At 39.9% G+C, this 72,089-nt stretch overlaps 1 protein-coding gene across 1 annotated transcript; it reads left to right on the forward strand.

Annotated features, from left to right (window-relative positions):
* Window positions 1–42,522: 42,522 nt before the first annotated feature.
* Window positions 42,523–42,984, forward strand: LOC126195462 (uncharacterized). Its single transcript, XM_049934089.1, has one exon. It carries the CDS (start codon window positions 42,523–42,525, stop codon window positions 42,982–42,984), a length of 462 nt encoding a protein of 153 aa, XP_049790046.1.
* Window positions 42,985–72,089: the final 29,105 nt, after the last annotated feature.

The following is a 72,089-nucleotide window of genomic DNA, read 5'->3' on the forward strand; positions in this document are numbered from 1 at the left end:
GAGATACTCTGAAAATTGGTTCAGAAAGACACATGAAGGAAATTAGTTCATTATCAGAGAAAGTAGTTGAACTTTCGGATCAGCTAAATAATATATCTACGAAGGTAGATGATAATCTGAATGACACAAAACCGGTAGTCTTTAATGACACAGAAGAGTGCGAACAAATTAGGAAATTCAAACAAAATCAGAATCAAATTAATACGCAACACCAAAGAGAAATCCGGGAAGTACAAGATCAGCTGACACAGGTAATACAAGAATTACATATTTCAGAGGACACTCGCGCCCCAATACGGGAAGAGGGACATAGAAATACGGAACAGCCACAAAATAATAACACAGCGCATTTCGGAAATTATGAAAGAAATTGGCAAGGTGCACCGAATTTTGAAATGGAACCGCCGAAACGACGTAACAATGACCGATATGCGACTCACCGACATCATGATTTTGACTATAAGCTGTTCATTACTGCACGTAAATTCAAAACATTTAAAAATTCCAGGAACGACATTCATCCACAAGCGTGGCTCCATCAATTCTCTCATTGTTTTCCTCCCAACTGGTCATTAGAGCACAGATTAGAATTTATGTGTGGCTATTTAGAGAATGTACCAGCTGTAAGAATGCGATCGGTCATTCACGATTGTCACAGTGAAGGAGAATTTTACCGTGCCTTCCTCTCAGCATATTGGTCTCAAACTACACAAGACCGCGTAAAACATAGCATCATAATGATGAAACAGTTCGAACAATCTGAATTTTCCAGTCTTGTGAAATATTTTGAAGACATGTTGCACAAGAAACAGTACCTGTAAAACCCATACAGCCCCTCAGAACTCATCCGCATTTGCTTAATCAAATTACCTGAACATTTACGACATATTATTTTGGCAGGACGTTGCAAAGACGACATTGAAGCTTTTCAGGGACTGTTACAAGAACTGGAAATTGACACTGACAATCGGGGAACGCGAAAACAGTAGCACAACAATTACAGATCACATCCGTCACAATTCCGCGATGACAGAAATAATATACGACAAGGCTATTCTTTCAACGTAAATCGTGACCAAAACAGACACCACCCATATGACAACCACTGGCAGAGTAATAATAGTTACAGGGAAAGATCACCTCTCTGCAGTAATGACTATCACAGAGATTACCATAGAAACAGACAATATGGGAAACAAAATAATTATTATCAAGGGAGACAGAATAACTTCAGATGCAACGGTCCAGCGTGCAGTTACGATTCAGGGAGAAATTCTCCACCACGTGACCGACAAGAAAGAAACTATGGAATCTACCGACATAACGACAGACGATATGATCGTAACGACAGACCTGAATTGCATCAGAACTGGCGGGATTCAAACAGAGCAGAGCCCTCTCGACAAGGTGAATTTGTAGAAGTTAGGTCTCCTAATCCCAATAACGACGCGCGCCACAAAGAGACAGACAATGACTCGCACCGCAGGCAGCCGCGTGCACCGGCTGGCTCAGAGAAAAATAACATAGGCGCTAACCTTGAGAAAAATTCCAGTATTCTTTACCGACGTATACCGCATGATAATTGCGTTCAAGTTGAAACTCTGAGTACTATGAAGAGTAAAGGATTACACCACATTTCACATGTAAAACCGTTTATTGAAAGATAATCTGCTTTTTAACTTTGTCTTTGCGATATAACTTTTCACTTTACATTGCTAGTAGGCTTTGTCAGACTTAGAATCTGTTAATATGCAACAATGTTTGAAGTTAAATATCCAGTCAAGAACCAAGAGAACTTATTTCAACAGAAATTATGAATGCATTGTTATAGTGAACAGACGACACAATGTTGTTATTTGTACATTCTTGCTTGTTAGTTGCACGATTACGTAACGACTACAAGGCTCACATACTTAGAACATTTACCAGTACTGCTAATGAGATTTTAATGCAACATTTTGGTTTACTTGAAATTTGGTGTATCATGAGGTAAGTACATTGGCTTCTGCAGAACTTAGCTTTCGGAGGACGATAACTACGACACTTCCACAGAGATTATCTTACAGCAAGACGCACATTTAGCGCTACAGGACACGTATTTGAGTGATTAATTTTGTACTTAAATCATTTATTTTTAAAGATATTTGAAGTACAATGATACAAAGGTTTTCTGTGATACATTTCATTCCATTGCTGTAATCTGTAACACCTGAGGGTATAATTACATTAATCCTCACGGGGCTACACGCTTACTTTGTGTACCATGTGTTTGGCAAGCACAAGGAGCCCTAGCTAATATGGTATTTGCTTATACAACTTTACACATCGGTACCATATTCCTCTAACACAGAGTTACACAGCTATCTGATTATTTAACAGAGAAACAAACATTTTTTTTACTATGGCAGTGACAGATTTTTACGTAATTACACAGTTGGGTAACTTCACATTTATGAAATTGTATTTTGTCTGTACTGTGTGAACCCTTCATAATTTTCAGAACCATTGTGGTACTATGAGAGCTTTGAATGATGTATTTGGTATGGGTCATGATATTTAAAGTACGTTTGAGGTAGATGACACTATTGAAATGAGCAGAGAATTTTTTTTAGGTTTTGAAATTATTGCAGAAAGCTACAACGTTTTTGAGATTTGACTGAGGTGTTATGATGTTATTTTTACAACGACAATGTGTATTATGCTGCTGAGGTATGTTTATGATCAATAAGCTGATGCTACATGAGGAATTTGATTATGCTACGTATTTGTTATGATGAAATATTGAAGAAGTGTCGACGAGTATGTATTTGTGTAATAAGGTAAGGAATAATGAGTAGTGGTTAGGGACTCTGGTTTGTGAAAAAGGTTGTTGGAAACCAAGAATCGTACTTTAAGAGTTATGAAATGTATGTAAATGCGTGAATGTATTACAATGCTGACGAAAATTTTTTGGACTCTGTTATGTCAATAGGATTTTGTTTCTACACATTTGTAACGTAAATTTTCGACGTGTGAAATTTTCACATGAGACTGTCACTGTAGTGGAAACTGGTGTCGTAAATATTTCGGTAAGAAAGTTAAGTGACCACCTGCACGTAATGCATCATGGGCACCCAGCTGGGCGACAGTCGACTGGAGAAAAGCCATTAGCGTGTGCCTTTCAGAGGCACAGGTGGAGAAAAAAAAGGGAGGCCATTATCCTCGCTATTGACGTTCCTTTGTAGAAAGCATCGCAAAAACGACACGGTCGAACTTGAAAACATATGATTACATTGTGGAGCTCTTAATTTGTGATATTTACTAAATTACCTAATGAAATGACGAGGAACATTTTTACATCTATTGTCTTGCTAGTTGAGAGAAATGCCATATGGCTTGCTTTATTTATTTATTTACTCAATTTGTTTAATATCTAGTTTCTAGCTGCACTGCAGCATTGGTTAAAATAAAATTTATAGATGTACTAATATAAATATTTTCTGTCTACAGATCGAGTAAATAATAAGTTTTTCAAAAAAATGAGGGAGCACAAAAAGACATTTACCTTCACAGGAACTGCATTCATAATTTTCTTTTCAAGTACTTGGTAATTTATTTTGTAGAATAAGTTGTGGTGCACCACTTTAATGACATAGATATTAAGATGTGAATAGACATTACCCTTGTCTGCATTGTTGTCTTTAAATATTTTTCTGCTTGAGCTTTGTCATGTTTAGATATAATTTATTGCTTTTGCTTCTGCTGTTTGCCAGGCATAGTGCTACTAAATTTCACTTTACATTACTCTGTTAAGCCAGTTTTACTACTGATTTATTTGTCTTGTTTGCTGCTCATTGCGTTATATTAGTTGTAATATTGCTGCTTGCTTGGCCAATTTGAATATTTTGTCATTGCTGTTTGTGTTAATTTGTTATGTGCTGCTGCATTGCCTCGCCCCTTGGTATATATATCTGAGCTCAGTAGATTTAAGTTAGCTTAAGGGGGGGGGTAGACTATATAAGAGAATGAGTTGCAATGAATTGGAAGAAATGCATTGAGAAGTTATACGAAAAAAGTACAGAAAGCAGGTATAGATAGGACCTTTTGGGAATAATGAAGAACGAAGGGAGATCTCCGAGAAGTAAAGAAAGTTTTGTTTGCAAAATACTGCAGTAAAAGAAACCCTGTCCTTTCCTTGTGTTATCCCGATATGTGTTTGTGTACTCTTGTATATTTCTGTTTTTCCTGTCTTTATGTGTTTAGCTAATAAGAGTTACGTTGTAGAATTTTTCTAATAATATGTTATTTACCTTGTAAATATGCTTAGACATTATTTATTCTGTTCTGTTTTAATGCTCATGTGTGAAGTTGATGTTTCAAAAGTTATTCTGATCTTTTATATATTTACTTATGTCATAATTCCTGTAACACTGATGTATATGTCTATTTCTATTCTTTTGTAAAGCCTGTTTTACTACAAATGTTATCTGTATTGTTATGTTCTTTAATGATGTATTTTGTACCTTTGTTATTGTATTCTCATGTTGTAAAATTGTAATTGACACCAGTTCATCATATTATTAACTTGTAAGTTCCATTTCACTGCACACGTTTCTGTTGGTCATAGTATATGGACAATATGTGAGAAGTAGGGACTGTTAGTGTTTGCACGTGTGTTAATAATTCAGCAAGGGACTGGATAACAGCATTGCTGGTTCTAAGGACAATTCCAAAAACTTTGTGAGTACACAAGTGGTGGTTTATGGACTTGCTATATTCTCCGCAAGACTCTTCGATGGTGATTGTGCACCTGCACAGTTGCAACAGATGGCTGCTGGCCGTCTCTACAAGGACTACAGTGGGTCTGCATCTTTGATGGCCCACCATTACCATTATTTCTACAAGGACTGCAGTGGGTCTGCACTTCTGGTGGCCCACCAATACCGTAATCTCTACCAGGACTACAGTGGGTCTACTCTGTGATGAGCTACGTACCAATATTCTTCAAACCTTCGACTGACTCTGCAGTGGGTTTGCTCTCTTGTGGCCCATTACCTGTCTGCATGACAAGAGTCAGCACTGTCTTTTCGTTGGAAGGACAACACTACTTCTTCAAAGCTGCATGGAAATCCACTACTTCCGTGTGCATTTTCTTCTACTGCTCAGACTTTGAGAAAAACACTGCTATTTTACTGTGTTGAACGATCAGGACTGTCTTTATGGACTGTGAGAAAATTTTAGCTTTTGACCAACATTGTATCAATAAGTGTGTGCATTTGATTTTTTTTGTTATTGTAATTATGAAAAACTTTATCAAATCATTATTGGCCACTGCCCAAAACAATTTGTAAAATTTTTTGTGGGGAGTATGGGGGCTATGTAAGTAGGCTGTTTATGTTTTCTTATTGGCAACGTTACCTAGCGCTCTGTATGAAAATCACTGGCTGTGCTGTGTGCAGTCTGTGGCTGGTTTTCATTGTTGTCTGCCACTGTAGTGTTGGGCAGCTGGATGTGAACAGCGCGTAGCGTTGCGCAGTTGGAGGTGAGCCGCCAGCAGTGGTGGATGTGGGGAGAGAGATGGCGGAGTTTGGAAATTTGTAAGACTGGATGTCATGATCTGTTATGATTTTTCAACACTATTAAGGTAAATACATTGTTTGTTCTCTACTAAAATCTTTCATTTCCTATCTATGCCTATCAGTAGTTAGTGCCTTCCGTAGTTTGAATCTTTTATTTAGCTGGCAGTAGTGGCGCTCGCTGTTTTGCAGTAGTTCGAGTAACGAAGATTTTTGGTGAGGTAAGTGATTTGTGAAAGGTATAGGTTAATGTTAGTCAGGGCCATTCTTTTGTAGGGATTTTTGAAAGTCAGATTGCGTTGCGCTAAAAATATTGTGTGTCAGGATAAGCACAGTCTTATGTATAATTGTTCAAAAGGGACCTTTTAGTATCAGCAGTTAAAGATTTCATGATTTCTAAGTTATAGAATAAAATCTGATGGTGCTTCAAGCTGACGTGGCAGTAATGAAGCGTAAAGTAGCGGGTTTGCTCACGGCCGTTTCCAGTTACTTTCTTATTCGCCTTCGCATTTCTGAAAGATTCTGGTACTTCCTTATTAATTTAATAGATGTATGTTCTGTAATATTTGATGTTATTTGCATGTATAAGAGAGCTCCGTCAGGAATGAATTGTCACTGTCAATAATTTACAAATTAACAATGAAACATGCAAAAAAATAGTTCAAATGGCTCTGAGCACTATGGGACTTAACATCTGAAGTCATCAGTCCCCTAGAACTTAGAACTACTTAAACCTAACTAACCTAAGGACATCACACACATCCATGCCCGAGGCAGGATTCGAACCTGCGACCGTTGCGGTCGCGCGGTTCCAGACTGAAGCGCCTAGAACCGCTCGGCCACACTGGCCGGCATGAAACATGCAAATGCGAATAAATATTCAACACGTTTTCATCACCTGGTAAAACAAACTACCACTCAGAATAAAAAGGATGTAAAAGACTGACACCTTTGCAAACGTATTAAAAGGTAGCTCTGTCTCAACCACCTATAAATAATAACAGAAAATTTACTAACTAGTTTCTTTTAGCATACATCTTCGCCAAAAACAATGTTTCAATTACACTATATCTTTAACCACTAATACGACGTTTCGTTTTTGTTTCGAGAGGTCCTGAATGTGCGGTTGCTCTCAAACAGCATTTATTCAAAGAACATAAGGTAAATGAGCTGCTGATTTAATTCGTGTGCTGGAATGGACATCCATCCATTTCAGCTACAGACCAACTACTGAAACTTAGGTTGTTGAGACACCTTGATGAATGATGTTGAATATATACTGTAGGTTAAATGCGTTAAGTGCTGACTGGCTCCGGCTTGTTTGTTGCTCGTAAATCACCAAGTGGTCCCACTTTCGAGGCTGATGAAGTCGTATTAGGAAAAATAGTTTGTATGACTTTTCCAGTAACTTTCGGAATTAATTCTTGCAAACACCTAAATCTCTCCATTATACATATCACAGTCCACAGAAATGCATACCTTCACACATTTATGAACAACGTAACCTCGAGGTTAACATACTCTGCACTAAAGAAAATCGTAGCCTCCAGTTTTCTCTAATTGAGGCTGATATTATTGTGTAGAAAGTCATGTTCGCGATAAGTGTTATGAAATGCAGGGTCACGAAACTTTCCGTCTTCGATAGAGCGTGTGACATCAAAATGACGCCGTATTTATACAGCAAATATGTGATCTTGGGCATTGTATTCACGTGCCTTACAGAAATGTGAGAGCGACTGTAGAGCACGTGATTGTGGAACCTTTTTTCCTATGAGTACAACAGAGTAATGGGATTTCGTTATGAACAACTAAATTTAGCATATCTTAGCGTGTTAAACTCTGTGATGTTCGTATATTTGCCGTAATTTTGGAAGGAATTATTTCATGTACTGGGTTCGTGGAGCGAACAACGTAACTATTGAGGAGTCTGCACATACGCTGCTTTGTGTCTTTTCCTTTGGGGCGGCGCTGGAGTGTATTGGGCTGACGAGCTGCGAGCCTTCTGCAAATCGTGATTTAACACAAAAGCTGGCAAAGAACCGCACTGTTACATCATCCCATAAAGTTCCAGAAGAAAACAGTATAACTTTAACTACAAGATTTTCACTGCCAGCGGTGTTGGTTGGCGTTATATCACCGAAATATGTAACAAAAACTTTAGAGGATACCTCACTTCGCTAGAGTGTATGTCACCCCAATCTTAAAGAGATCATCGAAGGTGGCTTTAACCATCCTACAGTCAAATGGGATAGTTCAAGTTTTGTTTGGTGGTATCCTGCAAACCAGTAATAAATTTCACCAACTGCTACATGGTCGCATATACAAACAGTGATCCAATACTGTCAAATGTTTTTTATTCCATTCTTTGATCACAATATGAATTTTTTAGACAGTGACCGGTTTCAGTCCGTAATGATCATCCTCAGATCTATTTTATACCAAGTCCTAAAGTGGCTTTATCACTTTAGAACATGGTGTAAAAAAGATCTGAGGATGGTCATTACGGACTGAAACCAGTCATAGTCTAAAGAATTCATATTGTGATCAAAGAATGGAATAAAAAAACATCTGAATATTAAATTTGTTCTCTAAAGACTGCCTTCAATAAATAGTGTGGAAACCCACTCATGGTGGACATACACTGGCTAGACGTAACATTACGACCACCCCTTTAATTGCTTGTTGGTCCAACTTCGGAATGAAACACGGTAATCATTCTGCGTGACATGGGTTCCACAAGTTCCTGGTAGATCTCCGGAAGCAGATGTCTACACACAGGTCACACAGTTCCCACAATTACGGGCTGGCGGTTTGTGGGTGCAAAAGTGACGCCAGGTAGCACCGCATATGTGTTCCATCGGATTCAGATCAGGCGAATTTGGTGGACAAATCCCTATCATACTCCTCAAAACACTGTAGCACGATTATGACATTGTGAGGTGGATAGTTGTGCTGGAATATGTCCTCCTAGTCGGGAAAGACATCAAGCATGAAGGGATACAAATGGTCTGTAATTATGTTTCGCGGTCCACAGCTGTCATGAAACTTTCGATTACTACCACATGTCTCAAGGAAGCCAAGGTGAATGTCCCCCACAGCACAATACTGCCGCCACAGGCCTGTGTCCGTGGCACTGTGCCGATCTGGAGCAGCCGTTCGCCCATGTCATGGCGTATTCGGATAAACAGTCGACCTGGTGTAACAAAAAATGTGATTCATTCGACAAGGTGACACGTTTCCCTTGATCCACGGTCCAGTGGGATTACGTTTTTGAGTAATTCATCAAGCCAAGCTAAAGTTTTCCAGGCACAAAAACGTGCAGTAAGAGATATACGTGGTGTGAACTCAAGAACATCCAGCAGAAGCCTGTTTAGGGAACTAGGGATACTAACTACTGCTTCCCAATATATTTATTCTTTAATGAAATTTGTCATTAAAATATATTACTTTTTCAAACCAACAGCTCAATTCATGGAATCAATACTAGAAATAAGAATAATCTTCACAAGCATTTAAAGTCACTTACTCTTGTACAGAAAAGTGTGCATTATTCAGGAACACACATTTTCAATAACTTGCCAGCAACCATAAAAAGCTTAACAACCAATGAAATTCAGTTTAACAGAAGCCTAAAGGATTTATTGGTGGCCAACTCCTTCTACTCCATTGCTCAATTTCTCTGTAGAACCAACTGATATATATACAACTTCTGCACCATTTCAGTGCAGTAAAGTGTTCACTATAAATAAATGTCTGTGTGTGTGTAAGTACAATCTAACTCCTCCACAATTTCAGTGGAGTATTGTAGTAGTTCTATTAAATGTTTATTACCTTATAAATAAAAAAAAACTTTTTTTATTTTAAAATCAATGCATTAGTTTTTGGAAAATGATTTTTTTATATAGTGTTAATTAACAGAAATGACAATCATTCCACTTGGGACCTGTGGAAATTACATTAGCTTATTTATTTCAGATATAAATATTTGTCATGTATTATTGTTTTTCTGGCATGTTCTATATCCTGGAGGACCTCTCACTACAGATTGGAATGAAGTAAATCTAATCTAATCCAGTTTCCATGATAATGTGTCCACTGTAAACGTATTTATAAAGCATTTGGGTCAACATGGAAACTTGTAGAGATCATCGACTGCAGATTCCCATATTCAAGAATGTCTACTGAATGGTGTGATCCGACATATTTGCACAAGCATGTGAGGTCACAGCCTACCCGGCAACTCCCTCACGTTCAGTTCCGCAGTGATATTAATCACTTCCGAGTTTATGCAACTTTGTTTCAGTTGTAGCTTCAGTTTTATTTTTGATCATAAGTTCAAATGTCTCTACGTACTATGGGACTTAACATCTGAGGTCATCAGTCCCCTAGACTTAGAACTACTTAAACCTAACTAACCAAAGAACAACACACACATCCATGCCCGAGGCAGGATTCCAACCTGCGACTGTATCAGCAGCGCGGTTCCAGACTGAAGCCCCTAGAACCGCTCGGCCACAGAGGCTAATCATAAGTGGGTGACTACAGAATACAGGTGCAATGTTTCTCGTGTAATTTCGTTTCATAACTTTATCTTACAGTTAAGATTCTAACAGTGCATATGTACACAGTGTTTTGGCTCTGTTGAGCAGTACACATTGGAAAGTGATTCTGTGTCCGGCAGGAGGTAGGGCGAAGCCAAGTATACGCCAGAGTACTGACAAAGGTATGTCACTCTGTGGTCAGCAATATGCATCTTCTGAAAGATCGATCTTTATTTCAAGTCACGAGTCGCAAAAATTATAGTAACATCAAAATCGGTTAATGTCACAAATACTGAAAGATAAATAAAAATAGTAAATAACTACTTATAGGGATGAGCGAGCACTCATTAAAAACATTTCGTCCTAGCGGATCGAGTGCCCTAGTCATATGTTAAGATTCATAAATAATTAAGTCCATAAAGAGCAATAAACAAAGTTTGAGGGAAAATTGATTATAAAATTCAATAGAAAATTCATGACGTAAAGAACGATAGTACATAATATTTTGGTTGGCATCACACGTATTTTAAACTAGTTAAGTTATACTATTCAGTTAACTTGCAATAGTTTTCGTTGTTTGCAAATTATTATTAACATTTATCGCCTATAATTAATTAATTATTATAGATATGAAGCTTTTGAGCAGCGCAATGTGTAGATCGCTATAGATTACGTCTAAAAACGGTGCAATATGCAGTTCTATGTTAAGACTTTGCAGCACAGATGTAAACAAATAAATTTGCGCTAAGTGGCGAAATTTTACAAAAACTAAAACTTGATGTATGGGCAATAGAATAATCCTAGAAATTAATGTAATATAGTAAATAGGATTTACTTTTTAGAGCGGTTCCGATTGTGTACTTATTTCTGTTGAGGGATGTATGTATAAAAAGTTGTAACCTTAACTGGTGAGATTGGTACTTGCATAACCAGGCGGTGGACATCCGAGCCTATATAAGCGAGCGGCCATCTTGACTAGGGGTCAGTTGTTGGTCAGTCATTTTGGAGGGTGGGTGGCGAGCAAGCCCCACTTGAGGGTGGCCCATGTGGTCATTTGAGAATTCTTTTTCCCGCCCATTTATTTCGACAAAGAGTATTGTTCAAGATTGCAAGTGTGCAAGCATATTTTTGGTGAACTGGAAGTGCTACGATTATTTGTGTAAGTACGATTTACGGTATACATCGTCGTAATTGCACATGTGGCGAACTGTGATTTTGTGCCAAAACTGTTAGAACAAAAAGGACAATGGGGCTTGTGGTTCTGTTAGAACTGATTGAGTAATTTTAGTTTATAGCAGCCTACATTACTGCTATTGGGGGCTCGGAGTCAAATTATTATTAAAGTAAAACTGTAAACCGTCTCACCAGTGCTAATTTCATTGTGTGAAAGAAAAGGACAATGCCAATAAATAGTGATTGAACTGTGTCGTACAAAACTGATTTTGCTATAATAATCGCCAAATTTTTGTTCCCTAGGATAAACTGTACTCATGAATATTAATTCAGGAAACTATAAGTAGTGCGTGGGTGTGGAGCAGTGTACTAATGCACCAAGTGTGGAAATTTGCAATAACATTTTTTAACCAATATTTGTATATACACATTCGTATGAACTCTGCAACTGCACTTCATTATTTACCGCCCCGTCACATGTTGAATGATTATGATATCGATCTCTACTTCAGAAACAATATAATCAAGCTGCAGTCACAAGTGCAACATTCAGTTTAAAAATATAAAACAAATATAAATAAAATAATTAGGCTAGTAATGAATATTTAGATATTTTAACTAGGTATGTTAAAATACTCTGATAGCACATTGTGTACAGCTTATTTTCCAAAAATAGTGTTTGAGAAACTGGCTTTATTACACATGGCTGTATGTAGCTTGGAAACTTCTTTAATTTATGTTGCAACAAAATTTTTGACTTTTCTAAATTAATTAATGGAGGTGAGGTATTTTGCAAAATTTCATATTATTACAAAACTCGACTATACAGTTTTTAAGAACGTTAATTACATATCAGCTTTTATATGGGAAACATTTTTATATTTTATCATTTCAAAGACATTCCCTCCAAACCTAATATGCCAAATTACCATTAGGGGTGTGTTTTACCCCTGAAAGGTAAAACTGGACGCAAACAAAAAAAAACATATTCGATTTTTTTCTCCCTCTACACACCTGGCAAGTTTCATCAAGGTCATTTATCGACACTTGGGAATATTCCCTTGCCAGTAATAAAAAATCTTATTTTTCAATGTTGTGGCAGTGTATGTATATGAATTACAAGATACTATTTTATTACACTCGACATCGTCAAGCTTTCACATTATAGACAAGATACAGAAACAAACACATCTTCTAATAAATTAGTCGTCAGGCGCATCTTCTCTCGTATTCTGACACGTAGCCCTTTTGCAATTTTATTTTTGTAAAGTGCAGTTGGAGTCAGCACAAACAAATAGTGCTCATTACATCTCTCGTATGGTGCCCATTGTCTCATTGATTTGTTACCCATTACAAACAAAATGATTTTTTAAAAACGGAATTTTACATGCTCATTCGATAGAGCGGCCCCTAATCAGCTTAATGTGATATCGATTATATTGATGTGCACTAGCAAGGACAGGAAAACTCGACGAATGACCATTACTCCAGGAGCGACGGGACTGCCCTGCACCAAGCTGACTTCTACAACCATACAGCAGCGCTGCTCAGTCGCTGCTGGAATATTGGCTATTCTCCATTTTCAACAATTCCTATTAATACACATCAACAAACCGAATACTGTAAAAGATTAATTTGGGCCCGCTCTATCGAATGGGCTCGTAAAATTCCTCTACAAAAATAATTTTATTTCTAAACGAAAACAGTCATTTCCGTCGACAATGGGCGTTGCACGAAGGTGTGATGAGTCATATTTTTTTGGGATGATTCCAGCTACACATCGCAAAAGCGAAACTGCAGACATCTGCCGGAACACCAGATAAAATGCACTTGTAGGAAGGACATATGTATATAGTATTTCTCTGAGAACACTAGAAAGGCCACCAGAGCACATGTTTAATTTTGTTACCATGCCTGGCAAGGGATGTAAGAGGCATAAAAGGTATCAGATGTTGAGTAATAACTGTGAAGGACATTTTACATGTTGTGTACTTGTAGGAGACAGGGGTATCAGCACCTGCCTGGGTTGAGAAGAATGTTATTGTTGATCACCGTTTGGTTGGCTAGTCTAGTTGTGAAGTATCCAGATATGTGGAACATTTGGATGTGATAGTGCCCCATAGTTAGAAAGCACTGAAATGTGAGAGTAGGCATATTTGATGTCAAGGTTCACAACTGATTGCCTTAAGAAAATGTTTCAAATGGCTCTGAGCACTGTGGGACTTAACATCTATGGTCATCAGTTCCCTAGAACTTATAACTACTTAAACCTAACTAACCTAAGGACATCACACAACACCCAGTCATCACGAGGCAGAGAAAATCCCTGACCCCGCCGGGAATCGAACCCGGGAACCCGGGCGCGGGAAGCGAGAACGCTACCGCACGACCACGAGCTGCGGTCGATCGCCTTAAGAGAGGGTGTCCATGCATGAAGTGCATTTTAACCCCTACACATCTGTACCTGCCTGCTAAGAACACGCAGTGGACTTCCTGAAACATTGTGCCACATTCCACATCACTGACTGGAGACTAGCAGCCGAACCAGGGAGTTTCCATTCCATGCATAGCCTGTTGTTAACACTATCACACAAAGAGCTGCATTTGGAGCGATGCTATGACTGGGAAGCAACAACTGCCGAAGAATGGCGTCACACTGCGTTCGGCATTGAATCATGGTTTAGGGCTATCTCAGATGACCATTGTCAGCGAGTACTGTGACGACATGGCAAGAGGTCCCATTCTGGCAACCTTTTGGAGAGGAACAGTGGTGTTACTCCTGATCTCATTGTATGGAGTGTCATCAGGTGTGATCTTCGGTCATGGCTGGTGGTGATGACAGAACACTGACGGCAAAAGAAACTATATCAAGGACATCCAACTTCCTCATGTGCCACATCTCATGCAATAGTATCATGCTGGAATTTCCCAACAGGACAATGCTACACCATACGTGGCACGTGTCTCTATGAACAGCTACTCCTGTGGCCAGCAGGCCCTCCAGCACAGCCATCAACTCCGTCCCAGTGCCAATATCCCAGATACTAAAGTCTAGTTACGACAGATGTGCCCCAGCTTGTGTCAGGAGAGTTAGTGAAGTTTCGTTTTGTTTCCTTCTCCCTTTTTGATGCTTCAGTTTTTTGTCATGCAGTATGTACAGGATAATTTCCTACTGATGTTAAAACAGTCAGGGATGATGGAGAAGGTTAAATGTATCAGTTTCACATAAGGGAGCCTGATCCTGAAAGTCCAAAGTTAAAAGCGAAAATCGTTTTTGTACCTCTGACAATGGAATACATGTATCTGTACTGTTGTTGCTAAGTTTGTAGGGCAGGCTGTCCTGACAAGCACTCAGGTGTAGAGGTTGGGATAATAACTCAACTAACACAACATAGTACACTGAGCAACAGTTCGAGTGCTGATTACAGGCACCTCACCCATACAAGCAACCACAGTAGCTTATGATTCGGGAGTCTGTGTAGTTCGTCGTCCTCCTCTGTTGTGATTCTGTGGTACCAATTGCCCTCTTTAACTGAATCGTTTGGAACTGTCTTGGAAATATATTGCGAGCTGGCTGTCTTCTATGCAGATATTTGGTCCTCTGCAACCTTACCGCTTCTCTGCCGCTTCCATTTGCTTGCAACCACAGCTCATGGTCTCTCGGTCGCCTTCTCGCTCCCCAAGCGCGGGGTCCTGGGTTCGATACCTGGCGGGGTCAGGGATTTTCACCTGCCTCGAGATGACTGTGTGTTTATGCTGGTCTCATCATTTCATCGTCATTCATGAAAGTGGTGAGATTGGACTGAGCAAAGGTTGGTAAATTGTACGGGCGCTGATAACCGCGCAGTTGAGTGCTCCACAAACCAAACATCGTCACCCACGGATGTGGGTTCCGTCACTGGGTACAACTCTGTTGTCCACATTAATACACAGCACGCCATCTGCATGAGCTTAGTTGAGTTGATTATCCCAACCTCGGCACCTAAGTACTACCCGGGACTGCGTACCCCAGAATCTTAGCAACACTAGTACCAGTAAACATATTCCACTGTCAGAGGTGACAAACCGATTTTCGCATATAACTTTCCAATCGGTCGTCACCGGATCGGGGTCCCTTACCTGCAACTGATAGATTTACCTTTTTCTGTTATTCCTGAAAATTTGTAACATTATCACGGAATCACTCTGTATACAGGATGAAGATAAAATGCCGCACTTGGCGGTTAGCATGCGATTCCTCATCTGAATTCAAGACAACAGTGTATCTAGCAAAACTTAATTAGTCTGCTGCCGGCAATGCTGCAAAGTGGTCACACACCAGAGCTCTACTGGCGAGGCACGTGTCGTGATTTGTGTTTACTTCGGTCTCTGATAAGTGTCGAATTCCTTACAGATCAATGTGATGCACATCTATCACTAAACGACTTTATGTTTCTTCGTGATGATGTCAAAATACGACTACAGAATCCCACTGACATCCACCTGACTATAGTTAGTAGCGTGATGTACATCAAGATGATTAACGATGCAACATGCGACAGGGTGCAGCAGGAGACCAAACGTGGACTATGTTTCTATCATTCCGATGGCAGTTCAGGGCCCGTTACTGTCCATCACGCTGTTCTCGGCGTAGGAGCAACGTAGATATACCAACTGCCTTTCGAACTTCCTTGGACGTCATCATCGTGGCGCCCTTGCCCTAAAGCAACGACCTGGACCTTATCGCCGTACAATTCCCAACACCTACTATTTTAAATGGTTTCAGATAGGTTTATATCGATCTGCAGAGAGTAGTATACTCGTGAGAGTTCTGGTGCAAACACCATCCCTGATGCTATTTTAGCCAGAAATGACATGAGTATACTACTACTCATCAAATCTCAATTTCACAAACCCAGAATAAAATTTCACGTTCCCCCCAACCCTCAAATAAAAAATATCTCGTTTTGCCCCCTCAAAAAAAAAAAACATTAATTTCTACAAAAAGATGACGAACAAAGCTGAGCTGTTTGGGAGCTTAGAAAATCAAAATAACGAAAAATTTAATTTCAGTAAAAGAAAAAATCAATCATTTTTCTTACATACAATAACGTGAGTTGAATAATTTTTATTTACCTTTTTACCTTGATATACGAAATGGAAATTTACAAGTTTATCCAATTTTTCATTTTTAAAGATTTTAGTATATCGATCTGGCAGAGTAATTTAATATTTTTCATCTAAAACTAATGATATCTTGTCTCCAAATTTAGTTGACATAGTTTTTGCTTTTGAAATTACATATGGTTTATATTTTTCCAGGTCCAATAATTGGGTAAAATTACTGAACAACCATTACTATAATTCTTGAGTTCAGATTTTCAGATTTACAGTGGTTCTGCATCAGTAGAAAAGAAATAAAAAGTTAAGAAAAGAAGAATGGAAAAAAGCGAGATAAACGAAGAATGAAAAATAAAATGTTTTCCAAACATTCTCCAAACGTTTGGAGAACATTTTCATTTTTTTAAAAACTCAAGTTTTCAGTTTAAAAATTTTCAGCGACTATTTGATGTTGTGAATCATAAGTCAAATCCTCATTACCATATATAATAACATATGCAACTATCATTTGGAATATTTTCATTAAAGAATGCACATAATTTCATTGTTGTGTTTAGAGTAGTTACAACATTTATTCTTTTAGACATTATAATTACATAGATCAGATAATTTTGAATAAAATTGAATGGACTCACAATCAAATTGTTGTTTAAGTCTGTTATTCTTTTAATATCTCTGAAAGCATCATAAGCTTTGAAGAAGTTATTTAGCAGTTCAGGATTCCACAATTCTTACGGGAAAACTTCATTTCTACCGTTTTTAACATAGATAATAGGTAATTTGACAAGGTCGAGTAAAGAAGAATCATTGAACTGATTATTTTCTCAGTTAGTATGAAAAAAAAAGAAAAACAAGTAAGGCATGTCAAATTCAGTAGAATTACAGTAAATTGCGATATCTAGTTACAAATCCAGAAATTTCAATTTTTTGGATTTCAAAGAAAGAAATTGGAATTTTTGGATTTTTAAGCATTTCTTGTTCTAATTCAAGCGAAAATGCTGGTTCATATTTAACAACAGTAATACGAATTTCCATAGTTTTTACAACAATTTTTCCTTCTTTTGGATAAGAACCAGGAACAGAAGTACAATCATTATTTTTACTATACTATCAAAGAACTGAATCTTCAGAACTTGAACTCCAAGTCCAAATTATAGTTGTCACTTTCAAACAAAATTTGTTTATAATCTTTGAAAAATCCACAAAATAATTATAAAGGATAAAGAACTTCATTTTGTTTATGTTTAATTTTTCCATTGTAAAGAAAGTGGCCTTCCATAGACATTTCATTCGAAAGAGAAGAAGTTAAGCAAAGAAGAAATAAAAGGACAGTCAATTCTAGACAAAATATTGTTTCTTTTCTTTATTGTGATAACATCAAACAACTTTAAGACATAATTATCAACCAGTTTCATATTTGACCTTCCATCATATGCAGAAAAATCTGTCCCATCTGTATGAATAACATCAAAAGTCGGTAAAGTTGTGAACAATTAGGATGAACCCAACCATCACCAATATTAATATTAATCTCTGTCTCCTTGTTGGGAAGATTTAAATAATTTTTTGCGTTAGCATTTACAGGAAACAGGTAAAATTGATAACTTTCGATTTTGTTCATGATTTATTTAGGAAAAAAGTTTATTAATTCATTTTTAAAATTGCAGACAGATAAGCTCCATTCAAGTGAATCAAATTATCATTTTCATCAGTTATATTTATCTCGAAATTTGAGTAGTATCAGATATTGGATTTTTTGTAGGATGGTTTGGTTGATAAATTATTGGACCTCCAGATTCCCAATTTGGTTTGAATGAAGCAATAATGTTAGTTTCTCGATAAAAATGATTATGCTGCTCAACAAACATTCCATCAGCCAAATTAAAATTTATGTTTATTAACCCAAATGGAAAATTTTACAAACATCATTACCAACAGTTTTTTGATTAGGTTCAATAAGTTGATGATTAAAACACAAAACTTGACAAATACAATCTTCTTTATGTATGTATAATTTTTTATCACTTTGGAAAACAACTCTATTTAAAGTTTCATCTGATTTAATACGAATATTGAGTTTTTTGAATGAATAAATTTCTCTAAATTTTTCAAACTATATTGGCCAACATTGCAGTAAAGTTTATTATTTTTCAGCCACATAAAAATAAAACTTCCTTTGACTAGGTCCTTCTTTCGGGTAGACCATTCACCAGGTGCAAGTCTTTCGATAAGACACCATTTTGGAGACTTGCACAGTGATGAGGATGAAATTATGATGATTAATACAACACAACACCCAGTCCATAGGTGGAGAAAATTTCCAACCCATGCTGAGAATCGTACCCAGGCCCTTAGGATTGACATCCTGTTGCGCTGAGCACTCAGCTACCACAGACAGACTTTGAGCATGATGGTTGGTGATAAAATAGTTGAGGATAGGCCAACAAGAGAAACGGTTTTAAAATCATTTCGTATAGGAACAGTTCATCTGTACTTTAGAATGGACTAATTAGCATTCAATCTAAATAATCTGCTCATTATATCAATAAAATGATATATACAATGACAGACTGGAAGCCAAAATAAGACTTCCAGAAACGAAACCAAAAAACAAACATGGTAAATTTTTACCGAATTCAATCTGATGTGCAATCAGAGGACTGATCAGATGTGGAAATACAACATTAATGATAGATAATTAAATTCTGGCACCTGGATGGCTAATTGGAAAAAAATTAATCACTTGTATGTTTATTCAGAATGTTCAAATCAACAAAATACACAGAATTTATAAAAAGATGTGAAAAAATTTAGGATAAAATTAATGAAAAATTGGTAGTTTTATTGAAAATAATGAAGTCATTATTCCATTGAATGTCAAGATAATTCAGTTGTTATTTTTGATGATTTCATTCTCAAAAATTAAGATATAGGCAGAGAATATTTTATGAAAGCTAGACAAAGGAATAGATTGTTTCTATTTAAGTCAAACATACTGAAAAATTCCAAAACAATTAGTCAGAGACAATCTCAATTTCTTAAATATTTTCAGATGAGATGATACAAATTTAAATCATATTTAACACGAGTTTGTTGGTGGAGATTTAAAGTTTGATGATTTTAAAGAATTATGTAGTTAATGTTGGAATAGCAATAAATTTGGTTTTATCACAATTGATATGTCTAGAAAAACTAATGAAGTTAAATATAGAGAAAAATTAAGAACTTTTTGAACTTTGAACATACACATTAAACAATGAACGTAAACATTGAATGTTGAACATGAACTATAAACACTGAATGTTGAACATAAATGAACACAAATGAGAAATGATCAACATAATCGTTGAATGATAAACATAAATGTTGAATAGTAAACAAAAATGACGAGAGTAAAATAAAAAAACCATTATCATTTTTTGTTTATAAATGTTTGCGCAATATGATACCAAAGTTGTCAAAAGCGACACAAAATAGAAGAGTAAAAGAGCAATTAAAAGAAGACTTTAAGAAACAGAAAAAACAACCAAGAGCAGAATATGAAAAAGATCAACCAGTTATCTATACATTAGTAAAATTTAAAGAAGGAATCCAAGGTTTGGGTGTTAAAATATTGAAAGCAGTTGAAGAAAAGAGAGAAGTTGAAAATACAAATGGTTCCATATAATAAACATTATTTTGTTGAATTCAGTGATATTCCAAAAATTAAACGTTATGAAGATGATAAAAGGAATTATACATTAAGCGAATCGGAAATAACGAATTTGTTACAAAGTTATGATGAAGAAAGAAAAAATTAAAATACAAAGGTATGAAAAAATAAATGTAAGTGCAACAATGCTGGAATATATCAGTCATATTGAAGATAAAGTTTTTGGATTGGAACCTGTTGGAACTTATAAATTTGTTGGTAAATTGCCTATAAAATTTGAAGGAGGTAAATTAAAAATTGGTGATATATGAAGGAACTGATGTATTATTGAGTCTTAACTAAAAACAAATAAGTATGGACGATATGAATACATTATTCACATATTCTGATTTATCAAATTATGCAGATATACTGATTCAATGAGGAGCATCGTATTCTGACAATGATATGAATCAAATAAAATCATGTAAATATAACAAATATAAATATCAGGCAAAAGAAATTGCTGAACTTTATCTTCCTACGAAATTAGCATCAGATTTAGATTCATGTGTAGATGAAAAGTTGGTGAAGGTTTATTTAAAAAATGCAAGGAAAAACCAGTTGAATATGTTTGGATGACTGATGATCGACAATTAATTGATAGATTAGCATTTATTCATGGTGAAGAATTAGCAGGAAATAAAAATTATCACAGTGAAAAAGTTTGAATAACTCAAATATTAAAGAATAAATTTAGTGATTTTGTCAACAGAAACCGAAAAGGAGTTGAATATCTAATTAGATTTTTGAATAATTTACCACATACATTTTGGAAAGGTGAAAAATATGGGAAGGGATTAGTCAATTGGGCTTTAAATATTTTACCAAAGGCACAGATGCATGTACCAGGATTTCATACTGCGGACCCTTTACTAAACGTAAACAAAGACTAGCACTTAGTGATCAAGGAATAAATAAATTAGATGAAGCTTGTAAAAAACATGATATTGCCTATTGTGATCATAAAGATTTAGAATCTAGACATCAGGCTGATAAAGAACTTCAATTAGCTACTAAAAAAGAATGCACAGCTCAGATGCTAGTTTGGAGGAGAAAATTGCAGCAACAGCAGGTCGAGGAGTAATGTATAGAAAACGAAAATCAGGAATGGAACTCGTCCGAAGACTGCTTCAGCTGTTTCCAGCTTAGAAGTTGACAAAAATGGATGGGATTTATAATTCTTTATCAACTTTTAATCTATATAAATGGTTACTTTTCGACTGATTACACTTCGCTTCCAAGTGGCAAAACCCAGCCAAAATCAATTAAATTGAAGTTGAATAAAGATCAATTACATGCAATTGAACCATTTTTGATCGGTGTTCAGAAGAGTAAGAAAGAAAAGAAAACTGGTGGAAATTCGCTCGTTTCTTTAACTACTCCTGTTGTGAAAAAACTTACTGAATATCTAACAAAAAAGAAAGAAGGTTCTAGAGTCACAAAACATGAAGGTGGTTTTCTTCCTTTATTATCAGCAACTTTTCCTTATATTGCAACAATTGGCACACTTGCTGGTGGATCTGCAGCAATCGCAAATGCAGTCATAAACGGAAAACAAGCTGATAAAGAATTGGAAGAACAAAAAAGACATAATTTGGAAATGGAAAAGAAAGGAAAAGGAGTATAAACAATTCGAAAAAGTAATCGGAAACTACGATAGACCTTCATCTAATTTTGACATAGAAGAATTAGTTAAACAATTAAGAATCAATCACTTTCGTGGGTGTCATGATTGATGAATTACCCAACAAACCAAACACTTCATAATGTGGAATGGTAAATTTAGATACTTCAGATCATGCTGGAACTCAATACTCAATGGATTTGCTATTATGAGAATATGCTCTGTCTTCAGGCCACAGGTGGCCCATCGGGACCATCTGACCGCCGTGTCATGCTCAGAGGAGGATGCGGATAGAAGGGGCATGCGGTCAGCACACTACTCTCTCGGTCATTTTGATGGTTTTCTTTAACCGGGGCCACTACTATTCGGTCGAGTAGCTCCTCAGTTGGTATAACGAGGCTGAGTGCACCCCGAAAAACGGCAACAGCTCATGGCGGCTGGATGGTCACCCATCCAAGTGCCGGCCACGCCCGACAGCGCTTAACTTCGGTGATCTCACGGGAACCGGTGTATCCACTGTGGCAAGGCCATCGCCTATTATTATTGGAATGATGGTAAAAAATTCATTTTTGATTCATATGGAGGAAATATTCCTTAAACAGCTCGTTAACTATTTGGGAAAAAATCGTCTATTCTACAATAGCAAGAGAATACAAACCTTCGAGGAAATAATTTGTGGATTTGTGGTCATTTGTGTTTGTTTGTTTAGGAATTGTTGTGCAAAAATTATTAGTGATGTTTTAGATGTACTACATGGACATTTTTGGAAACAAACTCGTTAAGAATTTTCAGGAATCAGAAGCAAAATCTGAAGATATTCATTCAAAAATCAGAGATTTCAATTGTCAATAGATCCAAAAATTAATAATGTAATCACACAATATCGGAAAGAATTAAATTTTTTAAAGTAGCAAAATATTATAATGATTTCAAAAATAGAAGAATTGTTAACATTAACGATCCACTTGATGATTTGGATGCAGTTAGTAAAAGATATTTGGAAATGAGACTTTTAGAACTTAATCAATAATATGTAAATGTATTAACAATGTTTCAAAACTAATATTCCAAAAAAGATATTAAGAAAATTTCGTCAGATTACTTTTCAAAACCAGATTTGTATCTGTACTTTAACGAAAATTTTAATCTTAAGGTTGAATATTCCAAAATAACAATTCTTGAGGAATCAATTAAAAATCTTAAAGCCAATTTAAATCAAAGGAATGGTATTGATGATGGTATCATGGAAAATCATAATAAAGAAATAAATAATACAGAAACAAGGATTAATTCGTTAGAAAATGTGCTTAAAACTATAGTTTCAAACTTAGATGGAAAAGTTGGTGAAAATATAGAAATACTAAGGTCTTTAGAATCAAACAAATGAGAATGTAAATTATTTTTTTATTGTTTATAAATGGAGAATAATAATCACATTTACTGCTTGAAGTGCAAATCGTTTACTGACACACCACATCCTCATAGATTGACAACTAAAATTGCAAAGCAAGAAATTGAAGGACTTTGCACAATTTGTAGAACGAAAAATATCAAATTCGTTAAAAATGATGTATGTGAGGGCCTAAATATCCTTAAACAAATTATAAATGAATTATATAACCCAATGAGAAAGAATTTTTAAAGAAAAATGTAATTTCTGTTAGAATTGACGATTTATGTCAAGCTGTTTTAGTCGAAATGGTCTCTGGTAAATTGAAAGGAAATTCGAAGATAAATAGGGGATATAAATATTTATTCACTGTTATCGAGGTCTTTTCTAAATTTACATGGGGTATCCCAATAAATATTTATTGACTGTTACCAAGGTCTTTTCTAAATTTACATGGGCTATCCCAATTAAAGGTAAAACAGGCAAAAATATAGTTGACACTTTCGAAAAAATATGCATCACTAGAAATCCAAAAAATCTGCAAACTGATCATAGCAAAGAATTCTATAGCAAACAATGTCAAGAACTGATGAAAAAATTTAATGTTCATTTTTAGTAGTCTTTTAGTGAATTAAAAGCATCTGTTGTTGAACGATTTATTACTACATTGAAAGAAAATATGTGGAAAAAAATTGGTCTTCAAGAAAATTATATATGGGTTGAGATAGTCTCTAAATTAGTTGATGAATACAATATGAGGCATTCATCTATATAAATGGTGCTGAAAGACATAAATGAAGAAGCTGAAAAGCTGTTATTGAAAACTGTTTATGTAACAAATTTGCTGAATGATCAACTTAAATTTATGATTGGTGACAAAGTGAGAATAAGTAAATGGAAAGGAATTTTTTAGGAAGGATACACTGCCAATTTGTCATCAGAAATTTTAGAAATTGAAGATGTTATGCTCTCCAATCCAGTCACATGCAAATTGAAATATATTGATGGAAATTTTTGTGAATAATAACTAATTAAAACGTATATTCCAGAATTTACCTTTTTGACAAAGTTTTGAGAATGAGAAGAGTTAAGGGTTATGTGAAATGGTTGGGTTTCAATAATTTGCACAATAGTTGGGTAAGTAAAGCTAAAGCAATTTTTTAAAAGACTGTTAAAATTTTTCTATGTAATTGGAGAGACTCTATTGAAACTTTAAAGATTTTTGGCATTGAATACAAAATTAATTATGCTTCCCATTTCATGAAAGAGTTTATTTTGATGTTCAGATAAAGGTAAACAAAAACGGCTTAATGTCAAAAATTATTTGAAGATTTTAAATTTGAGTTGATAGATTCAAATGATAGTTTTCAACAGTTTTGTGTACTAGATTATACAACAACATTTACGAATGTTATTTGAAATTAAATTATGAGAAAAGTACTTGGAAATTTTATGTTCTCAAAACGTTTGCAAAATTATTTATATCTTCGCATGAATAATCATATTCCTCTGGGATGTCCTGTGTAAAAAGTTGATATTTGGGGATGTTGGTGAATGACCAATAGCTTATCTGTTCATTAAAATTGAATTTTTGTGAGAGCATTGAATTGGAGCTCCACTATTTTTGTTTAATTATCAGATGAGTATATGATTCATATATTAATTCAGTTTAATAAAGATTCATTGTATCATTAATCAATTCTTCTTGTGTATAGTTATCTATAGTAATGATATAATTTCGATAACATACAATTCTCAAATTTTCTTAAATTCATTGATATAATTTTATTGAATTTGGGTGCATAATCAATTCTTAAATTTTGTTCACTGCTTTGGTCTATACCTATGGTAATATATATTCTTCTTTGCAGCTTTTTAAATTGGGCTCAGATGACATTGTATTCGTAATTAAAATAATATAATCTTAAAACAACAAAAGTTGGTCTTAAGTTTTTATCATTCAATTGTGGTACAACATGGGGTAATAATGTATTTATTTGCTCATTTCTTTCATGCCATATTTCAGCAGTTCTATCGTATTTTTTATCTGATTTCCTTATATAATGATAATTTTATTCAGTTGTTTTAAATGATTTATTTGACCTTCAAAAAACTGTTTTACAACAATCTTTATCTTATATTCTCTATGTTTTCGAATGACTGGAAGAACTTCTTTGCAAACTCAATGTTGAAAATTTTCTGCAAAATGGATTTTTGGTCTCATACCAAAAGAATATGAATCAGGTTCATTGAGAAATTTTGTGTGTGAAAGAATACTTTTTAATAGCGTCATTTCACAGATATTTAAATTTCATATGTTTTCGCATGTTTTCCTTTAACTTGTTTCCTTTAACATGTTGTTGAATCCTGAGCACATTCATACCCTATAATGTCAGCAGCTTGATTTGCATAAAACCAAAGTTTATTTTTTTTCTTTGATAATTATTGAAAGAGTTCTCTTCTTATAAAAGAGCTTATTATTTCTTAGATCAACAAGTGGCCACATTTATATAGAAATAAATTTAATAATTGTTTTTTATTTTTTAATTCAATTATAATTTTTTCATTGTAACTGAGGAGCGAAAATAATATAATTAGTCCATTGTGCAATGAAGAAAAAGAAATTCTAACAGAAATTAAAATAACAAGACATAGTTTGAATTCAAAATCTGATTGTAAAGATTGTAAATAAAGATTCAAAAAGAACTTGTTCATATCTGGCATAATAAAACTTTTTACTATGAAAAATGCAGAAAGACAATTAAAAATGCCTCAAAGTATGTTCATAAACTAGATCATTCAACAGATGAGAAATCACCTTTAATTTATCAAAAACATAAAGAGAGAGCTGAATGTTTGGTGGAAAATTTGTTTGTAGTTTTGTTTGGAAACATATCAAAAATTACTATTTCATGAAAAAATTTTGTAAACTAATTAATTTCTATTTTATTTTAATTTTTAAGAATTCATCTTCATCTTCTGTGCAATTGTTAAACTCATTAATTATTAAACTATCTTCATCTTCAGTACAGTTGTTTAATTCATTTAAAAAATCATTATCATCTTCTGTACTACTGTTCAATTCGTTTATGAAATCATTTCTCGACTGTGTACAATTTGTGCCTATATGACCTGATCTGTTTCATTTTTATGCATTGTTTTATTTTGTCATCTAAACACTTTTTATAATCATCGAAAGTGATTTCATTTTTCACAAATGATTTCTTGAATCCTGTGGCCGTTTTCTCTTCTTTTTCGCTAACTCCATAAGCATACATTTGTGATCTTAAAGTCATGGATTGCATGATTCATCCACTATTTTCATCCTTCGTTTTTCCTAAAACTTTCTTGTTTACTTGTGGAATTCCATATATATTGTCTTTTGAACAATCACTTGTATCAAATTCATTTAACATTGTCTTCATGTGTTTATAGAAATCTTCAGTTCTTATGTCTTAAATGAAAGAATCTGTATCCATATAACATAGATCAATATTTTCTCAATGTATTGGTTTCATAACATTATAATGGAAATCGTATATTTTTATTATCGAAATAACTAGAATGCACATTCTAATATAAAGTGGCTTATTGAACATTGTATTTATTTTCTTCATATGAACTGCTACTAAATGATATGAAAAAAATGTTCTATGCTCATAATTTGGTCTTGTAATATATTTTGTGTATTTTTATGGATCTGTTATGATTTTAATTTATTGTCTATTTCTAATATTTTCCATTATCTCACCAAACACAGAATTACTTATCAATTTGTAGAAATCTTTTTCAAAATCATTGGCAGCCCACTTCCACATTTCTGTATTAAAACGTATGTGTTTTTTCTATACAATCTGATTGTTCAAACGCTAAGTCTCTATGAATTTTCTTTAATTTTAATCCAAGATCTAAATATTGTTTAAGACCTGTATAGTGAAGTACATATTTTTGTTTGTCATTTACTGTTGTCAACAATTAATTTCCTCCTTCTGGGGTTAGAGACGAATCTTTATGTAAATCATACAGTTTTCTTGGATATTCTAGATCGACTTCCAAAAATATATCTATATTTATAATAATTTATAATTTTGAGTATTTTTTCTGCAGTATGGAATTTTGGATTCATCCAACAGAAAACTTAAAAGATAAAAATCGAAAAATTACAACTATACAAATTATTTGCTCTAAGTACACAATATAGTTTGACTGTTTTTGTTGCTCAAAATTTTTCATATATTTGTTATTTGCTTTTGCATGTCTTTTGATGTTTTGAGAAATTCTGCCTCAAATTCCTTTTTCAAGAAATAAGATCATGTCATAATCATGTCATAAATGAAGTCCAATTTTTGTCATTTCTCATGGATCGAGTTTACAAGTTTTAATGTATGTATCTCTAAAATTTTCGATGACGTCTGCCAGAATTAGAACATCTGATTTGTTATATAATCTTCTGTATTCATCTAAATATTTGATACTCAACTTCTTCCAAACTGTTTTAGCTCTTTTGTATTCTTCATCAGAAATATTTGATTTATTAAATCTCGAATAAAAGCATTCTTTTTTGGGTAATTTGGTTTCTTGCAATTTTTCTTCAGAATCCATGTACTCGTAAGGGTAGACTCCTGTTTTAGTTATTAAATCTAGTTGTTCGCCTTCAATATATTTTGCTGTTTCTCTAAATTTTCTTCTGTGAGGTTAGAAGATAATTCATTACTGCTGGTAGCCACAAATCTAAAAATGTGAAGAATCTCAGTGTTAATCCGTCTTCAACCTTTTTACTAAAGGAAATATATTTTTGTTCATTATTTGGAATTGCAACAATATCTTGCCTTTCTTTTGCTAATACTTTGATAAACAAATGTCATCATAATTTGTTAAATTATGAATATAGACTGGAAGAAATTATCTTCATGATGATAACAGTCTGAGTAAAGAATCTTCCTCTGATAAGATCAATTATCTGACTTTTTTTAAGCTGGGAATAATTTTTTATAATTTTGGATTTACAGATTTGATTAAGTTTGTTAAGAGATTTTTTACTCAAATCATCACTATTTCTTTTGTCAACTTGGCTTGCAATGACATCAATAAGTTTTACTTTTTGAGCTTGGAATAATTCTACAATTTTTTCTGTTTTAGCGATTGATTGAAGTTGCTTTACAGTTTTATATTCTAATTCTTCCTTCTTAATGTGTTTCTTCTTGTCTTTCCTGTTAAAATAATCAATAAACTCCCACAAATCGTTTCAAGCTACGTTTGACTAACCATTTTTTTACGTAAGTTTCTACATCTTTAAAATCCAATCCTCACTTCCCTTTACAAAAATTTTGTTAGCTATCAAACAGCTCATCTTTTTTTGTCATTTTTTCTCCATTATATATAGACTGGAGTAAATTACATTTTTTTAATTTAATTGTTTGCTGCTTGAATTTGACTTTGAACTTTGAAGTTTGTTGGTGTCCATTTACAGAGAACAAAATATAATAGTTTTATAAAATTGAATTTGATTTTTTCAGTATAGGCAAATGAGATTTGACAACTCTGCTTTATAGAGAACAAAATATAACAGTTTAAAAAGTTTTTAATATGGTAAAATTGAAATTGATTTTTTGATTTGGGTTTATGAGGTTTGAGAACTCTGGTTTATAGAGAACAAAATATAACAGAATTTTATGTGTTAAAATTGAATATGATTTTTTCGAAATAGGCGAACAAACAGCTCGAGATCGCCAAACGAAATTTTTTTCATTCGGGGTTTGTGGCGGAACGAGAGATTGAATTCTGGGTTTGTGAACTTGAGATCTGATGAGTAGTAGTATACTCATGTGATTTCTGGCTAAAACAGCATCAGGGATGCTGTTTGCACCAGAACTCTCACGAGTATATTACTGCAGAGGAGAAGGAGCATATTAGTGTTTAACTTTCTGTCAATGACGAGGTCATTAAATATGGAACACTAGCTTGAATTAGGAAAGGATACTGAAGGAAACAACCCAGCATTTGGCTGAAGAGATTCAAGGAAATCACAGAAAACCAAAATCAAAATGGCCGCATGTGGGTCTGAACCGTCATCCTCCCGAATGCAAGTTCAGTGCGCTAACCCCTGCGCCACCTCACTCGGTCGATCTGCAGAGTCACGTACCGTCCTACCCTCGTATCGGAGGCTGCTGTGCCATGATAATGTATGAGAGTCAGCCCCACAACTATTCCATTTGTGGGAAGGAGGGCCATTTCAGTCTGACTGCATCCAACTAAGTATTGCACAGCTACCATTGTCAGAAGCTCCTGTGCCATTCATGCTAACTGTCCTACTAAATTACACAGCAGCCCTCACTACACCTGTGGCTTTGCCTGGCCATCGTGTGTTCTCTCTGATCAGCGCATCCTGCCATCCCTCTACCCTTCACATGGTGCAGTCGTTCAAAGCAGTTGCTCCACCTGACGACATGGCCGCCATCTGCACTCCTGCGACAGATGCCACTGTCACAAGTACCTCTCCACAACATCCGCTTGACTCCTGCATGTTACCAAACTGAAACCTTTGTACTAGATCGACGCTCCTCCTTGCCATCATATGAAACTGAGGAACACATTCACAAACAATGCTCAATGCATCAGTGCAAAAGTCATCACTGCTGGCTTATCGGGCATCACGACACTCTTACCCAAGATGATGGAGACGCTGCCCAATTAGCCAGCAGTCCCATGCAGATGTCAGCTGATGGCACTAGTGATGACCAACACGTTTTTCTGTATGGATAACCAGTGTGCAGGTTGAGATGCCTGTCTCCTTGCTGACGCCCCATAATCTTTCTCACCACGACAATAATCATATGAATATTGGAGAGATCCTCAGGACAGGGGCATGGGGTGTCAACTTGAAGGAAGTAAATGCCTCCTCCGTGGGGCTCTCTGCCCTTTCCCCCTCTCGACGAGTTTGCCCATTAATAATGAAATCAATGCACTGCAGTTGATGGGGTGGGCCAGCCTTGTGGTCCCCACTCCACACTGCCGCCAGCGATGGTAGATGTATGTCCACCACTGCTAGCACAAATGTATGGGATCATCACATTGAACATCAACACGTTTTACAGTGCACCAAAACAGCAGCTCGTCTGTAATATACTTCAGACATATGACGTTGACTTCAGCCTGTTTTGGGAAGTTCATGTTGCCATACTGCCACCAGTTTATGGCTAGGGTTCATACACGTCTGCAGGCGATCACTCAGGCTGCAGAGTGCCCTTTGACAATGCAAAGGCAACCTGGTCACTGATATGACACTCCTCCCATGTGGCCAGATCATTGCTGCAGCCTTGTTTGATGTTCACATCGTCATTATCTGTGCTCTATCTGGCTTCACAAATCATCAGCAGCAGTCCACATCCTTCGCTAATGCCCGTGTCCCCCTGTTTTCTGGAAGTTATGATCGCTTGTTTGTGGGTGGCTATTTCAACTGCGCCCACACTGCACCTGGCCATCGTCACCGACGTCGACTCTTCATCTCTACTCTCACCACTGTTGATGCTTCTGCCATACAACGAAGGTGGTGGTGGTGTCTGCCTTCACTGATACCTGCGTTAGCTATGGTCCTTTCTCCAGACTGCATGTCATTGTGGGGATACCCTTTAAACAGCTTTGGGGGAACTACATGAACTCATTGCGATAGCTGTGGTTTGTTGGCTCTGTGCAGCAGTGGTCTCCACCAGGTTTAGGAGTGATTTTGATAGTGTTCGACCAACATTTCTCCTCACAGACGCAGCATTAATGTGTTCCCGCTACTCTTTGTAGGCGCCATTCGTCGGTTACTGCTTCCTGCTGTCTCCATGGCCCAGGTTAACAGGCAACTTTTTGGACTGATTCCTGTATGCTGCTGTGTGCATCAGGGATGCCCAGTGTCCACACTACTTTGCACCCTCACACTGAATCCCACATTGCTGGTCTTACAACTCGCCTAAGGGGTCTCACCTTGCTCGATCAAATCTGTCACTGCAGGGCCTATGTAGATGGTCTACTTCTAGACCATTCCACAACGGATTTCACGGATGCCACCCATTGGATCCAGCAGTAAGGACATATTTCAGGTAGCGTCTTTAATGTCTGCAAGTTGATGATAGTGCATATTGAATATGGACTTCAGGTTGCAGCACTGGACCCACTCCCAATCAATACCATCCTTCATTACTTAGGGATCGACTTCACGGGCTCCACACACCACACCAGGGCATTGGCTTATGGCCATCATTTACAGTCCGTATGGTACCATGTTGGCTGCAGTGTCGACAGTAGCTTGAACCAACTAAAATGTGTGTTCTATGTCAACACGTACGAGGGTTGCCTAGAAAGTAGTGAAACGCATTTTTTTTTCTCAGCCGAAAACAATGTTACGAATGCGAAACGTTACGTGTGTATAATTTGAAGTTTCCTGAGTGAGCGTGCCAATTTTCCGTCACTTCCGACAGATAGCGTAGCTGCAGGACAGTTTCAAAATGGCGTATGTAGGTGACGTGAGTTACAAGCAACATGCCGTCATTGAATTTCTCACTGCAGAGAAAGAATCTGTAGCGAATATTCGCAAACGCTTGAGCAAATTCTGTGGAGCATCTGCTGTCGACAGAAGTATAGTTAATCGCTGGACACGGAGGTCGAGGTCATCAGATGCGGTTCGGAGGAGCTCCACGATTTACAGCGGTCGGGGAGACCAGCCATGGCTGTCTGATCTGACACATCTGAACTAACCCTCAGGGTCTTCCACTTGTTTGGACCATTAAAGAATGCCATTTGTGGAAGACATTTTGATGACTATGAGGAGGTGAATCACTGGCTATGCCATCAGGAAAAAGATTCGTATCGACAGGGCATACATGCCCTTGTTTCGCGCTGGAGGAAGACCATAGAACGGGATGGAGATTACGTGAACAAATAGGGTATGAAGATAGAACACCATTCTTTCGTGTGTGTAACTCTGATTATGTTCAACAAAGACTTGTCAACAAAGAATTGTTAAAGAAGAAATGCGGTACATTACTTTCTGGGCAACCCTTGTATGTGGCCCTAAACTGGTATATGATGGCTTGATCCTCCCGATGCCATTACTCTTTGATCTCCGACTTCAGTCGACCTTTGAGTACTTCGAATCCGCAGGGGCCCTCTTCAAGGTCCACTACAACATTCTAACACTCTCCCCTATAAAGGCAGTCTTGGACTTGTCAACATGCAAGTGCAATCCACCACCCTCTTTAGGCATACTATATTGTGACACTGAAGGGTCCTCCTCATCTTTAACATGCAGTCTCTTGGATATCCTCTCACCATGTTGTCTCAAAACACCAATCACTGTAGGATCAGATTTTCACTCTGCAGCGGGGTGTGCACTGATACGAAACTTCCTGGCACATTAAAACTGTGTGCCGGACCGAGACTCGAACTTGGGACCTTTGCCTTTTGCGGGCAAGTGCTCTACTAACTGAGCTACCCAAGCGCGACTCACGCCCCGTCCTCACAGCTTTACATCTGCCAGTACCTCATCTCCTACCTTCCAAACTTTACAGAAGCTCTCTGCGAACCTTGCAGAACTAGCAGTCTTGAAAGAAAGGATATTGCACATGTAAAGCTGTGAGGACGGGGCATGAGTCGTGCTTGGGTTGCTCTCTGGTAGAGCACTTGCCCGCGAAAGGTAAAGGTCCCGAGTTCGAGTCTCGGTCCAGCACACAGTTTTAATGTGCCAGGAAGTTTCATATCAGTACACACCCCTGCTGCAGAATGAAAATCTCATTCTGGAAACACCCCCCCCCCCCCCCCGGCTGTGGCTAAGCCATGTCTCCGCAATATCCTTTCTTTCAGAAGTGCTACTTCTGCAAGGTTCGCAGGAGAGCTTCTGTAAAGTTTGGAAGGTAGGAGACGAGGTACTGGCAGATGTAATGCTTTGAGGACAGGGCGTGAGTCGTGCTTGGGTACCTCAGTTGGTGGAGCACTTGCCCGCGAAAGGCAAAGGTCCTGAGTTCGAGTCTCTGTCCGGCACACAATTTTAATCTGCCAGGAAGTTTCACCAATCAATGTAGCACATATCTCCCCAGCTATTTTATCACATCGTAACTAATTTCATCGAACTCAGTTACGTTCAGAATAATCTCCTTCTCAGCCAGCCTCCCTGTGAGAAAGAATTTTATCCTTTGTTTCATTCTCCATCCCTTGCAGCCCCATGGAGGTGCAGCATCCATGCATCCTTTTTACCACAGAATGTGTTTGCACTCTGGTATGTCGTTGCAACAGTAAATTCTCTACCAGTTGTCTACTTCATCATGTAAGACTAGCAAACTCGCCATTTTGCTCTGACTGCCAACTCGACGACACCGACTAAAATCGTCGCATGTGCCCGTGAAAAGGGACGTTTGGCTCCTCATCCAACACATTGTGGGCTGTTACCTTAATGCTCCGCCAACGACAGTTACTCCAGAGTTCCTACTGTTGCCCCAGACTTCACACTAGCCAGCTGCAAAACACCGCGCACTCATCTTGTTTCGAGGACAGGCTGTAGAATACCTCTCTCACAGTGGTCCACACATGGTACTCAACTTCCTCAGTCGGGTTGTGATTGTGCACAGAATGTTCACCTGGTCACCCCATTACCAACAAAGAACAAAGCTTCACAGGCTATCTCTTGACCATCTCCCCCATTTCCAGTTGGGGTTTACCCCATCCACCCATTTCATGACGCATCCGTGATCACATCCTGCAGTATGGTCCACCGCCAGGTAGAGGTGAACGATCGGGTATAATGCGAATTAATAAGGGAAAAGAAAATCCTTTTTTCATCATTATTGGGATCTCCTATCCCTCTCTCCTATCTTCCTTAAGGATTGGCACTTGAATGATTGGCCCTTTTAGTTAGTTTCTATGGGTGAAAGGGTGGGGGGAAGTGGTTTGGTTTAGGTGTAGTTACGATGGCAACACCTGAAGAGGGTTCATTTTATTTTTGTTTGGTAGGGTCACAAAAGGCGGTGCCCCATAGGGTTAGTCCTACTTTTTATTTATTTTTGGTAGAGACACTTAAAGCGAAAAACGACCAGCGTGCTTGACTATCATTAAAAAATAAAAATACAAAAAAAAAGGCAAGGCAATGCCGTGGGGAGCGACATGCAGATTTTGAAATGTTGGAGTCACGTTCGGCGCCCAACTTCTCTTTCCAGTTAAAGCATCATATCGTATTCAATTTACACCTCCACAATGGGGTATCTCGTGTATTTCTTTCTGTTATTGTTACCTTTATTTAAACATTAAGAAATAATAAGATCTCCTTACAGACGTAAAGGACGACTTTTTTTCGTCCTTGACACCAATACAACTAACAGAAAATAATAGTGGATTAAGTAACATCGTCAGTATCCAATGAGGTACAAAAAAACACAATAGGTAATCTTCACTAAACTGCACACTATGCTATGCACAGTAATTCCATGCTCTACGTCTGACGTCTAGGCTTATGTTAACAGGGCCAATAAGTGCACGTACTGCAACGTTCACTTTAGAGAAGATGCTCAACTTGATCACGTTGTTTGCGTTTGTAAACACTTCGCCATTCGCTAGAACACAGTTCGCTGGATCCTATTCAACACACCTGTTTCTTTTAAGTGTCCACACAAATAAAATTCTAGTGGATTAATGTCTGGGGAATGTTGAGGCCACAACATAGGACCTCCAAGTCCAATCCGTTTCTTTGTAAAGGCTTCATTTAAATAGTTAGACACATTCATTTTACAGCGTGGCGGTGCATCATCGTGCTGAAACCACAACCTTCGTCGAACACAAAGTGGAACGTTTGCTAATCCATCAGGCAAAGTATTGCAAGGAAACGTACGATACAAGGGCTCATTCAACTTGTTCGGCAATAGGTAAGAGCTCAAAAGTACTCATCCCACGATTGCAGCCCACAGATTATGCCAAACAGTGCCTGAAAGCCACATTCACGGGTGTGCCAACAAATAATGGCTGTTGTGGAGGTTGAAAATACCTGCGCAAGTGAAGCTAGACTCACCAGTCCATATCACGTTATTTATAAATGTTCGTTATCTTCCCCAAGGCGAAAAAACCATCCACAAAATTATACTCGTCGGATGCGTTATTCGGGCCTCTGGTGTTGAATTAACGTGTAATAATGTGGGTTTAGTTCTTCATCATGCAACACTTCAACAACCAGTCTTTGCGATTTCTGGAACTGCCTCGTAATATCATGGGTCCTTGTAATATCATGGTGACTGGTGAACGGTTTCCAGAATTGCGTCCTCTGTTTGTGGAGTACATGTAATTCTCAGACGTCCTCTGTCTATTATTTGTGAACGAAGATTACCGGTTTCCCGAAGACGTTGTCCCAGGGGACGAAAAACATTTTTTATCGAGATGGCATCTTTGAGGGTACCGTGCACCATACGCACGAGCAGCAGCGGTAGCAGCTGGTTATCCGATGTACTCAGCACCAAAAGCATATCGACGTATTCATCCTTCGTGCATTCCATCGGGAAGCTGCCCTGCGTGGACTTAACACAACCATTCATGGTTTTGCACTGTGTGGTCAGTAGACACATGCATGCAGTTTAATGGATGCCACTGGCATGTGGTAGGGTACTGTCAGGTGACAACATGATGTCCTGCTTATAGAAGACGAGAACTAGGGGACGGACGTCTAAAAATAAAAAAAAATGAACCTGACGAGTACTCGAACCATAGCTCTATGGTGGATGTTGGTGTGACGTCCCAGCAGTCTACTGTGGGACCTACAACGACTGATGTAGTAGTTCGGTGTGATACGCATTGTTCTGTACATTCTGATGGGCTGCACAATGTGACAGTGTTGCCAGATAATCGTTCTCATACATGTGTTTTCAGAATGCACCCTATATGATTTTGCTAGATAATCTTTAGTCTTGAATCTTGATGAGGAATCGCATGTCGACCTCCAAGCTCGACAATCTTCCTTCACCCTGTATATTATACCGTGTTTTGAAAGACAATAATATTTATTCGTATGAACAATCATCAGCAAGGATAAAGATAAAATTTAAATTAAAAAATCTCTGACAGATAAAACCTCTAAGAAGTAAAAGAAAAGAACCAGGGTTGTCCCTTTAAGTTTAATATAAGTAGTAATACTTAAACCCAAGTGTTGTTGCATCGGGATATCGCTAAGTAAATAAAATAAAAACAGAATACATCCAACAATGATAAAGTATGAAATTTAAATACAAGTCAGCTACCTAGGCAGCGTAGATAAATATCAGGTGTAACGGGACATCCTCCTTTATCATTACTTTTCCTCAACAGTAGTTGTTTATACCAGTTTCATTTTTCGAATTATCTCAGTTGCTTTTCTGAAAACTTTCATATAATTTTATACACAGTATGTTATATTTCAAGCTAAAATTTATGAAAAGGTGGAACTGGATGTCACGGATGACTATATAATTTTTCGAACTGGATGTCACATGATTAAGGTAAAATCTGCTAAATGTGTTGTTTGCTCTGCAACAACATCTTTCCTTTGCTAACCACATACCTATTAGTAGTTTTTACAAAATTTCAGTCTCAATGTTGTAATCGATAAGTACTAGTTCTGAATGAACAGTTAAAATTATTTGTTTAGAAACATTTGAAATTATGAATTACTCGCACACTTAAAATATCTATTATTTGTTACGCTATCCTGTACAGTTTAGTATGTTTATTTCTGGATTCATTTATGAATCGACATTAATAATGTAACGAAGACTAGTAGAAATTCATTTGTTAAGAAAAATTTAAACCCTTTGGAATATTGTTATTTCCGCAGAGAGTGAGAGCCTTAAGCGTGCATCTGATGTGATCGGAGGTATTTTTGTATTTTTATGCGAACAGTGTTATTTCGGCTTTGTTAATGTGAAAAATAAAAATACTGTATGATATACTAAGATGTGAGCAAATCAGTGGAAATATATATTTTTACGTAAAAAATTCTGCAACAACAGTCGTCAAATTTCTTTAGTTCAAAGCAACCATGAGGACCTGATGTTAGATTTTCAGCTTCAAGAATCAGACCCGTAGACAAGAAGAACTGGAGCCATCTCAATGTGACAAGTTAAGTAAACTTGAAAGTTAATTGTAATCTTCGCTCCTCTCAAATCCTCATAAAAGACTTTGCTTGTTAATTACTCAGAGTGGACATTGTTTAATGTGGGCAATAGATGGAAGAAAGAAGGAGGGGGGAGATTACACACAACAACAATATCTAATCGTTGAGTCTGAGTCTCAATTACTTTACTCTGAAAAATTCGCAATATAGGCACAACCGCCATCTCGCAGCTGTCTGTTCGGGTCGCCACCTTTGGCACGCACCGTGCGCTGCATATCGCCCAAGGCGCGACTCGCGGTCGCTATTTAATGAAACGTGATTCAGTAGGCTATCACGTGACCACTGCTGGACATAGGCCCCTTGGGATAGGTTGTTGCATGAAACTAAGTTCGTACATAATTATGAAAAATATGATGTAAAATAAATAGGCTAATTAAAGAAGGACTGTCTCCATACTTTATATAATATGAGGTGTATTGCAAAACCTAAGTTCGTCTGGGCATAAAAAAGTAAGTAAGCTCATGACAAAAGGTTATTAATGAGTCGAGTTTGGCTCATGTTATACATTGGTTTAAACCTTGGTTCCTATTCTGTGTTTGGTTTCCCACAGTTATTACGATTATGCTGTTGTTCGCTCTCTCCGTGAGAGGCAGCAGTGGAGTGTATCGATATTTGCACCTTGTACTATCTTTGGTCTGGTGCTTATAGTTTCTGGCTGTGCTGTGTGCGAGCAGTTGGTCGGTTGGCGTGGAGCAAGTCATGACTGTTCACATTGTGCCATCTGGATCTCATTGTTGGCTGTTGGGACATTCCCACGAGCAACAACGTGTGTGTTCGAGTTGGCGAAGGTTTAGCCACCGTCCGGTGGAGTCTAACTGTATTTGGTTATTTGCAATTGAAGTGCACTAGCGGAATTTTCTGCCTTGTGGCCGTTAACGTTCTGGTTACCTGCCCTGCCCATTGATGTAAATTCAGGCAGTGTCCTTTTCTCACCGTGTTGTCGCTGTCCAGCACATTGTGTAGTATGAGAGCTTAATGTACGCTTGGTTGTGGGCATCCATGCCTTTTATGTTTTTGTATTGAACTCCCAGTTGTGTGCTGGACGACTGCAGCGCAAGTTACCTTGTCGGTGGGTCTGTTGACTGTCTGTTGGTTGGGTTGTCGTCGGATTGAGAATGGTTGGACCGACTACCTGTCTCACCTAAGTGATCGTTAGTATTTCAAGTGCTCGCCAACGCCCGAAACTTCTGACCGCCGTTAGCTGTCCGGTTTTTTCTTATTTTCTGTTGTATGTATTTGTATGGCTCATAGCCGATGGTTTTGAATTAAAGTTGAATTGTTTTTAGTGGTGTTTTAAGTCGTGCGCCTTCAGTGGCTTTAAAATTAAAAGTTTCTTGCCTGTCAGGTGTTAGATTGTTTGGGCTTTCAGCCTGATTAATATATTGTTTAAAGAGAAATCCTTGGGCCTTCTGCCTACTGTTGTTGTTGTTGTTGCGGTATTCAGTCCTGAGACTGGTTTGATGCAGCTTGTAAGGGGTCTGTAGGCCCTTACTATAACTTTGCACTTGGCACCGGTCGATAGGGCGAACAATCGATTGTGACATGTTGCGAGAGCGAGTGTCGAGATGCGCCAGAGAGTGGTTGGTGGGAATGGTGTGTGTGTGGAGGCCATTGTTGAAATACAGGGTCTTTAACCAAGAAGGGTGTCACCATCGCCGTGGTTAGACCCCTAAATAATAGATTAATACTGGGAAGGTGATGAAGTATCATTATGAAAGTGATCAGTGACGTTACTAGTGCCGATATTTGGTTTCGCGTCTACCGCGCCTGCCTAACCTTGGATTGCAGTGTTGGATGCGGTGATGGAGTAGCGTGTGACGATAATGGAAAATGAAGAAAGCCTGTGCTGAGATTAGCCGTAGTTAGATATGTATGACGAAGGCAGTGGCTGTCTCCTTTTTGTGTTTTGAGAAGAATATAAGTTCATAATTAGTAAAACTGTGTTGGTGTTCCTTATTACCAGACATTCAGTATTATAGTATTGAACAGGACGAACTGGAAAGTAACAACTTCCGTGGCAGTCAATTCCGATTACCAGCCCCATTAGGTTCACGGTCATGTTAATAATAAATATTGGGCTGCTATTCGATCACATCAGGTCATGATAATAAACGGAGGGGTTACACCTTAGCTTACTGTGAAAGGACAAGTGCAATCTTCGGACGAATAGTAAAGAACAATAGGTAATTTTATCTTGCTTAACGCGAGAAAATATTTTCCAATTTCGGGTGAAGACAGTATGTACACTTTAAACGTGTGGCAATAAATTCATTCGGTTACATATGCATAGGTAGATGCAAAATTGCAACTTTAAATCAGTGTTTCGATGTATAGGACTTTATAAATGATTAACGTAGTTAAAACTGTGTAGCCATAACGAATGTTGGACGGTGGACAATGTCTACACCACGTTTTGCAAAATTAAAAACCGCGACAAGAAGCAGTGCATCTTGAACAATACGAAGTAATAGCATCTTACGATTGTGAATAAACTGTTTTTTCGCCATATTAGATGAGAATAGTAGTCTCGATAAACTGTGTTATAATGTGCAAACGCGTAAATCCGCGCGAAAAACTGTGAAAAGTGAACACCAAAGAAAGACACGTGTGTCGTCACGAAAGCTTCTAAAGAAGTGTTTAATAGTAATGTTATGACCGAAATTGCTTTTTGAATGATGAAAATCGAGCAACTTCATGTGGACCCATAAACTGTTACGCAGGCGACAACTTATGTGGCGACGCAATTGTTGAATGACGTCATGCAGACCCGTGCAGCAGCCGCGCCAAAGAGCTTCGATCCGAGAGGTGATTTCACACATCATCCCAACTACCTGTGCAAGGAATAGGTCAGACGCAGACGCACTACACTGGACAGCGACCAGCGTGACTTCGAGACACCGAGCGCCAATCCGGCATCTAGTGGCTGAACTACAAACTACGCCCGCCTGCAGCACCATGGCGCGGCCGACTGAGAACTACAACGACTCACCACAGATCTTCAGCGCGACTTCATGTGGCTCCGGCGGCAGTACAGCGGCGCGTCACGCCCTCTTCAAACGTCAAAACATCGCGACTCATGGTAACGTCAGTTGGTGAGTGAAGACAACTGGTTAGCATAACATTAAATTGAAATATACTATCTTCATAATAAATAAACAGTTTCAAACTGTGTTTTGCCTTAGGACAAGTGCCCAATTACAGTAATTTCAGAGAATTTCAGGAAGCATACTCTGGAATATAGCATGCTTATTATTGCATACTGCACTGTCTAAACGGTGATTATACAGATATGCTCATTGGTTTTGGAGATTTTATGTTTATAGATTTAATGAATGGTGTGATTTGTCTTATTTAAAACATTTTACATAAACTGCGTATGTGAAAATTGATATTTGAATTTATTAGGTTTTGAGAGTCGTTATGTTCAGTACTCATACGTATTGTATCAATTTTGGGATTAACTGAAGATACTGCAGTTACTGTTTGATTAGTTTAGGGGTAATTAGGAGTGTTTTGGGTTACAAGAGGTTATTTTATATTACTTGCCTGTGCATTAAAAATAAACCAAACATGTCTACCGAAGATAAGCAGGTTTGTGAGGCAGTAGTTGAAAGGAAAGGGATAGGACAGGAAGACAGAGATGATTCAGGAATCAGTGATTATGGATTGTCATTAGAAAGCCCATTAGCCTATTCAACTAGTTACCCCGAGACACTGGGACAAACGACGAGAGATAAGCCAGTTTCAGAGGGTAAGGATATACGGTCGATCTTAGCAGACTTGTTAAAGGAAACCAAGGCAACAAAAAATAAATTAGAAGAAATTAAAGAAAGGGAAGAAATATTCCGCAAATCATTAAAGGAAGGTTTACAATAAACCAAAGAAAGCTTAGAAAAATCATTTAAGGAAACTATAGCACAAGAGATCAAAACATCGCAAATGAAGATAGAATATAATCTGAGGAAGGAAATGCAGGAGTTACAAGAATGACTGAAGATGGACATCAACGAGAGAGAGAGAGTAAGCTACAGATGGGCATAGACCAAGTCCAGGGAGACACGGAGAAGATGGAAGGAAAGTTAACAAAAAAGATAGAAGACGATATTAAAGAAACTAAAGCCGAATTGGAAGAATGATCACCGAAGTGGAAACAAATTGCAATCGTCAAATCACCAAGGTGACGCAGATGCAGAAACAATGCAATGATGCGGTTAAGGGGATAGGAGATAGATAAAACCAACTGGCTGTCAATTTGAAAAATGCTATAGCCGTGCAACGAGAAGAGGATAACGAGACTGTTGCAATGGAGATCAGGCAATTTCAACATGGAGTGCAACAACTGGAGAGCAAGACAGAAGAAATTGATAAACGAATTAGCAATGCAACTTAATCCGTTGGGGAAGGTAGAGTCGTTACCTTGATGAGCGGTGATAGTCGGTACGTCCAAAACAATACAGGGCAGAAGTATAAACCAAAAGGAGGGTTGCACCCAATGATATTTATGAAATGGTTAAAAGGAGTTTTCCCAGCACATTTCAAAGACGCAGACAAGATTCAATTTGCAATAGATAGGATGGAAGGTGAGGCCTTCACTTGGGGAGTCAGGAAGAAGGAAGAGATTACTAATTACGATCAGTTTGAAGTGGAATTCTTGTGGAAATAGTGGTCCACAAGTCATCAGTGTGCAGCACTTGAGGACCTACTACACCGCAAGTCACTTAATACATGGAGAGGAACGTTGAGAGAGTTTGCTGAACATTTGTGGGAATTAAACGAGACCTTGATACAACCCCTGAGTGATGACATAATGATATCAGCGATAAAAAGAAGATTGAGCCGGAGAATGCAAGAAACTGTATCCGGGAGCCTAATTAAAGAAAGGGAGGCCTTGATGGAGATACTGGAACAGTTGGAATCTGTTCGATCACAGGAACACAGTCAAGCTAATGATCAAAACCGAGAGGGAGGTAGTGACCAAAGGAATCATTTTAATAATTCGTCTAATTATAGAGGAAGAGTGGTGGCCTTAGGTATAGGAACCATGGTGGTGAACGGCAATGGAGAAATGATTGGAGAAGAAGAGAAGAACCGAGAGATCATGAGAGAGGAAGGATAGACGAATGACTGACACAGTGCATATAGAAGAGGCGGAAAGACCGGAAAACTGAATGACACTCCAGATGAGATCCAGTCAGGAGTGAGAGATACAAGGACCAGAATAAACCTACTAACACACGACAATGGTGGAGATCTAAGAGGAGATCTACTGGAGGAAAGAAGTAGGATGCCCAAAGAACCCATACTACCCATGATAGGGATCAAGCTATGTGGACTGAATATTGAGGCATTAGTTGACACAGGAAGTGAAGCATGTGCAATATCCAAGAGGCTATATGAACAGGTACTGAAAGCAAACACTAGCTTGCCTAGTTTCCCATTGAATGGAGTGAGAATTGTGAATGCGTTGGGTGCAAGGAGTAAACCTATTAAAGAACAAGTGTTGATTACCTTCGAGATAGAGGGAGAAGAATACGAAGCAACATTTTTGGTGGTGGCTGGGCTGAACACATCAACTATTTTAGGAATAGATTGGTTGAATGAAGTAGAAGCGATAGTGAGTTTTGATGAAGGTGCTATCAAGGTCAAAGGAAGAAAGGGAGAAGAGAAGAGGTTAAAGTTTGCTGAGGGTAGTGCAATAAAAGAAGAGGAAGAATTTAAAAGGATAGGTTTGTGTAATGAAGAGTAACCCACAGTAGGATACGAGGAAGAGAAACTAGAAGAGGAAGTGTTGGTGTAATTTGAGGAATTAGCACGAGAGTGTCGACAAGAAGAGGATAAGATCAGTAAAAAGTTGGAGGAAATGACACACCTGGATGAGGAGACTAAGAGGAAATTAGCAACAGTATTATACAGACGTTGTAAGGTATTTTCTCAACGGCCAGGCATCATGAAATGGGGTGTTCAAGCTCCACGATGTAGTTGGGTAAGACATGTTTAGAACATTTAGTTGTTAATCAGACATTTGAAAAAGGGGAATGTTTATTTGCATTGTATTTTCGGATGTATTATAAATAGAGCTTCATGTTTCATATCGAAAATTACTTGAAAATGGCTGTAAAACCTGAAACAACTAAATTGTAATATAATAACTCATATGTCATGTGTTCACATAGTAATTTTGATTGTATGTTGTGTGTTACATTCAATATGGACTGTAGAGGATTATTGCTGCTTGATGGAAAATTGTGATTGGGACAATGCCATGTTTGTGAGATGTAATAACCTTTTGTAGAATATTATTATGGAGGCAGCCCACTACCAGAGTCGAGGGATTATTTGGTAAATTGTAATTTCATTAATTATTTACACTGTGTGTTTTGTTCAGATGTAATAATATCTAGTTTCTTTGACGATTCTTTTACGCCAGAGGCTCCAAAGAAGTCCTCTAGGGCGGGGATGTAAGGGGTCCGTAGGCCCTTACTATAACTTTGCACTTGGCACAGGTCGATAGGGCGAACAATCGAGTGTGACATGTTGCGAGAGCGAGTGTCGAGATGCGCCAGAGAGTGGTTGGCGGGAATGGTGTGTGTGCGGAGGCCATTGTTGAAATACAGGGTCTTTAACCGAGAAGGGTGTCACCATCGCCGTTGTTAGACCCCTAAATAATAGATTAATACTGGGAAGGTGATGAAGTATCATTCTGAAAGTGATCAGTGACGTTACTAGTGCCGATATTTGGTTTCGCGTCTACCGCGCCTGCCTAACCTTCGATTGCAGTGTTGGATGCGGTGATGTAGTAGCGTGTGACGATAATGGAAAATGAAGAAAGCCTGTGCTGAGATTAGCCGTAATTAGATATGTATGACGAAGGCAGTGGCTGTCTCCTTTTTGTGTTTTGAGAAGAATGTAAGTTTGTAATAAGTAAAACTGTGTTGGTGTTCTTTATTACCAGACATTCAGTATTATAGTGTTGAACAGGACGAACTGGAAAGTAACAACTTCCGTAGCAGTCAATTCCGATTACCAGCCCCGTTAGGTTCACGGTCATGTTAATAATAAATATTGGGCTGCTATTCGATCAGATCAGGTCATGATAATAAATGGAGGTGCTACAAGCTCTCCATGCTACTCTATCCTGTGCAAGTTCTTCATCTGCCAGTACCTACTGCAGACTACATCCTTCTGAATCTGCTTAGTGTATTGATCTCTTGGTCTCCCTCTACGATTTTTACCCTCCACGCTGCCCTCCAGTACTAAATTGGTGATTCCTTGATGCCTCACAACATGTCCTATCAACCGATCCCTTCTTCTACTCAAGTTGTGCCACAAACTCCTCTTCTCCCCAATTCTATTCAATACCTCCTCATTAGTTGTGCGATCTGCCCATCTAATCTTCAGCATTCTTCTGTAGCACCACATTTCGAAAGCTTCTATTCTCCTCTTGTCTAAACTATTTATCGTCCATGTTTCACTTCCATATATGGCTACACTCCATCAAATACTTTCAGAAACGACTTCCTGACACTTAAATCAATACTCGATGTTAACAAATTTCTCTTCTTCAGAAACGATTTCCTTGCCATTGCCAGTCTACATTATATATTCTCTCCACTTCGACCATCATCAGTTATTTAGCTTCCCAAATAGCAAAACGCCTTTACTACTTTAAGTGTCTCATTTCCTAATCTAATTCCCACAGCATCACCCGACTTCATTCGACTACATTCCATTATCCTCGTTTTGCTTTTGTTGATGTTCATCTTATACCCTCCTTTCAAGACACTGTCCATTCCGCTCAACTGTTCTTCCAAGTCATTTGCTGTCTCCATGGATTTTAATACCTACTCCGAACTTTTCTTTCGTTTCCTTTACTGCTTGCTCAATATACAGATTGAATAGCATCGGGGAGAGGCTACAACCCTGTCTCACTCCCTTCCCAACCACTGCTTCCCTTTCATGTCCCTCGACTCTTATAACTGTTATCTGCTTTCTGTACAAACTGTAAATAGCCTTTCGATCCCTGTATTTTACCCCTGCCACCTTCAGAATTTGAAAGGTAGTATTCCAATCAATATTGTCAAAAGCTTTCTCTAAGTCTACAAATGCTAGAAACGTAGGTTTGCCTTTCCTTAATCTTTCTTCTAAGATAAGTCGTAGGGTGAGTATTGCCTCACGTGTTCCAACATTTCTATGGAATCCAAAGTGATCTTCCCCGAGGTCGGCTTTTACCAGTTTTTCCATTCGTCTGTAAAGAATTCGCGTTAGTATTTTGCAGCTGTGACGTATTAAAGTGATAGTTCCGTAATTTTCACATCTGTTAACACCTGCTTTCTTTGGGATTGTAATTATTATATTCTTCTTAAGTCTGAGGGTATTTTGCCTGTCTCATACATCTTGCTCACCAGATGGTAGAGTTTTATCAGGACTGGCTCTCCCAAGGCTGTCAGTAGTTCTAATGGAATGTTGTCTACTCCCGGGGGCGTTGTTTCGACTTAGGTCTTTCAGTGACTTGTCAAACTCTTCACGCAGTATCATATCTCCCATTTCATCTTCATCTACCTCCTCTTCCATTTCCATAATATTGTCCTCAAGAACATCGCCCCTGTATACACGCTCTATAAACTCCTTCCACCTTTCTGCTTTCCCTTCTTTGCTTAGAACTGGGTTTCCATCTGAGCTCTTGATATTCGGCAAGTGGTTCTCTTTTCTCCAAAGGTCTCTTTAATTTTCCTGTTGGCGGTATGTATCTTACCCCTTATGAGATAAACCTCTACATCCTTACATTTGTCCTCTAGCCATCCCTGCTTAGTCATTCTGTACTTCCTGTCGATCTCATTTTTGAGACGTTTGTACTCCTTTTTCCCTGCTTCACTTGCTGCATTTTTATATTTTCTCCTCTCATCAATTACATTCAGTATCTCTTCTGTTACACAAGGATTTCTATTAGCCCTCGTCTTTTTACCTACTTGATCGTCTGCTGCCTTCACTACTTCATCCCTTAGAGCTATCCATTTTTTTTCTACTGTGTTTCTTTCCCCCATTCCTGTCAATTGTTCCCTTATGCTCTCCCTGAAACTCTGTACAACCTCTGGTTCTTTCAGTTTATCCAGGTCCCATCTCCTTAAATTCCCACCTTTTTGCAGTTTCTTCAGTTTTAATCTACAGTTCATAACCAATTGATTGTGGTCAGAGTCCACATCTGCCCCTGGAAATGTCTAACAATTTGAAACCTGGTTCCTAAATCTCTGTCTTACCATTATATAATCTATCTGATACCTTCTAGTATCTCCAGGATTCATCCATGTATAAAACCTTCTTTTATGATTCTTGAACCAAGTGTTAGCTATGATTAAGTTATGCTCTGTGCAAAATTCTACTAGGCGGCTTCCTCTTTCATTTCTTAGCCCCAATCCATATTCACCTACTGCGTTTCCTTCTCTTCCTTTTCCTAATGTCGAATTCCAGTCACCCATGTCTATTAAATTTTCATCTCCCTTCACTACCTGAATAATTTCTTTTATCTCATCATACATTTCATCAATTTCTTCATCATCTGCAGAGCTAGTTGGCATATAAACTTGTACTACTGTAGTAGGTGTGGGCTTTTTGTCTATGTTTTTGTCTATGCTGTTTTTAGTAGCTTACCCACACTCATATTTTTTTATTCATTATTAAACCTACTCATGCATTACCCCTATTTGATTTTGTATTTATAACCCTGTATTCACCTGACCAAAAGTCTTGTTCCTCCTGCCACCGAACTTCACTAATTCCCACAATATCTAACTTTAACCTATCAATTTCCCTTTTTCAATTTTCTAACCTACCTGCTCGATTAAGGGATCTGACATTCCACGCTCCGATCCGTAGAACGCCGGTTTGCTTTCTCCTGATAACGACGTCCTCTTTAGTAGTCCCCGCCCGGAGATCCGAATGGGGGACTATTTTACCTCCGAAATATTTTACCCAATAGGACGCCATCATCATTTAATCATACAGTAAGGCTGCATGCTCTCGGGAAAAATGAAGGCTGTAGTTTCCCCTTGCTTTCAGCCGTTCGCGGTACCAAAACAGCAAGGCCGTTTTGGTTAGTGTTACAGGGCGAGATCAGTCAATCATCCAGACTGTTGCCCCTGCAACTACTGAAAAGGCTGCTGCCCCTCTTTAGGAACCATGCGTTTGTCTGGCCTCTCAACAGACACCCCGCCCCCCCCTCCCCCTCCCCGTTGTGGTTGCACCTACAGTACGGCTATCAGTATTGTTGAAGACGCATGCTTCCCCACGAACGGCAAGGTCCATGGTTCATGGTTCATTATTTTAGGTGTGTTTTAAGTCATGGGCCTTCAGCCATTTTTAAATTAAGGGTCTTTGTCTTTCTAGGATCAGATTGTTTGCGGCCTTCAGCCTAACTGAAGATAAGGCCTTCTGCCTTGTGGTTTTATATTTAATTTTACCTTGAATCTTAAATCATGGGGCTTCAGCCATCTTTAAATGAAGGTTGTTGCTTTTCCAGTGTTAGATTTTGGGCCTTCAGCCAAATTGTAGAACTTACTTAACCTCTAAATATTCTCTTTGGTGTCTGAATTTTGAATTAATGGCTTTTAGCCGATTTTTTTTTTGAAAATTAAAGTGGTTGTGCCCTTATGGCATAAGATAGTGTGGCGTATTCAGCTGATAACTAAATTCTAGAATTTGTACTGTAATGTTTGGTCAAATAAATAAAGTTATATGTGTTCGAGTGTAACTGACAACCGCTCATTTTGGCCCCTTTCCACAATTCCAACTACCTGTCCTGTCCAGCGGGTTTAGCAGGGCGTTTCAAGTAATATTTTACTGCATATCTACTTTACTTTTCCACATAATCTCTTTTTGCATGAACACACTTTCTGAAATGCTGCACTTGCTTCTTTAACGCCTTTGCATACAAGTCTGCCGCTAGAAATTAAACCAGTCGGTAACACCAGTCTTGAGTTCACCAAAAAGCGGTAGCCATCATTGGCTGTTCGAGAACGGAGACTGCTTAAAATTCCTTGGTTTAGGTAAACGTAAATGGCGCCACGACATTAACTGTTGTTTCGATTCTGCGTTGGTGTGCGACATCCACCTCTCGTCGCCCACAACAATGTAGGAAAACAAATCATCTCTACCTTTTGTGTAACACACCAAAAACTGTGGCGTACCACTCATTCTTCGCCCTTTGTGATTATCAGTGAACATTTTTGGAACCAACCTTGCACAGAGTTTGTGATATCCAAGCTGTTCAGTGACAGTCCTGTAGACAGAGCTTCTAGCAACATTTTGGAATCCATTAGCTGCACCATTAATCGTTCAGCGCTGATCGCTTCGAAGTTTTTGGTTCGCTTGATTTAGAATGTCGGCGGTCACTCTGCTGTTCATCGTGAACATTTGTGAGGCTATTTTGAAATTCTCGACACCATTTTCGAACTTGTTTGTCATTCATTATTTCTGGTCCATACACTAGGAATAACTCATGATTGATTTCAGTACATGAAGATCCTATTGCCAGCAAACTTCTAATCACACCACGCACTTCACAACTGGGGGGATCTACAATTGTCGCGGCCATTGCGATCTGCTCTCACAGACTGGAAAACAACTACTGAACCAAACTAACACTGCAGTAGTTTCCTAAAGAGAAGGTAGACAGCGCCGCATGCGTGAAACTTCATTCAGTTGTACCATTAGTTAAATACAGGGTGATTCAAAAAGAATAGCACAACTTTAGGAATTTAAAACTCTGCAACGACAAAAGGCAGAGCTAAGCACTATCTGTTGGCGAATTAAGGGAGCTATAAAGTTTCATTTAGTTGTACATTTGTTCGCTTGAGGCGCTGTTGACTAGGCTTCAGCGTCAGTTGATGCTAAAATGGCGACCGCTCAACAGAAAGCTTTTTGTGTTATTGAGTATGGCAGAAGTGAATCGACGACAGTTGTTCAGCGTGCATTTCGAACGAAGTATGATGTTAAACCTCCTGATAGGTGGTGTATTAAACGTTGGTATAAACCTGAACGTCAACTACCCGAGGCGATGGATCGGCCGCCAGGCAGCCCGTGACAGAGCACTTCATCACTGGCCTCCAAGAAGCCCTGATCTTACCCCCTGCGATTTTTTCTTATGGGGGTATGTTAAGGATATGGTGTTTCGGCCACCTCTCCCAGCCACCATTGATGATTTGAAACGAGAAATAACAGCAGCTATCCAAACTGTTACGCCTGATATGCTACAGAGAGTGTGGAACGAGTTGGAGTATCGGGTTGATATTGCTCGAGTGTCTGGAGGGGGCCATATTGAACATCTCTGAACTTGTTTTTGAGTGAAAAAAAACCTTTTTAAATACTCTTTGTAATGATGTATAACAGAAGGTTATATTATGTTTCTTTCATTAAATACACATTTTTAAATTTGTGGTATTCTTTTTGAATCACCCTATATTGATCACCGCGCCTTAGTTTTGGAATACACTTCGTAAATAATTATAACTTCACTAACTATTTTGAGGAGTGGATGTAGGACGCCCAGGGCTGGAAAAGATAGTACCAAAGAGAAGAGACTTATGCACAGCAGTAATGAAAGAATGCTGTTCTAGGAAAGGATAGCTGCTCTTAATTTACCATTTTTTTCATTTGCTTAGCGGTGCCCCACCTCGACGATGCTTGGATCAAAATATTGTTGCTTATATATTAAACTTAAAGGGGCAATACATATTATTTTTTTACTTTTTAGAGGTTTCTTTGTGTCGGGGCTTTGTTTAATTTAACACTTTTCGAACTTCTAATGGCGATAATTCTAAATGAAGTAGAAAGGAAGTGGGCGGCCATTGCTCTCTCCTGCAGTAGTCTGCCTAAACTGTTAGGGCAAAATCATTTGATTCAGTACTAAATTGTTGACCTCAAAAAGAACTACAAAAAAATCTGCTAGAGCATATGCTTATCTTTTACAGCTCAGTCGCGATCAGCCTTTTTCCGCTCTGTGGATGCTGAAACGGCTGACTTTAAAAGACAAAAATCATCGTTGTTGGTCGACCGTAAAAGATAAACACATGTTTTCGCGGACCTTTATTTAGATCTTTTTGAGCTTTACAATGTGGTAATACGTGACTTTATGTAGCTCCTACGTATTGCGTAGCGTATATCAAGAGAACAAGATGGAGGAAAACATTTTTACTTATTTTAGCTGATGAAATGTAAACCGCTGAACATACTTTATAGAATATGGTTAGGAATCATACGATTAAACCAGGTTTCAAATAAAATTAAAAAAAACTGCATTTAAATTGGACCTTTCGTTAGGGAGCTACGACGCCACAGACAGATACGTAGATACGTTAAACTTGCGTCGGGGTTAAAAGCAGAGGCGTAAACACAATTATACATGTCACAGTTCTTTATGACAGAGTCTTGGTTTATAAAATGACTTTTTTTTTTAATAATATGATTATTTATATATGTGTTTGGAGAGAGAGAGTGAGAGAGAGATTGATTTTTGATTGAGATTTTTACTTTAAGTCGTAACTGGTACCTGAATTTTGGTTGCTGCCTCCTTGAATAATCAGCTTCTGCACCAGTTGTTGACGTACTGCAATTTGGAGGAAGTTATTGTTCTTTAAGGTTTAAAATACGACTCCGTTTAGTTACTTGGCCGTATTGCGGATAGCTTTGAGCCCAAGTTTTCGTAGCTCTGCATACCTAAGGTACCACTGTTGTAAGTAAGTAAGATGAAACAGCAATCTGCTTTTCGTGAGAAAAGGAGATTGCTTGGCACACAAACTTCCTTCAAACTACACGTCCTGCTACATCAAAATTGGTCAGTGGAGTTCAGCACCATACTATTGTACAAGAACATAATCCAATTACTGTAATTAAGAAATTATGAGAGGTTGTTACTTATTGAATGAAAACTATAGAGAATGCATTTCTTTTCCTGTATTTTAGTGAACTTTGTACACTTACAATTCTGTCGACTGATAGACGGCGACGACGATGAAGTTCACCTCCTTTTCCAAAAACAAGATATTTCTATTCTCCACTTCCAGAAAATTTGTATACATAAATGTTTGGTAACTCTTACGCATACCTTACTCGGTTTTATCACTAAAATATCAGTTTTCATTAAATGTAACAATACGTCCTAAGCGACGGCCTAGCAACACGTCCTTTTTCCGCAAGATACAGATTAACAGTTCTCTTTTTTTTAACAAATCAATTTTTTTTTTAGAGTCCGTACTCAAAAATTCACAACTACTATCGTTGCGGGGATTGCACGCTAAAGAGTTTGTTGCTGTCGACTTCAAGTACTTTTTGAATAAAATTTACATTTACGGTATTTACATACATTCCACATCTACATCTACATCTACATCCATACTCCGCAGGCCACCTGGCGGTGTGTGGCGGAGGGTACCTTGAGTACCTCTATCGGTTCTCCCTTCTATTCCAGTGTCGTATTGTGCGTGGAAAGAAGGATTGTCGGTATGCCTCTGTGTGGGCTCTAATCTCTCTGATTTTATCCTCATGGTCTCTTCGCGAGATATACGTAGGAGGGAGCAATATACTGCTTGACTCTTCGGTGAAGCTATCTTCTGGAAACTTCAACAAAAGCCCGTACCGAGCTACTGAGCGTCTCTCCTGCAGAGTATTCCACTGGAGTTTATCTATCAATTCCGTAACGCTTTCGCGATTACTAAATGACCCTGTAACGAAGCGCGCTGCTCTCCGTTGGATCTTCTCTATCTCTTCTATCAACCCTATCTGGTACGGATCCCACACTGCTGAGCAGTATTCAAGCAGTGGGCGAACAAGCGTACTGTAACCTACTTCCTTTGTTTTTGAATTGCATTTCCTTAGGATTTTTCCAATGAATCTCAGTCTGACATCTGCTTTACCGACGATCAACTTTATATGATCATTCCATTTTAAATCACTCCTAATGCGTAGTCCCAGATAATTTATGGCATTAACTGCTTCCAGTTGCTGACCTGCTACATTGTAGCTAAATGATAAGGGATCTTTCTTTCTATTATTCGCAGCACATTACACTTGTCTACATTGAGATTCAATTGCCATTCCCTGCACCATGCGTCAATTCGCTGCAGATCCTCCTGCATTTCAGTGCAATTTTCCATTGTTACAACCTCTCGATATACCACAGCTTCATCCGCAAAAAGCTTCTCAGAATAAAATCAGACACAAATTAGTTAAAAAAAGGGGCAGTGAGGCTCACATAACATTACAGGTTTTTAGTTTTCGTTTATTTAATTTATTTGTATTTTAAGTAATAAGGGACTTCTAACGTGTACACAAATCGCTTCCTTGCCTGACGAACTGAATGCGTGGGGCGAGGGTTGTGGTGAGGTTTTCATGGGGGTAGGGAGGAGAGGGAGAGGGGTTGTCGCTGCAGAGGGAACCGGTGCCCCTCGATCTGTCGCGGGCTGCTGGCCACAACTATTCGCTGGCAGCTCTGGTGACGTATTTCAGGAGGTGTGGTTTCGCTTGCCGCAGTCGCGCTATGCGATTACTGTGATCCGGTCTGGTCTTGCTGCGTCCGTGTGCGATCCTAATTGGAAACTGGCGCCCCGCATGTCATCTGAGAGGAGCGAAATATTACGGCAGCGCAGAGGTATTTCATTTGTACAGACATGCACCAAGCGCTGTCTCTGCTGCTGAATACGTTCTTGTCTACACCGCGACGCTTATGGTATTGAAATCAAGTAATTTCGTCAGCACGTAGTCCCCGAAATTGTGAATGTACGCTGATCCACACTGCAGTGTCATATAAAAGGCAGTATACCGCGGACGTACATGTGGAAGTTCCTTACATCAGTTAGATGAACTGGGACGCGAACCCGGAATCCTGCCCTTCGCGAGCGGTGAGTTTACTAACTCAGCTATCCAGGTACGACTGACAGGCTGACCTCAGAGCTGTGGTTCCACCGATATCTCTCGTATGATCTATGAGACAGGCGAAATTGCCTCAGACTTCAAGGAGAATATAATAATTACAATCCCAAATAAAGCAGGTGTTGACAGATGTGAAAATTACCGAAATATCACTTTAATAAGTCACAGCTGCAAAATCCTAACGCGAATTCTTTACAGACGAATGGAAAAACTGGTAGAAGCCGACCTCGGGGAAGATCAGTTTGGATTCCGTAGAAATGTTGGAACACGTGAGGCAGTACTGAACCTACGACTTCTCTTAGAAGAAAGATTAAGGAAAGGCAAACCTACGTTTCTAGCATTTGTAGACTTAGAGAACAGGGAGCGAAAGGCTATTTACAATTTGAACAGAAACCAGATGGCAGTTATAAGAGTCGAGGGACATGAAAGGGAAGCAGCGGTTGGGAAGGGAGCGAGACAGGGTTGTAGCGTCTCCCCGCAGCTATTCAATCTGTATATTGAGCAAGCAGTAAAGGAAACGAAAGAAAAGTTCGGAGTAGGTATTAGAATCCACGGAGAAGAAATAAAAACTTTGAGGTTCGCCGATGACATTGTAATTCTGTCAGAGACAGCAAAGGACTTGAAAGAGCAGTTGAACGGAATGCACAGTGTCATGACAGGAGGGTATAACATGAACATCAACAAAAGCAAAACGAGGTTAATGGAATGTAGTCGAATTATATCGGATGATGCTGAGGGAATTAGATTAGGAAATGAGACACTTAAAGTAATAAAGGAGTTTTGCTATTTGGGGAGCAAAATAACTGATGATGGTCGAAGTAGAGAGGATATAAAATGTAGACTGGCAATGGCAAGGAAAGCATTTCTGAAGAAGAGAAATTTGTTAAGATCGAGTATAGATTTAAGTGTCTGGAAGTTATTTCTGAAAGTATTTGTATGGAGTGTAGCCATGTATGGAGGTGAAACATGGACGATAAATAGTTTGGACAAGAAGAGAATAGAAGCTTTCGAAATGTGGCGCTACAGAAGAATGCTGAAGATTAGATGGGTAGATCACATAACTAATGAGGAGGTATTGAATAGAATTGGGGAGAAGAGGAGTATGTGGCACAACTTGACAAAAAGAAGGGATCGGTTAGTAGGACATGTTTTGAGGCATCAAGGAATCACAAATTTAGCATTGGAGGGCAGCGTGGAGGGTAAAAATCGTAGAGGGAGACCAAGAGATGAATACACTAAGCAGATTCAGAAGGATGTAGGCTGCAGTAGGTACTGGGAGATGAAGAAGCTTGCACAGGATAGGGTAGCGTGGAGAGCTGCATCAAACCAGTCTCAGGACTGAAGACCACAACAACAACATCTCTCGTCTACTTTGCAGGTTTTACAGAGGCTCTCTCCTCTGTACCTTTCAGTATTAGCGCTCCTGGAAGAACGGATATTGTGGAGAAATGGCTTAGCCACAGTCTAGGGGATTGTTTCCAGAACTAATCTTCCGGTCCACAGCGGAATGTCCGCTGTACTGTAAGTTCCAGGCAGATTAAAGCTGTTGTAGCGTCAGCGAAATATAAATAGTAATAACAATAATAATAATATCAACTGAAAAGAGAAGAGAAGCTAATTTTTATTCGTTTTGTCAGACATATTGGTTAAGATCGTGAATGACGATGATTGTATTAATACTGCTTTTGAACAAGCTTTCAACCGTGTAATGCACGATGGTAACAACAGCAATAATCACGCCAATCTGCGAGGATGAAAAGCTGATTTACATCTGAGCTATGTACTCACACTCACGTAGTTGAGTGTGACGGCCTCGTCGCGGAACGCCACATAAAAATGCGCTGTGTTGGCAAAAGTCATGGACTAGCAATATGCATATACACTCCTGGAAATGGAAAAAAGAACACATTGACACCGGTGTGTCAGACCCACCATACTTGCTCCGGACACTGCGAGAGGGCTGTACAAGCAATGATCACACGCACGGCACAGCGGACACACCAGGAACCGCGGTGTTGGCCGTCGAATGGCGCTAGCTGCGCAGCATTTGTGCACCGCCGCCGTCAGTGTCAGCCAGTTTGCCGTGGCATACGGAGCTCCATCGCAGTCTTTAACACTGGTAGCATGCCGCGACAGCGTGGACGTGAACCGTATGTGCAGTTGACGGACTTTGAGCGAGGGCGTATAGTGGGCATGCGGGAGGCCGGGTGGACGTACCGCCGAATTGCTCAACACGTGGGGCGTGAGGTCTCCACAGTACATCGATGTTGTCGCCAGTGGTCGGCGGAAGGTGCACGTGCCCGTCGACCTGGGACCGGACCGCAGCGACGCACGGATGCACGCCAAGACCGTAGGATCCTACGCAGTGCCGTAGGGGACCGCACCGCCACTTCCCAGCAAATTAGGGACACTGTTGCTCCTGGGGTATCGGCGAGGACCATTCGCAACCGTCTCCATGAAGCTGGGCTACGGTCCCGCACACTGTTAGGCCGTCTTCCGCTCACGCCCCAACATCGTGCAGCCCGCCTCCAGTGGTGTCGCGACAGGCGTGAATGGAGGGACGAATGGAGACATGTCGTCTTCAGCGATGAGAGTCGCTTCTGCCTTGGTGCCAATGATGGTCGTATGCGTGTTTGGCGGCGTGCAGGTGAGCGCCACAATCAGGACTGCATACGACCGAGGCACACAGGGCCAACACCCGGCATCATGGTGTGGGGAGCGATCTCCTACACTGGCCGTACACCACTGGTGATCGTCGAGGGGACACTGAATAGTGCACGGTACATCCAAACCGTCATCGAACCCATCGTTCTACCATTCCTAGACCGGCAAGGGAACTTGCTGTTCCAACAGGACAATGCACGTCCGCATGTATCCCGTGCCACCCAACGTGCTCTAGAAGGTGTAAGTCAACTACCCTGGCCAGCAAGATCTCCGGATCTGTCCCCCATTGAGCATGTTTGGGACTGGATGAAGCGTCGTCTCACGCGGTCTGCACGTCCAGCACGAACGCTGGTCCAACTGAGGCGCCAGGTGGAAATGGCATGGCAAGCCGTTCCACAGGACTACATCCAGCATCTCTACGATCGTTTCCATGGGAGAATAGCAGCCTGCATTGCTGCGAAAGGTGGATATACACTGTACTAGTGCCGACATTGTGCATGCTCTGTTGCCTGTGTCTATGTGCCTGTGGTTCTGTCAGTGTGATCATGTGATGTATCTGACCCCAGGAATGTGTCAATAAAGTTTCCCCCTCCTGGGACAATGAATTCACGGTGTTCTTATTTCAATTTCCAGGAGTGTATACAGAAGTCGATAGTACCGCGCACACAAGGTACATAGGGACAGTGAATTGGCGTAGCTGTCTTTTGTAGTCGGGTGATTCATGTGAAAAGTTTTCCGACATGGTTGTGCCCGCACAACACCATTTAACAGAAACTTCCTGGCAGATTAAAAATGCTTGCCGGACCGAGACTAGAAGTAGGGACCTATGGCTTTTGCGGGCAAGTGCGCCGAGAATACCAAATTTATGGTATTCCTTCTCATCACGGACCGAAAGCAGCGGCGCTTGTATAGAGTTGTCAGCGCTAAAAGAGAAGCAACACTACGTGAAATAACCGCAGAAATCAATGTCGGACGTATGACGAACGTATCCATTGGGACAGCGGGGTGAAGCTTGGCGTTAATGGAGTATCGCAGCACACGACCACGGTAGTGCCTTTGCTAACAGAACGACGTCTCCTGCAGCGATTCTCCTGGGCTCGTGACCACAACCGTTGGACCCTGGATGGACGACTGGAAACGAGTGGGCTGGTAAAATGGTTCAAATGGCCCTGAGCACTATGGGACTTAACATCTGAGGTCATCAGTCCCCTAGAACTTAGAACTACTTAAACCCAACTAACCTAAGGACATCACACACATCTATGCCCGAGGCAGGATTCGAACCTGCGACCGTAGCGGTCACGCGGTTCCAGTCTGTAGCGCGTTGAATCGCTCGGCCACTCCGGCCGGCAGTGGGCTGATCAGATGAGTCCCGATTTCAGTTGGTAAGAGTTGATGGTAGGGTTTGAGGGTGATGCAGACTCCACGATGTCATGGACCCAAGTAGTCATCAAGGCGCTGTGGAAGATGGTGTTTGTTCCATAACAGTACATCTGTGTCTATATGGAATGGACTGAATCCTTTGGATGTTCGGCTACTCTGAAACCATTTGCAGCTATTAATGGACTTTATGTTCCCAAATAACGCTGGAATTGTTATGGATGACAATGCGTTATGTCACCGAGCAGCAGCTATTCGCAATTGGTTTGAAGAACATTCTGGACAATTCGAGCGAATCTCTAGACAGCCCAGATCGCTCGATATGTATCCGATTGAAAATTTATGGCACATAATCAGGTGGTCAGTTCGTTGTCACTGGCAACACTTCCGCAGTTACGGAGGGCTATAGAGGCAGCATTGTTCAGAGTTTCTGCACGGAACGTCCAGCGACCTGTTCATTCCACGCCACCTCGAGTTGCTGCACTACGGCTGGTAAAAGGAGGTCCGGGACGACATCAGGAAGTGTCCCACGGCTTCTTTCATCTCAGTGTGTATCACAGGGTGCTTTTCCAGAAGTCAAACATACAGAAACTTTTTTTTTTACAAATGAGCGAGCTCAGGTAATCTACTACCAAATGGGAAAAAGAACATTACGTAATAATTTATCTTATTAACTGTTAATTTTTGCATATGAAATTACATAAATGAACCGTACGTCATACACACGATATATCTTGAATGCATTAACGATAAGCGGAGTAATCGTAGTATAGGTCTTGCTAGTTCCAATGCTCAGACAAGAAAAGGTGAATTTTCAACACCAGAAGTCACAGTTCTATAGAGACAAATACTGATAGAAGTATTCGCATCAGCGATGAAAATATTTGCCCTACTGACGGCTTCTGTGGAGTAAGGCCCAGAGGAAGTCTCTACATTATCTGCGTTTAATTTTTAATTTTTAACTGCCCTTTCTCATCAGCAAATGCTAACTCTGAGCGGGTTCAGTGTAGTGGATGAGTGTGTAAGTGTACCTTCGTTTACTAAGGATTTCTGCCTTGCCTTGGTGAGAGACTACAAGAAGATTCCGTTAGCTTTGGTTACTCTATGAATGGTTAGACAAGCTAAAAGAAAAACTGTAGGACAGCCCAACTGCTCATTACTGTGTGACATATCTGACTCAGTCGGCGTACGCTGATGTCGAAACGGACATTCCCTCCAAAATTACAGGCGAGGGGTTTCATAGGTCCATCAGATTCCTCGGCAGAAGCTTCTAGAATCTTTTGGCAGCTCCTTCTCGACAGAAGGGTCCCAAATTAGATATATTCCTAAGCGCTCATCTCGGAATGTGATTGGCCTGTACCGTCGTCACAGAGGACGGGTCGGTGAGGATTGCGAAAAAACGCGGGCAAGGTACCGCTTTGGTCGCTGAAGTGAAGACAATAGTTTTGAGAACACGCGGATGGTGGTCGTGTTAGTTTTGGGAGGCGCTGAAGCTGCAGTCAAATTTTTGAGTAAAAGTAAAGTTCAATCATACTGCGTTCGTAAATTATAGAGATTATGAAGAATAATTTCATTGCCGTGCATGGTCAGATAAAAGGTGGGAATAATTGGGAGTTAATTTAAAGGGGAAGTTCTCAAATAAACTTTGGGGCGCTGCACACGGTAGATTCATGTCGGAAGAAGTAGACGAGTCACGCTGGACCTCAGACTTTGCTGCCGTCGGCCATTGCATCAACCAACACGCTGAAATGGTGAGAAACAAATAATGGTAAGCACTGGCTGAGTTGTGGATTCTGGCGTAACTAACAGCTTCGTCAGTATTTTCATCTTTTCTATTTTGGATAACAGTTAAATTCTGAGACGATTATTGTTTCAGATCGTGTGAATGTTCCAAAATAGCCCATCCTGTTATTAACTACCGAAGCTTTGATTAGCAGAGCTTTAGGCTGCCTCCATCAGTTTGTTTTGTTCATGCTCTGCAGCTTTCCTTGGTAAAGTATCAGTGTTCGTTTTCGTTCCCCATAGTTTCCTTTAACGGAGCACGTCTAGTGTTCACATAATTAATATCCCCACAAATGTAGTTTCGGTTACCTCAGTGCACAAGCAACGCTGATCTTTCTCCTATTTAATTTCATTCAACTGCTAATGTGTACTGGACAATATTATGCACGCAGTTTCAATGCGTTCTCAAATTCCAGTTCAACTGGACGAGAGAATGTTAATTAAATCTTGTATTTTGCAATGATTCTTTAAAATTACCACTTTCCCAATTCACATAGTTGCAGTCGGTAGTCCAAATCAGAAAGTACTAACTGCATGCAAAGATCTAGTAGTCGCCATCCTAAGGCAGTACCGAGTTTGCGTTACCTTGCGTAGGGTTCGAATAAGATCTGTCCATTATAAATCAGGGATTAAATACTTCATTTTCTGTGGCCAGACTTCGGTGCCGCCATTGCACTTAGCGTTGAGAAACTAACGAACGATAGCAAAAAGGCTGTGATGTCTGATGAGGAAAGACATTGATATACTCATGTAGGCCACAAATGATCATCTGTTAACTCTCCTCAGGTTTTGTGAGTGATAACTGTACAGACACCTAAGACAGTTTGTTCTACCGTTAATACCAATAAAACAACAACTACCTTCCAGTGCGTCCGTCGTCGGATTGACTGTGTAGAGTTGAAGAACAAAGGTGAAGAATGAAGAATGTTAACAAAACTTGTTTTATTTTATAAGCTTTAACAGTTCTCACATAAAATATTCGGAGGGATTACTTATTTGGATGAAGCCGACTTTGCTGGCGTTTTGAATGTGACGCATAGCGCGAAATGGATCTAAACATTTTACTCTTCTTACGAGTCGGTATCTTCCGTGGTTCTAGCTAATTGTTCTTGGTAGTGCAGAATTTTAATGTTTTGGATGCGACCCAAGGCGCAGTATTTATCATGGACTCGCAGAACTGATCGGTAGTCTTGTGTCTTTAAGAAAGGCTTTCATGAACATATTTTAAATGGTGTTTCAGTACTTCTGTTAGGTTTTACTTCACACTTCATCATACCAGATGTCCTTCTAAATTTTATGGTCTGTATATCTCTCCCTAGTACGATGGACGATTTATTTGCTCTTGCAGTGCCCGCAGTCCCGACGCGTCTGTCCTTTTTATTGATGGCGTGCAGCCGATATTTGTAGCAGCCATGAAACCGATTACAGCGCCGTCCTTCAACACAAAGTTCATTTTATACTGCGCTCTTTTCCGAATGTGGGACGGAGTACAATCTCGCAGAACTGTTCCGTACTCTTTTGTCTTCAGTTTACATTCAGTTATTCTCATTATGAACGGCTTTCATGAACATATTTTGAATGGCGTTATAGTACTTCTGTTAGATTTTACTTGACACTTCGTATACCGTAGTTCAAGAAATTGAGTAACTTTTGCCTGTACGTTGCACCTCGTGTCTTCATCATATTCGGCCTCTGCGTGTCATCATTTTTCACATGATCTTCATCAATCTCACCTTCCTGTTCTTTTTTCTTCGCACCGTCCGAACCTGTGTGACAGCAAAAGTTACCGGTTTTTATCACACTACCTTAATACCAGTTCTTATTGTAATCCCTTCCGCACGCTGTGATGCGCTATTTATCCATTAAATTCAACTGGACTTTATCCTCTGTTACTGAGACGACTCCAAAAATAAAACTGACAGTTAAAGAAAGCATGAATTGCATTCTTTGTATGAAATCACCGACTGCACTTTATACACTCCTGGAAATTGAAATAAGAACACCGTGAATTCATTGTCCCAGGAAGGGGAAACTTTATTGACACATTCCTGGGGTCAGATACATCACATGATCACACTGACAGAACCACAGGCACATAGACACAGGCAACAGAGCATGCACAATGTCGGCACTAGTACAGTGTATGTCCACCTTTCGCAGCAATGCAGGCTGCTATTCTCCCATGGAGACGATCGTAGAGATGCTGGATGTAGTCCTGTGGAACGGCTTGCCATGCCATTTCCACCTGGCGCCTCAGTTGGACCAGCGTTCGTGCTGGACGTGCAGACCGCGTGAGACGACGCTTCATCCAGTCCCAAACATGCTCAATGGGGGACAGATCCGGAGATTTTGCTGGCCAGGGTAGTTGACTTACACCTTCTAGAGCACGTTGGGTGGCACGGGATACATGCGGACGTGCATTGTCCTGTTGGAACAGCAAGTTCCCTTGCCGGTCTAGGAATGGTAGAACGATGGGTTCGATGACGGTTTGGATGTACCGTGCACTATTCAGTGTCCCCTCGACGATCACCAGTGGTGTACGGCCAGTGTAAGAGATCGCTCCCCACACCATAATGCCGGGTGTTGGCCCTGTGTGCCTCGGTCGTATGCAGTCCTGATTGTGGCGCTCACCTGCACGGTGCCAAACACGCATACGACCATCATTGGCACCAAGTCAGAAGCGACTCTCATCGCTGAAGACGACACGTCTCCATTCGTCCCTCCATTCACGCCTGTCGCGACACCACTGGAGGCGGGCTGCACGATGTTGGGGCGTGAGCGGAAGACGGCCTAACGGTGTGCGGGACCGTAGCCCAGCTTCATGGAGACGGTTGCGATTGGTCCTCGCCGATACCCCAGGAGCAACAGTGTCCCTAATTTGCTGGGAAGTGGCGGTGCAGTCCCCTACGGCACTGCGTAGGATCCTACGGTCTTGGCGTGCATCCGTGCGTCGCTGCGGTCCGGTCCCAGGTCGACGGGCACGTGCACCTTCCGCCGACCACTGGCGACAACATCGATGTACTGTGGAGACCTCACGCCCCACGTGTTGAGCAATTCGGCGGTACGTCCACCCGGCCTCCTGCATGCCCACTATACACCCTCGCTCAAAGTCCGTCAACTGCACATACGGTTCACGTCCACGCTGTCGCGGCATGCTACCAGTGTTAAAGACTGCGATGGAGCTCCGTATGCCACGGCAAACTGGCTGACACTGACGGCGGCGGTGCACAAATGCTGCGCAGCTAGCGCCATTCGACGGCCAACACCGCGGTTCCTGGTGTGTCCGCTGTGCCGTGCGTGTGATCATTGCTCTCGCAGTGTCCGGAGTATGGTGGGTCTGACACACCGGTGTCAAAGTGTTCTTTTTTCCATTTCCAGGAGTGTATTTCAACATTTCCCCAATTTTCACGGCCTTACTCCTGTTCCCTATATAGCTTGGTACGCGAATACCACTGGCTGAAAACGCTGGTATCACTGCTACCCACTTAACTACTGATAAAAATCAGATGATATCATACCGTGGCCGATGGGTTAGCGTCTTTGGCTCTCACATCAGAGGCCCTGAGTCCTACGTTCGTTTCCAGACCCTGCTTAGATTACGAATAAGAATTCTAAAATTCGACGACCGAACACTACCGGTATAAGGATTTATCGTCATTCAGTCAACGGCCTTGTCAAAATAGAGCGGAGTAACCTACAGCCTACAGAAGTCCACAGCACCCTCTTGCCATTGGGGGGGCGGGGGGGGGCGGAATCTCAAAAAGTAGCAAATTGTACTGTAAATTCACACACTGCATTCACATTCACACAGACGCAACATCAGAAGTTAAAACGTACTCTCAAGCTCAATGATTTTATATTACTTTATTTTGTGCTTTTGTCTTCTTAGTCTTCATTTTATTGCTTACTGTGTTTTCCTGAAATAGTGATACTTCGCAGGGACTTACATATTTTTTTGTTCTGTTTGCTCTCCCACAAAACAGCCCAAATATGTGAAAGCGAAAATTTACGTGGACAAAGGGAAAGCATAAGCTTTACCTAAATAAGAACATAAATCGATTAACTAATTTTCAGGAAATTTCGTTCCCTAACATTCAAATTATCAACTCGATTGAGAGAGAAGATACTTTCTGGTATTTTTGAAAAGAAGAAAAGAACGTGGATAAGGTAAACATGCTTTATGTATAGCCATCTTATCATTGGTCGATGGCTTTCTATACAAGTCAAACAGTCTGCAAAGCTTGTAAATCAGATCGAAGCAGTCCAGACACTCTGCAATCATAACGGCATGGAAACGGAGAATGACACAGGAAAGACTGAAATATAAACGTCTTTTTCCAAGAATATCACAGAGGAAGTTCACACTGTAGTTCTTTCTTTAAATCGTCGCACGAACGACATGATGACAGGTATCGAAACAAGTAACCAAGGCATAGAAAATAAACTGAAATTGCTCAACACAGGGAAGGCCACTGGACCTGACGGGATAACAGTTCTATTCTACACAGAGTATACAAAAGAACTTGCCCTTCTTCTAGCAGCAGTCTGCTGTAGGTCTCTAGATGGGCGAAGCGTTCCTAATGACAGGAAAAAGCAGAGGTCATTCCCGTTTTCAAGAACGGCCATCGAACATACAAAACTATAGGCCTGTATCTCGGACGTCGGTCAGTTGTAATATTTTTGAACATTTTTATGTTCTCGTGCTATGACATTTCTGGAGACCGAAAATGTCCTTTGCTGGAACCAACATTGGTTCCGAAAATCGTGTGAAATCCAGCTCCCTCTATTCCTCTACAAGACACAGAAAGCAGCAGATGCATGCATTCAAGTAGATATCATGTTCTTTCACATCCGAAATGCATTCGATACAGTTCCGCACTGCGCCTAATGAACAAAATAGAGCGTATGGAATGTCAGACCAACTCTGTGACAGGACAGAAGAGTTTCTAGCAAACAGAACACAGAAAATCATTCTGCACGGACTGAAGTGTTCAGACGTAAAAGTACCTTCGGGGGTGCCAGAGGGGAGTGTTACAGGGTCAGTACTCATCACACTGACCTAACAAAAATGGTTCAAATGGCTCTGAGCACTATGCGAATTAACTTCTGAGGTCATCAGTCGCCTAGAACTTAGAACTAATTAAACCTAAATAACCTAAGGACATCACATACATCGATGCCCGAGGCAGGATTCGAACCTGCGATCGCAGCGGTCGCTCGGCTCCAGACTGTAGCGCCTAGAACCGCACGGCCACTCCGGCTGGCACTGACCTAGCACATAACGCTGGAAGTTCCATGAGGTATTTCACGGATGATGCTGTTGTATACGGAGAAGTCGCGACGCCAGAAAATTGCAACGTGCAGCAAAATGCAAGTGTCGAGGCTTCGTGCAGGGAGTGGCAACTAACGCTCAACATGTACAAATGTGACGTATTGCGAATGCATAGACGGAGAGACCCTTTATTGTATGATCACAACATTGCAGTACAATCAATAGAAGCGTTTACTTCCATAAAACATCTACGAGGATGCGTACGGAGCTATCTGAAATAGAACGACCACATAAAATGAAATGCCAGTAAGGTAGATTGCCAGACTGAGATTCAATGGAGCTATCCTCGGGAAATATAGTCCATCAACAAAGGAAGTAACTCTTCGATCTGGGATCTGTACCAGATAGGACAGAAAAAGGAAATAAAGACGATCTAAAGAAGCTCAACACGTTCCGTCACAGGCTCGTTTAGTAAGCGCGAAAGCGTCACGGAGATACTCAGCTAGCTCCAGTGGCAAACGCTGCAAAAGTGGCATCATGTCATGGTCTCTCCAAAAGTTCCGAGAGCGTACATTCCTGGAAGAGTCAGGCCGGCATGTGTGGCCGAGCGGTTCTAGGCGCTTCAGTCTGGAACCGCGCGACCGCTACGGTCGCAGGTTCGAATCCTGCCTCGGGCATGGATGTGTGTGATGTCCTTAGGTTAGTTACGTTTAAGTAGTTCTAAGTTCTAGGGGACTGATGACTTCCGATGTTAAGTCCCACAGTGCTCAGAGTCATTTGAACTATTTGGAAGAGTCAACTACTTCCTCCTTCGTATATCTCGCGAAAAGACCGGGAAGATAAAATCGGAGAGATTCGAGCCCACACAGAGGCTTACCAGCAATCTTTCTTCCCGCGAACCATACGTCACTGGAAGAGGAAAAGGAGCACGTGACACTGGTACAAAAAGTACCCTAAACCACACACCGTAAAGTGGTTTGGGGAGTATAGATACTGATGTAGATGAAATTGACGAGTATAAGCACACAGGACAAAACGTTGGTGACCCGCAGCTGATACTGTGAAACACGGCTTCTAGCTTTGCTAGTGGCTTCAGTTTGGGAAGCAAGAGAATTTGCACGTTTCTTCAGGCATTCCTTGTTGGCCTAAAGGTACTCATTGACGATTAGATCTTGTAGAGCCTACGAACCGCGTGCGTGTTGAGTGCTGTGAGTCTGTAACAACAACAACGTTATACTATTGTACATATAATAATTTTTTCTTCTGATTTTCGATAAATTAGTGTAAGCAATGTTCTGATTTCATTTCTTTTTTTTCTTTTCGTGTCATTATGTTGAAGAAACTGTAAACAATTTTCGATGTGAATATTAATGTTTATGTCAAATTGCAAGCAATATTACAACAAAATGGAAATGTAAGAAATGTTGAAATTGTTGTAAGATGTTAAAGTTGTAATTGTGCGCCTGGTCCATACGTAGGCAATCTATTAGGATATGTAGAATGCAAAAGCTCGGGTGAATACCCTGTCTGTAGGGGAGCGGTAAAAGGTGGATGACAAGCGAGCGCGGGAAAATGCACACGGGCGCGACACGGCATAACGGGCTCAGCAGTGGTAGTCGGAGTTGGGCATCGGTCTGAGTAACACGTTATGGATCGAGGAGGCTCCCCTGGAAGACGTGGTTTCATTGAGCCTCGGATGTGCCGTTTCCGACGACTATACAACATGGCAAAATTCCATAGGCACTAAATGGAAAAATATTGCGACGCTATGAAGAAGTAAAGTGCCGATACATCAAGAGCCATAGCTGTGCTTGTAGTGTGCTCTGCGCCTCACCATCTCGCCGCCTGCCAACCGCCACATCGATACGAACAGGTTGAATCTTTTAGTACTGTATTCGTGTGGACCAGTGTTACTTTTGTTCCTGACTGTTCAATAACAACTTAACCTTTACCAGAACTGTCCTATCATTTAATTATCCTCATCACTAACCTAGACAGGGTCCTTTCCACATGTTGTGCAATCCGAGTGTCCCGAAATGAAGATTTAAAGTTTATGTTAATAATAATTACCTGCAGACCTATCTATGTTAGAATGATGTTTAAAGAACTTTGTTGTTAATGAATATATAGGCAAATAATATAGGTCTGACAAAGTTGGAAGATAATGTTGAAATGGGTTTAGTAATAAAGTTTAATTAATTTGAGACAAAATTGATGGTAGTTAAATGAGCTAGAAATAAGACAAAAAGAGTTGTAACTCATACATTGGAAATCTTGAGTGCTTAACGATTCCATAATCAAAAATTTTCAGTACAGTGATCATAACAGTTTCAGGGTTCCTTCCCCCCCCCCTTTTTTTCTTTTCTATTCATTTAAATTCTGATGTGTACTGAACTGATTTGACCAGCAAAGTTAAAGTCAATATAAAAACCAAAATTTATTAGTGTTTTACCTTTTTCAAAAGTGACGTTGTATGTGTGTTTCGAAGGTGCTATTTCTAGGGTAACCTATGCCCGATTGTAATCAGATCAGTAGACAGTACGAAGTTTGTAGTAAACATTATAGTGTATTGCTGTGTATTTTTGGCTTGTCCATATTAGTACAGAAAGTGAAATTATTAGTTCAGTAGATTTTCTGGTTCTAAAATTTACCATATTATGCAGTGCTATTACGTGTTGTTTTGTATGAACGTACATCAACTTGTACTGGGAAGAAACTCAGTTAATGCCTAATTAGGCTGGCGACCGTATTATTAACAATTTGGTAGCATCTGCTGTGTCGTTTCTTGTCCGTCCTAACGTGTAGTTGCACATCAGACTTGCTTGACGTATCATTGTTGTTACTGAGTGGATGGAAGTCTGATTTTGCCTCCATTCAGGTACACGCGGTCAACATATACACCAAAATCCTTTCTTATAAGGTGAAGCCCGTCAACTTACCATAGTACAGGCTTTAAAGGGTAACGTGCGCCAGAGCGTAGTGTTACAAGTCGCCTTCTGTTCTAACTTGTCCCACACATTCGCTGTGGCGTTAAGTTCGGGAGATTTAGCAAGTTAGCCGAGGTGTGATAGAGTGCCTGAATGCTAATGAAACGCGGAACGCATGCGAGTAGTTATGTGAACACGGCTGTCGTACTCACGGAAGACAGGAGCGCCTACAGCACATTGATCATGAGGATATAGAAGGAAGGGCAACAACTGGTCACCGAAAATGTATGAATAAACAATCTGGCTCATGCGCACGGTAGCCTGAATGAGTGGGTCCAATTCATTGTACGCAAAACATCCCGAAAACACACAGAACTACCTCTAGCCTGAAATACACCCATCAAATCCTGCAGATGGCACGCTCTATTTGGCCATCGGAGCACTCGACGACTAGAGACTCGTCGGACCGCATTACATTTCTCCATTCAGTTACTGATCAGTTTGCCCACTGAAGCTGTGCAGATTTATGTGCTACTGTGACGATGGACTCTTGCGAGGTACCCTATCCGAAATGTCCACGAGATGTCAGTAATGTTCACTCAGAAAGTGGTTGAGATGGTTCTGCATCCAGTAACAGGAGTAATTCTTGTCAATTTTGAAATTTGCTGTGACTGACAAGACGTAAAACTCACCTCCATACCCTTCCAGTTAGAATCGTTTTTCAGCCATTGATCTTACGCTGTATTATTTGCCTGCGAGAGGTACACCATCACTTGAAGAACGTTGTAAAGTCCATGTTGATATTCCAACAAAATAGGAAACTTCATTTTGGGTGCGGTATTAGGCATTTCGCGACACCTGATTTCTACCACTCTGACGTGTCTTCACGCCACCATACTAGTTGTGTAACGCCGGAAATGCATATCCTCCTATTTCCATCTATTGACTATAAATTTTTTTCCTTATTTTTTACCTGAATATATGACATTTCTGTGCCTTTATATATTGTAATTGTTTTACTATTTGTATATATATATATATATATATATATATATATATATATATATATATATATATATATTGACACATGGTAATAAATACAGTTTCATTTACATTAACCTTACGTCTATTACGAGTATACAGGACAAAGGGTGAGGGTGACATATAGGTTGATTTTCCAAAGTCTTTATTAGCATTTTCTGTAACATGAAAGGTTTTATATGCAATTATGTCCCTGTCCACGAAGCTATCCAATCCTGTAACATTTGGAACTCCTGTACCTTTTCGTACAACAGCGACAGTAAACCATCCATTACCATGTGTGAATGTGTCGTTAGTATCGATGCTAAAGTTGAATTTACATCCACAAAACACAGCTGGTCCGTCCAGAAGTGAATGGGCTGCAACAGATTTTAGTGTATTCTTCTTCTTGTCTGCAGCTGATGTAGTCATTTCCACATCTCGTGGACGTCGTAGACGTCGCGCAAGACAGACTATTTATAAAACAATTGAAGATGTGGAAATGACTACATCAGTCATATATATATATATTTATGCATCTATGTCGATGTATAATTGGTTTGTTTTGTAAACATTATTTGTATTTTTCGCTGGGTCTTGCCTAGGGCAAACTATGCTGTCGAATACATCGATAAGTCGTGTGGAGAACGAAAGTGTTTAGGATCTTTGGTAGTGTTAACTCTGCCGCGTGGAGCGCGGGCTCAGCAGAGAGGGTCTGGCTGGAGGAGGGCAGTGGAGCAGGTGTGTTGTGTGACGCTTCCGCGAGTTGCCGCGCTTTCGGGGTTTGGCAGCATGTAATTACGCTCGACTTGCTATGTTAGTTTCTGACATGGTGTCGCGGACGGGAAGCGTTAGCTGGCACACATCAAGAGCCCGTTTCGGCTGGAGGCCGTGTCGAGAAGAAGGTGCGCCACCATCCAGCTTCTGCAACAGCGACGGCCGACAATGAGTGACTGTCGCCACCTCCTCGATCGACGACTTCAAACCTTCTATCAACCAACAAGGAAGACTGGTAGCACGTAAAGTTTTAGAACTGTATGGCAGACCGCAGCTTTTCAAACTGTTAAATTTTTCTCACTAAATTACAGCAACGTAGCATGAACCTTTGTTGCTCATTGTCCCAATTGCATTACCAAGCAGGGTCCCTTCCTTTTCCGGAATGAGCCCGAGTGTCGTTGAAATTCAAACGCCAGCATTAAAGTAATATCATTCGATTTCACTGCTTTAATTTCAAAGTTCAGTTAAAGTATTCATAGCTGGCTACAATATTTAGATTACACAAGCACAAATTAAGAGTGCGAGTTTTGTTACCGTATTTTAGCTTACCAGTGACTACAGCTCAGCTTGGTACGTACTAAATTTTACTATTGTTAATTGTTCAGAATCATTTAAGTCAAGTTCAAAGTTAAATCTCTTATTTCCAAATTGCGTAGATTCAAGTAGCTTTTGAAATGATTGTCGATGTAGACCAAGACTAACCGTATTTTACTGAATTTCGATGTGCTTCAGAAACAAAGCTCACTATTAACTTCAGTCACTAAATTAACTTTCGATTTTCCGGTTTTATTAATTCTTTTGCTAAATTAAGTCAGAGTGTAGCGAAATTTATTAACTCTGACAAACTTTCAGTTTTCACACTACACGTGTCAACCTTCAGTTGCCACGCTTCTAGTGCTAATTATATGTGTAATAACTTTTCTTTTCAGTTACTATAGTAATTGTCCATAGGACTGGCGACCGAATTTTCCCCAAATCTCAAATATATAATTACCGCTAGTTAATTGTTAACGTAACGGCCGCACATTTACTTTCTTTATTAACTTTACCCCTTTTCAAAATTAATTTCCACCAGTTTCATTTGCATTTTTCCTTTCATTTAGATGTAACCCTTTCCTCCCTCTTTACTGACAAATTAACTTCGGTGACGATTGCTTTTCCCAAATTTCCATTAGGTGCACGTGGTTTAATTTTTCACTGTCATTAAGGTCGATAAGAGAGGGGGAGGTTACAGGTGGTTATAATTAAAGTGCAGCTATGCACAGAGGTCCAGTGTGGGACGTAATTATCGTATGGCAGCGAAACTTCGTAGGTATTCTAAAGCGTTAATGCGGAACCGAATAGCGCTGGAAAACAGTTAGTTCAATCCCTGGCCACCAGGTTCAAATCTGGCACTGTATTTCCAGGGAAGACGTATAGAAATGTTTTCATATGCAATGGATTAGAAACAGAACGGGCGCAGAAAAGGTCAAACAAGTAAGAAAGGCATAATGTTGATGCTATTTATAACCACTGCTTACACAGTGTGTTCTGTATGAGCACTGGAGGCTCCGAAGAGATGCTGTACAGCGCTAGATTTGTACCTTGTGGCCAAATTTGTAAGTATTTTTCTCTGCGTAAATCGGTTCCGCATTAGCGCATTACAATATATACCAAGTTTCACTTTCACGCGGTGATTACAGCCCAGTCTATATCTGGTAAATTGAAATCTCCACCTAAGACTATAACATGCTGAGGAATTTTATGTGAAATGTATTCCAGATTTTCTCTCAGTTGTTCTGCCACTAATGCTGCCGAGTCGGGAGGTCGGTAAAAGGAGCCAATTATTAACCTAGCTCGGTTGTTGAGTATAACCTCCACCCATAATAATTCACAGGAACTATCCACTTCTACTTCACTACAGGATAAACTACTACTAACAGCGACAAACTCGCCGCCACTGGTTGCATGCAATCTATCCTTTCTAAACACCGTCTGTGGCTTTGTAAAAAATTCGGCAGAATTTATCTTTGGCTTCAGCCAGCTTTCCGTACCTATAACGATTTCAGCTTTGGTGCTTTCTATCAGCGCTTGAAGTTCCGGTACTTTACCAACGCAACTTCGACAGTTGACAATTACAATACCGATTGCTGCTTGGTCCCTGCATGTCCTGACTTTGCCCCGCACCCTTTGAGGCTGTTGCCCTTTCTGTACTTGCCCGAGGCCATCTAACCTAAAAACCGCCCAGTCCACGCCACACAACCCCTGCTACCGGTGTAGCCGCCTGCTGTGTGTAGTGGACTCATGACCTATCCAGCGGAACCCGAAACCCCACCACCCTATGGCGCAAGTTGAGAAATCTGCAGCCCACACGGTCGCAGAACCGTCTCAGCCTCTGATTCAGACCCTCCACTCGGCCCTGTACCAAAGGTCCGCAGTCAGTCCTGTCGACGATGCTGCAGATGGTGAGCTCTGCTTTCATCCCGCTAGCGAGACTGGCAGTCTTCACCAAATCAGATAGCCGCCGGAAGCCAGAGAGGATTTCCTCCGATCCATAGCGACACACATCATTGGTGACGACATGAGCGACCGCCTGCAGATGGGTGCACCCCGTATCCTTCTTGGCATCCGGAAGGACCCTTTTCACATCTGGAATGACTCCCCCCGGTATGCACACGGAGTGCACATTGGTTTTCTTCCCCTCCCTAGCAGCCATATCCGTAAGGGGCCCCATTACGCGCCTGACGTTGGAGCTCCCAACTACCAGTAAGCCCACCCTCTGCGACCGCCCGGATCTTGCCGACTGAGGGGCAACCTCTAGAACAGTACAAGCAGCCATGTCCGGCCGAAGACACCAGCGGCACCACATCGTCCTCTCAGACAAGGTACGGTACTTTGTAAAGCATCAGACTGCATTTGTCATCACCAGACGGGCCCAGCATTTGTTGTACTGGTATGCTGTACCATTGTGTAGAAAAGAAAATCACCTCTGGTTCACAGCGCCGGTAATTTGGACAAGAGGCGTTACATTTATGAAAACAAAATGACTGTGCCCTATCTCCGATGTCTCACTGACTTTATATTTCAACAAAATAACGAAAGGTTCCATGTTGCTAATCCTTTCCTGACCAA

Source organism: Schistocerca nitens, chromosome 7 (genome assembly GCF_023898315.1).
Source record: "Schistocerca nitens isolate TAMUIC-IGC-003100 chromosome 7, iqSchNite1.1, whole genome shotgun sequence".
NCBI classification, from domain to species: Eukaryota; Metazoa; Arthropoda; class Insecta; order Orthoptera; family Acrididae; genus Schistocerca; species Schistocerca nitens.

Bases quoted from the DNA above. Each gene is read 5' to 3' on its own strand.
- LOC126195462 (XM_049934089.1), top strand. From the start codon at position 42,523: ATGCCCAAAGAACCCATACTACCCATGATAGGGATCAAGCTATGTGGA.